The 72,089-nt window shown below is 43.7% G+C and overlaps 1 protein-coding gene across 4 annotated transcripts; it reads left to right on the top strand.

Annotated features, from left to right (window-relative positions):
- Positions 1–3,324: 3,324 nt before the first annotated feature.
- On the top strand, positions 3,325–29,156 carry mapk6 (mitogen-activated protein kinase 6). 4 transcript variants are annotated; one of them, XM_038813216.1, is made up of 6 exons: positions 3,325–3,537; positions 12,700–13,906; positions 23,812–23,956; positions 24,851–25,015; positions 25,441–25,642; positions 26,638–29,156. In XM_038813216.1, the coding sequence occupies exons 2-6, from the start codon at positions 13,352–13,354 to the stop codon at positions 27,770–27,772; spliced, it is 2,202 nt and encodes a 733-aa protein (XP_038669144.1). In that variant the 5' UTR covers positions 3,325–3,537; positions 12,700–13,351; the 3' UTR covers positions 27,773–29,156. The 4 variants fall into 4 exon arrangements, with proteins under 4 accessions (XP_038669144.1, XP_038669143.1, XP_038669146.1 ...); XM_038813215.1 differs by lacking the exon at positions 3,325–3,537 and adding an exon at positions 4,970–5,105; XM_038813218.1 differs by lacking the exon at positions 3,325–3,537 and adding an exon at positions 5,632–5,806.
- Positions 29,157–72,089: the final 42,933 nt, after the last annotated feature.

Below are 72,089 nucleotides of genomic sequence, written 5' to 3' on the forward strand. Positions count from 1 at the left end.
ACAGTGACCACGACACCACACAACCCTGCCATGGCAATCTCTGCAAGACCTGCCAAATCATCGACATGTGTTCCACCATTACACGTGAGAACACCACCCACCAGGTACGCAGTACATACTCGTGCAACTCGGCCAACGTTGTCTATCTCATACGCTGCAGGAAAGGATGTCCCGAAGCGTGGTACATTGCGAGACCATGCAGATGCTGCGACAACGGATGAGCGGACATCGCGTGACAATCGCCAGGCAGGAATGTTCCCTTCCAGTCGGGGAACACTTCAGCAGTCAAAGGCATTCAGCCTCTGATCTTCGGGTAAGCGTTCTCCAAGGCGGCTTTCAGGATGCGTGACAACGCAGAATCGCCGAGCAGAAACTTATACAGGTAGCCAAGTTCCGCACACATGAGTACGGCCTCAACCGGGACCTTAGATTCATGTTGCATTACATTCACCCCTCACCATCTGGCCTGGGCTTGCGAAATCCTACCAACTGTCCTGGCTTGAGACAATTCACACCTCTTTAAACTGTCTCCAGTTGCTCCCTCTGGACCTGGAGGCTTAATTACCAGCAAAGACTCGCATTCGAAGTACTGTCTTGCATCTTTGACTTTGTCTATATATATGTTTCTGGAACGCACCTCTTCATTCACCTGAGGAAGGAGCAGTGCTGCGAAACCTAGTGATTCGAAACAAACCTGTTGAACTTTAACCTAGTGTTGTAAGACTTCTTACTTATCTCTTTATGTCATTGGTGGTTAGAAATCTGTCAATCTCTGCTTTAACCATGCTCACTGACTGAGCTTCTGGAGCTCTCTGGGGTAGAGAATTCCAAAGATTTACAATCCTCTGAATAAAAGGATTTCTCCTCAACACATTCTAAATGGCTTTCCCATTATTTTGAATTTGTATCCCTTGATTCCAAACTCTCTAACCAGGGAGGAATCTAACCTGCATCCACCCTGTCTATCCTTTGAAGTATTTTGTAGGTTTCCCTGAGATCATCTCTCATTCTTCGAAACTCCGGTCAATATAGGCCCAGTCTCTCCAATCTCTCTTCATTGGACAGTTCATAGAATCCATATAGAATCCATAGAAACCCTACATTGCTGAAGGAGGCCATTCGGCCCATCGACTCTGCACCAACTCTCCAAAAGAACACACTGCCTAGGGCCACCCCCCCCCCCCCCCCCCCACCCTGTAACCCCACCTAATCTGCACATCTTCGGACACCAGGGGACAATTTAACATGGCCAATCCACCTAACCTGTACAGCTTTGAACCGTGGGAGGAAACCGGAGCACCCGGACACGGGGAGTGTGCAAACTTCACACCGACAGAAGATTGAGAGGAGATGTGATGGAAGGGTCTGGACAGAGTAGGAATTGCTTCCGTTGGCAGAAGAATGGAGAATCAGAGTGTGCTGATTTAAGGTGATTGGCCGAGAAACAATGGCAACACTAGGAAAAACATTTTTACACAGTGTGGTTGGACCTGGTGAGTTGTTCTTGAGGAGACCTGGGATGGGCACAATGGACGAAATGGCCTCCTGTGTGATAATAATAATCTTTATTATCACTAGTAGGGTTACATTAATACTGCAATGAAGTTACTGTGAAAAGCCCTTAGTCGCCACATTCTGGTGCCTGTTTGGGTACACAGAGGGAGAATTCAGAACGTCCAAATGATCTAATAGCACGTTGTTCGGGACTTGTGGGAGGAAACCGGAGCACCCGGAGGGAACCCACGCAGACACAGGGAGAACGTGTAGACTTCACTCAGATAGTGACCCAAGCAAGGAATCAAACCTGGGACCCTGGAGCTGTGAAGCAAAGTGCTACCCACTGTGCTATTGTGCTGCCTATTCTATTATTAGCCTTCATCTGGAGAGGGCTAGATTACAAAGCTGTGCTAGAATTTCACAGAGGTCTGGTATTCAAAATCATGAGGGGCCTAGACATTGTTTCATAGAATTTACAGTGCAGAAAGAGGCCATTCGGCCCATTGAGTCTGCACCAGCTCTTGGAAAGAGCACCCTACCCAAGCCCATACCTCCATCCTATCCCCATAACCCAGTAACCCCAGTAACTAACACTAAGGGCAATTTGGACCCTAAGGGCAATTTAGCCTGGCCAATTCACCTAACCTGCACATCTTTGGACTGTGGGAGGAAACCAGAGCACCCGGAGGAAACCGACACACACACGGGGAGGATGTACAGACTCCACACAGACAGTGACCCAAGCCGGGATTCGAACCTGGGACCCTGGAGCTGTGAAGCATTTGTGCTATCCACAATGCTACCGTGCTGCCCTTGTAGATGTGAAAGAAATTGTTCTCCTTGGGTTGCTGGAAGGATTGAGAATAGAGGGCAGAGATTTAAGGTAATTGGCTGGGGGGGGGGGGGGGGGTATGAGTTAAACCCATTTTTACACAGCGACAGGGGGAAGGGGAGGATCTGGAATGTACTGGCTGAGGTTCAATCGTGGTTTTCGAAATGACATTGGATCATTCTCTGAAAATTTACCAGGGCTGGGGGTGGGTGCTGAACTGCAGAGAGCCAGTATGGACATGGTCGGCCAAATAGCCTCCTCCTGCCTTGTAACAATTCTATGGGTAGCCTTGCTTTAATGGCCTACCACCCAAACTACTAAAAAAAAGCCTTTATTGCACCACAGACAATAATCAATCAGGACAATGGCAGTCAGCCGTACCGCACTCAGGGGGGGGGGGGGGGGGGGATTGGCGTACATACTGGGCACAAAATGTATCCACAACATTTGATTCAGGTTATTTATATCGGGCCAAATTTAAGAAGTGACTAGAAGTTCCCCCCACCCGAAATTCGGAAACCTGATCGGGACGAGTCAGTACATTGAGTTGTGAGTGATGAGGTTCGGGGCACATGACCCACAAACAATATCACAATATCAATTCTGTCAAACCTCAACTCTGCTCCCGCTCTTCCCAGAAGTTGCCAGACCCGCCGAGCTTTTGCAGCATTTTGTGATTTGGTCTGAAATGACTGGAAGGGGCGGTTTGGATTTGTTTCCTCCGCACGGCCCCTTAAGCCCCAGAACCCCCTTCATCGGTTTACAGAACCCCCTCCCCGCACTCTCGGGGGGGGGGGGGGGGGGGTTAGTGTGCCATCTTTTGTGGTGTGTTGCGGGCAATGGTAATTGTGCAAGACGGGAGGGAGATGTGGGTTGGGTCTCTGTTTACGAGCTCGATGCGTCACTGCAGGGTTGACACTGACAATGACATTGACACTGAAACTGATACAAGCGCCGCCTCCGATACAGTAAAAGCAGCAGCAACTCCTGCATACGCAATTTAAATCCGCCTGACACGCAGCCACTCACTGTGGCCTTGACTCGGAGTAAATGGAAGGCAGAAACAGTACCTGAATTTAAAAAAATAATAATTAGTGACCGCTCGCTTCTCCAGAACCTGGAGTCTATCCGCCTGGCTGTGAGATAAACTTTCATACAGAGAGGGCAGTCCTTGAATTAACCGCTGCCAAACTCCAACCAAAAAAATGGTAAGCTGCTTCACAACAAACTTGCCACTTTTTTTAGTGATTAATGCATGATTGAGAATCACGTCGATGCCCCGCTCTGTTTTGGATAACATTGATTGCTGTTGGCGAATTGGCGAAGCTGTCCCTAAGTGTAATAGCTACATGTAGCTCCCCTTTTGTCCGTGTCAATTGTTACTGTTTTAGAACGCTATTGACTTCTTTGATGTACAATCGGCGTCTCGGCCGTTGGGAGCGACAATATTGTTCAAGAGTTTCATTTTGTAACTCCCCTGTTGACTTCAGTTATAAGGTGGAAAGGATAGAATGGTTTCTCCCGCATTAAATTTAGATTCCTCTGACCTATTCCATCGCCGGCCCCCCCAAACCCAGTTACAACGTCGTATATATTATTAGAACTTTCCTCTTTTAGTTATGTCCGAGCGCAGGTGTTGTCCTGACACTTAGACAAAACATTAAACATGCTCCTGATGTGAAATAGAGGAGTGCAAACAGCATGTTTCATATAGCACGGGCTTTCCCATTTAACCCAAATAAATGATTACAATATAATTGCATTAGGTCCTGCAACGCGGAACACATTACCTTACTGTCCTGCGTCCTGGCTGCCTAAGAAAATGAAACAAAATAAGAAACGTTTGGAGGCAGTCGTTTATCTCAGGCATGTACACAGGTGCGATTGAAGGTCGTGTTTTTTCCTTCAGATCCGCTACTGTGGATATTGTTCCTGTGGTACCAATGGTAAAAGCACATGGCACAACCTGGCACTGCCAACATTGCGCACGGCGTGTCAGATTACTGTGCAACTTCAAAAAAACAATACCCATTTAATTCATTGTTTGGTCACTTCATTGTATCTCCAGTTACTATGGCAATCCATGTTATTTCATCAATTTTTTTGTTGTTGTGTTGTTATGAATTAGGCGCCGGGTCCATCATAAAGTTGCATCTAATTGGATTTGCAGCCGAACCTTGTGGATTAAGGAGAGAGGAAAGCAGAGAGCGCTAGTCAGGCCAAATTCTAATTGAGACAGCACCCACAAGGAGGCGAGGGCTAGCTGGATGCAGATGTAAGAAGCGAATGTCCAACTCTGGCAGTACTTTAAAAAAACTTAAAATCGCGGTGGAAACTGAAGACCTTGGTCTGCAATTTGAACCCCTTCAGCAGGGGTTTTTTAATTTTCCGTTAGATGCTGCCAAAAGGGGGGGGGGGATATCTAACTGGGGGAAGTATGCACAGATCATAATTTACGTACTTGATGCACGTTTTTTTGTTGCATGCCCATTATTTTTGGTTGTTGAAGTGGGGAGTGGGGAGAGGGGGGGGGGGGAACATGTGCCAGTGCTGGGAGGGTCAGACTGGGCATTGCTGCTGCTGGCAGGAGGCAGCAGCGTAGCTTTGAATTTCCCGCCGGGCCGCGCGGGGGCTGTCGGGTAGCGGGGAGGCCGCGCGCGCTGGATGGTGGGTCTCGGTTGCTGCGCCTTCTCCGGTGGCGTCAAGCGGCAGCGGCGAGGGGGAACCGAGCGGCGGCACTGCACTCGAAGCTTTCCTTATGCTTTTGGGACGCCGAGTGAGTAGTTCGCGGGATGATTTGGCGGGGTGGAGATTTGATTTTAAGTGTGTGTGTGTGTGTGTGAGAGAGAGAGAGAGAGGGGAAAGTCTCTCGCTCCAAGTCTTCTTTGTCTTGAAGGGAGCGCAGCCCCGGCTCTTTGAGGCCGAAGCCAGAGAGAGACCTTGTCTCGGACAAGCGGCTCCATCCCCATCCCTCCCCTCCTGGACGGACGCGGCTGTTAAATAAATCTACCGTCCGAACCGGCGCAACGAACAAAAGAGGAAAATAAAGGTTTTTTTTTAATTTTGAAGAAGAGAGTAAGAGCCGCGGAGTTGACGATTGACAGCCGCGCGGCCCAATCAGCGACGGAGCCGGCTGCGATGGGCGGGGACTCTGCGCCAATCAGCGAGTGGGAGGGGGCGGGACTTTTCGGGCCGCCATCAAGTTTGGTCGGCCCCCCCTCCGGCGCGGCTTCCATCAAGTGTTGGTGGACCGGCGTGGCTGCTTTCTGAATGATTGGGGGTTGACAACGCGCCGGTCGTTTTTCAAGAAAACTCGCACCACGCGTTGTTGCGGGAACCCAGTTGAGTCCGCTGAGTTTTGCAGTGGCACAAGAGCCGGATTAAAGTGAAGCTGTCGACAGCTCTCCCCCCACACCCGCCTCGTTGTCCCCGGCCAGAGGCTTGTGGATCACAGTCTCATTGTTCCAACAACACGCGGTGAGGCTCCAACAAGCTGCTTCACTGTGGTCTTCCAAACCCCCACTACCCTCCTTCCCCATTGGACTTGCTTGGGATTTAAACAATCCCTTTAACTTTAAGAAAGAGTGCAGCAATTGCATTTTAATACAGAATAATCAATTAATTTAATACAGACAATGAATATTTTTGAACACTTTTTTTTCTTCCCCCACTTTTTTCTCTCCCCCCCCCCCCCCAATCTCCTACCAAAGGACACCTCTATGTTTCCCCGCTTTGCGCGAGAATTGTTGCAATGGAGCAGCACTGACCATATCAATCTTTCTCAACCTTTTTCTTCCATTTGTGGAAAGGTGAGATTGGATTTCCATACCCCCCCCCCCCCCCCCCCAATGCCATTAACGCCTCCAGGCAGTGAGTAATATTTCCAAGGCAATGAAACGTCAACGACTCGGCTTGCTCATAGGAGACGACGTGGCTCATTTTCATGTGACTCAGGCGGTGGTTTTTTTTCTCTTTAACAAAAGTTGCGGGTGATTTTCCTGTGACGCTAATGACGGGGTTGAATGACCGACTCGGATGGGTGTTCCGCGGCTGTGCTTTGCTGATCTGAACCGCATTCATTTTTTTTTAAAGTCCACCCGATTTCTTTCGAGCCCTCGCCTCAAAGGTGACCCGAAGTAGCGACCCACAATGGTCCTCGTTAATGTTCGGGGAAACAATGGACTCATTTTAAATTGTCCTTGGGTACAATTGGCGGAATTATAATTGAGTTTAGATTACCTGTGTGTGTGTTAGCTTCTCTCCATTGAAATGAGATCAGATGCTGGATTAGTCGATCACGTGATGAGTTTCCCTGCTGGGGATTTTTATTTCTGCTGGAGGGTAATTCTTTACTGAAAATTACTTTTCCGACTGTGGGCATTACCAAACGGGCTTTCCCTTTTTGAGTGAACTAATTTCGATTCGTTCCTATCAATTTTCATATTAAATGCCAGTGTCCGACAGCGTGGTCAGTACACCATATTCAGGTATTAAATATTGGACGGAACAGTTTTGAAATTTGATAGTCTGTTTTAAATACGATAGTTTTAAGATGTCGTGATTTTTATCACTCGACGCAATTTCGTACAATATTTGCAAGTGGTGGACGAGTATCTACGTGTGGCTAACGTATCGCTGTGTTTCTGCAACTAGTGCGCATGTTTGATCTTTAGTTCTGACGGTGATGGGTTGGAGGATTGCATGAAAAATGTACGAGGAGGCAGCAGTGTGAGACAATTTTGTATTATAGCCTTTAATCAAATGTTGAACGAAGTGTTAGGATTTTGTTTTCATTGGGAAGGTTGTAATGGGAGGCAGAGGAAAGCAATTAGTGGCTTAACGGTCCTGCTTCGCCATGTCCTAGGGTGCAAGTTCTACTGTGACGTTAGTACACCTAATGCTACATGTTCGGGTTTCCTCCAGGTGCTCTGGTTTCACCCCATAATCCAAAACTGTGCAGGTTGGGTGGATTGGGCAGGCTAAATTGCTCCTTAGTGACCAACGGTTAGCTAGTGTTATGGGGATAGGGTGGAGGAGTAGGTTTAGAGTAGGGTTGGACTCGATGGGCTGAATGGCCTCCTTCTTCACTGTGTAGGTCTTCTATAATTTTTCTGGTATCCGAATGCCAGATGATAGGAAATTCCACTTTATAATTATATTATGAATCGGGTTTGTTACTCTGCCTTAAATGTGACTGGGTGAGTGCTTCAGCTGATATTGGTTTTAAATTATGGAAATATTTGAAGCAGCTGAGCTTTTCATTCCAGTAAATTGTGTTTTAACTTTGCCACATGAACCAATCTAATAAAACTACAGCAGGAAGTACAAATGGTTAAATCTAAGCTGCCTTGTAGCTCTTGCACAGGATCGGTCACTTTGAACTGCTCGAAATCAAAAAAAATTTGTGGTGAGGGGGAAGAGGAGGGAAAAATGAAAATGTGATACACAGTTAACCCCAAAATTCAATCCAAATGGTGTGCATTTATATAAAGTTATGTTAAATTGAATATTTGCTGCAGTTAAGTTCTGAACGATCTATGTGGGAGGTATGAATAGAATACATAATAATGGAGGTTAATTTAAAATATACACAGGACATGTCAAGTCATTAATGAGTGATCTTCAGAAATTATTCCGTCTACTGTATCAAATTAAGTAAATAGCTCAATGTAGAAGGGGACCTCCTGTGAGTTATTAGGAACCTGTAAGAAATAAATTTAAATCAATTTATTAGTGTGAGGATATTATACTAAGTCACTATTATGAAGTCCCAGAGGATGCTTTTGTTCTGGTTGTATGGTGGGAGGCACTTTCAGCACGATCCAGGATTTTTGCATACTGGAAATTTCCCTGTCCATTCTCCAAAAACGTGTGCTAAATTTTAAAACTCCAAACCATGATTATAGTAATTGAAGATCAAAATTCTGGAAATGCTGCAAATCTGAAATAAAAACAATGCGAGGAAAAACTCGGCCATTGAAAGGACGACTTGAGGAATGTTAGCTGTTTCGTCCTCCACAGATGCTGCCTGACTTGAATATTTCCAGCATTTTCCGTGATCATAATCTGGTTTAGTGCTGTCTTCAAATAATAATGCTGCCCAAATGTAATTGAAGTATAGCAAAAATGTAGTTTTTAGTTGTAGTTTTAACTGTTAAGACGTTGCCATTAAGTTCTGTTGCTGGTGTCCACTCCCTGCCCTGCCCGTCACTTGCAGAGTCAGTTTATAGTAGGAAGCTGTTATGTGTGAAAATTCTGATTCGACTGAGTATTAAGTAGCTCTGGTGCAACTTTCAAACTATTGTGGGTTAATTGGGGAGTGTGTATTGGAAGCACCGGCTCCACTTTCTGACTAAAGTAGGGTGCTCTTTCCGAGAACTGGTGCAGACTCAATGGGCCGTATGGCCTCCTTCAGCACTGTAAATTCTCTGATACCTGATTTTTCTTCACTTTGACCCTTTCTACACAGCCTTGATTTGGACATGTAATTAGAACATGTGGGAGATCTCATGTAAAACCATTTTCTGTTTTGTTTTTACTCATTTTGGGTTAAGTATTGAGCATTGTAAACACTATGGATTTACTCAAATCTAATCTTCTTTGTCATAAATTTCCATGCTATAGTTCAGTGGGTGGGTGCAGAACTTCCATGGAACATTCACTGCTACTTAATGGGCAGCATCCTTTAGTCGCCCTATTCTCCCTTCTGCGGGAAACAAATGGTTACTACCTCTCCAATAGTATGGTAGAGATTAGGAGTTCCAAATGTGAAAATCTAAATCTTCCCACTTGAGTATTCCATTAACCTTGGTGCACATCTGTTTTTCAAATTACATTTTTAATAGAAGAGGTAATTATTTTTAAACCTAGAAGATGTGTTCCGCATTGTTCCTTATTGTTTTGATCAATGCAAAATATGAAAAGTAATTAATGGGAGAGAATAATATTTGATAAACATGGAGGCCCATCACTGATGTTTACTGCATGAAAGAAAGTATCTGGTGGGAAACTTATGAATTAATGATTACTTTCCAGATACTCCCACCTAGCATATTATTCAGCACAAAACTATTACATTTTTGTTGAGTTGAGATATGCAGTTAGTGAACAAAACCATCCAAATGTGTCACTTTTTTTCTTTATTCATGAGATATGAGCAACAACGACAAGGCTAACATTTATGACACATTTCTATTTGCCCTGGAAGGTGATGGTTAGCCACCTTCTTGAACCACTGCGGTCCATGTTGTGTAGGGGCTGGTTTAGCTCACTCAGCCAAATCGCTGGCTTTTAAAGCAGGCCAGCAGCACGGTTCAATTCCCGTACCAGCCTCCCCGGACAGGCGCCGGAATGTGGCGACTAGGGGCTTTTCATAGTAACTTCATTGAAGCCTACTCGTGACAATAAACGGTTTTCATGTAAAGTGCTACTTGAGAGAGTGTTCCATGAATTTTGACCAAGCGACGATGAAGGAATGGAGATCGTAGTTCCAAGTAAAATGGTGTGGTTTAGAGGGGAAATTGAAGGATGTTCTGTTTCCCTGCATCTTGCTGCTCTTGGTCTTCTAATGGAATAGGCTGTAGGCTTGTTGAAGGAGATTTTGTGAGTTGCTGCACTGCATCTTCTAGAAGGTATGCTTGGTATGGTGGACAGGCTTTGGGAATTCAAGAGGTGACTTGGTCACCTCAGAATTATCAGCCTCTGACCTGCTGTTGTAGCCACAGTATTATTGATATGGCTGGTCCAGCTCAATTTGTGTCCAATAGTGAGTCCCCAGGATGTTGACTTCATATAACCTGAACAGTTGTATTCAAGGAACCGAGCAAACCCAGGAAGTCAAACAACAAGAGTTGCAAAGCCATTTTATCCTTATTAATCGCTGAACGGTTAAAACATTTTGCATAGTGGTTCGCACAATTGCTTCACAGCTCCAGGGTCCCAGGTTCGCTTCCCGGCTTGGGTGACTGCCTGTGCGGAGCCTGCACATTCTCCCCGTGTGTGCATGGGTTTCCTCCGGGTGCTCCGGTTTCTCCCCTCAGTCCAAAGATGTACAGGTTAGGTGGATTGGCCATGCTAAATTGCTCTTAGTATCCAAAATTGCCCTCAGTGTTGGGTGGGGTTACTGTGTTATGGGGATAGGGTGGAGGTGTGGGGTTGGGTAGGGTGCTCTTTCCAAGAGCTGGTGCTGACTCGATGGGCAAATGGCCTCCTTCTGCACTGTAAATTCTATGAAATTCCAGTGTGTTCTAATTATGTTAGGCAGATTCTTCAGTTTTTTTTGGCATTGAAGAAGTGGGTGTGACATTGACCACATTTTGTTCTAACTTTTGGGGTTGTAAACGTGGACTCTTGGCCCATATGTCTGTGGCTTCCTATATCTGTGTAATAAAATGAACCATAAATTGTCTTGAGTCTTCGTGTATTACATCAGTATTGCATTATGCAATTCAAGTATATTCACAAGTTATTTTATTAAACCTCTGAAACCAGATTAAATACGTACAAGATGGTCATTGGTGTGTAGCAGTTCATTAAACTGATATGATGGACACATTAATGGGTAGGAATGGGAATACGTGTTCCAAATCTAAATTTTGCTATAAAAATGAAATGCAAATGTTGGACGTGTTTACTTATCCCTTTCTAAGAACCATCTGTTCTGTCATGTATTAAATCCAGATGGAGAGATTTGGGCAAATTGAGTGCTTACCATGCTTAATATTTAACCCACAGGAGCTGAAAGATTTATTTTGTGCTCAATTTAGTTTATTCCGTTCAGATCATATGCCTGATATCGGGGATGTGAGGGGAAGCTTGACCTGACTAACATTGTCATAACTGCAAAATGACTTGCATTATTTTGGCCAATTGTGTGGATGGTGTGCAAAAGCACTCTTGAATTTAGGCATTGTAGCAGTCATTGTATTCTGTCCAAAGAGCTAAGCTATGTGATGTTCAGCTTGGAAATTAATACTTTTTTTAAATAAAATTTTAGAGTACCCAATTCATTTTTCCAATTAAGTGACAATTTAGCATGGCCAGCCCACCGACCCTGCACTTCTTTGGGTTGTGAGGGCGAAACCCACGCAAACACTAGGAGAATGTGCAAACTCCACACGGGCAGTGGCCCAGAGTTGGGATCAAACCTGGGACCTTGGCGCCGTTAGGCAACAGTGCTAACCCCTGTGCTGCCCCATTGAAATCAATACTTGTAGATTCTAATTCAAATAACATTTTTAAGATGTTCTTTTATTCTTATACAGTGATGCATGGGATTGTGTCTGGATCTTCAGGACAATTTTCTTGAAACTCACAAACAGCAATTTAATATCAAACTTTACTGAAATAGCACCACTTTTATTTTAACTTCACCACATAAATAATTTTCTTCAGATTTCCTGTTGTCTCCAAACTGCCAGTGGCGAACGTACAGATCGAGTGGTGTAAACATCTAAACGCATATAGCATAATATTATCTTTAGTTACGGGGTAGGCATTCTGGAGAAATGGTGCCAATTTACTTGCTTTTTGTGATGTAACAATTAATTTTTTAAACTTTAAAATTCCCATTTAAATATTTTCTGTCCACAAAGATTAAAACCCTTCGTGACATGTTGTCCAGAGATAGGCCTGTCAACTATTTTACAAATTTAAATTCTGAAATTGGAAGAATTTTCTACTGTTACTAATGTTTCGTTGCAACCTCGTGTGACTGGGTGAATTGTTCTGTTCAATTCAATTTCTGCTGCAAGCTTCTGTATAATAAATAGATTGATGGTGAAAGTAAATTGAACACGTGAGTTAGTTATAGGGAAATGTTAAGTTGAATATACTGGTGTGCAAACTGCATAGTCTGTTACAAATTTGAACTGAATAGCTTAAGTTCCAAAATCAAATCAGGTCATCAAGTAACTGCCATCTGATCAGTTCCAAATGCACTGGAACTTTAATTCTTGTTTTCAGTTGCATTCTCCTTTCATCCTCCTTGTTTATTGAATCTCCTCCCTAATTTCAAAGTTTGTAATGCAATACTCTGATCTTTAAATAGAATAGGCTGCATAGTACAACAATGCTGACACTCCAGACGATTCCTGTCCGTTTAGACCACTGTTTGGGTTGTAAAGCCAGAAAAGCAGACAAGAAAATATTTAGCAGATTAGCACCTATAAACTTTGCAGTCTTTGCAACACATCAATATCCTGTGTCTAAAGAATTGTAAGATTATAAGACTATTAGCTCATTTGTTTTATTCCTCCCTCTTTTTAAAGTGGAACATTAAAACAGATTTTGCACTTATAATTACAATTGTTTGATATAAATTCTGTGAATCCATTACTTAACATTTCTTCTTTTTTCTTTTTGTTTTATAGGTTGTCCAAGTATAAAATGGATGATAGCTTTGATTGTGACTGCGGTGAGCTCGAGCCACCTGATCATTAACGGGAATCATCTTTTAGAGATAGAAAGCTGCCACAAGTTCACTGCTTGTCCAGGCTATAGTTAAAAGGAAAGAAAAAGTGCTCATCAGCACTGTAGAATGATGCTGCTCAGGACCAGTCTTACACTGAATGTATCTGCACTATGAGGAGGATGTCAATAGAGGTTTATAACACATATATGTATTGTCACACACCCTGTTAAATGTTAGCCTGTTTACAACAGTAGTTTGGATGCATCTGTCTATCAAAGTTCATTCCGTTGCAATCAAACTTTAGTTTAAATTTTAATGTCTGCAGGGATGCCCTTTTTTGAATTAGAAGCTTAACATTTACTGACCTAGGTCAGACCTGAATTTCTATTCTTCAAAGCTGTTCATTCTTGACAGGAAGGATTGAACTGGGGACAGAGCTGACCTAGTTTAGCTAGGATAGATGGCGCATACATTTCAAAGAGAAAATATCTTGAAGTTAAGAAAAGGTTAATGTTGGCTCGCTCTTTGTTGTGGAAACTGATTTTTCAATAGCTTAGTTTTGACATAGGATTGGCCATCTGATAGAAGAGGAAAGCTTGAGAGTTATCAACATGGCAGAAAAGTTTGGAAGTTTAATGAACATCCATGGTTTTGATTTGGGTGCTCGGTATATGGACTTGAAGCCACTCGGGTATGGTGGAAATGGCCTGGTTTTCTCTGCTGTGGACAATGACTGTGATAAGCGAGTGGCTGTCAAGAAAATTATCCTGAGTGACCCACAGAGTGTCAAACATGCCTTGCGAGAGATAAAAATCATCCGACGACTTGACAATGATAACATAGTGAAGGTGTTTGAGATTTTGGGTCCAAGTGGGATACCGATGTCTGATGATGTGGGTGCCATCACAGAACTGAATGCAGTATACATTGTTCAAGAGTACATGGAGACCGATCTAGCGAAGCTGTTGGAACAGGGTCCATTCTCAGAAGAGCATGCAAGGCTCTTCATGTACCAGCTGCTTCGTGGGCTAAAATACATCCATTCAGCTAATGTTCTGCACAGGGATCTCAAACCGGCTAATCTCTTCATTAACACTGAGGATCTGGTGCTGAAAATAGGGGATTTTGGTCTGGCACGCATCATGGATCCCCATTACTCTCACAAAGTAAGTTTTAATTTCTTACCCATGTTACCCATGAACAAATACGGTAGTCGTGTTGTTAGTGCTGGCTGTCATTGTTCAGATCTTTTGCAATAACTTTTAGCAAGAGCACAATATAGCATAAGAGGATTTACTAGTGTGTCATTTGTCCACGAGGAACATTTATGCGAGCATCTTGTAATGAAAAATTTTCATGTGGTTTAAAGACCAATTGAGTAAACTAAATTGCTTAGCTGTACAACAATGGTATTTAATCATAGTAATTTTTGCAACCTTTTCAATAAAAAAAATAGCAAAACTAGTTTTAAAACAGTGATCTCCAGAATGGAGGAATAGAAAAGTAGCATTCCAGAAGTATAGGAATGTTATATTGGTTCTGTTGGCGGTACGGTATTGTAAATTTTAGTCAGCAGCTTGTCTTCATGGGTGTGTGTAATCTATATCACAGCTTTAATGTAATGCAGTGCTTATGGTTTAGCATGGACTGGTATGCACTTTTAACAAGGAAAGGGCAATGCTAAAAAACCATTTTCATTTCTAATGCCCTGTGTCTGTAGTGCACTCGGCCATTATATCAACTAGCTATAGAAAGATCTGCCTCGTGCTGAATATCAGACGAGTGCGTTCCTTTTACTGCTGTTGCTTGTGCAATTTTCATATTGGAAGCAGATAGATAAAAAGGCTGGATTTTATTACATTTGTTTGCTAGCATATAAATTTACCATAATTGTGCCCCCACATTATCGTTTTCATTGGCCTAGAAGAACAAGACGCTTCCTTTCTTACCCACGACACCCACTTCCTGTCGATCCCAAAGTTTAGGTCAATTCAGAAGATTATGTTTCTGCTTTTCAAACAAGCCATTATTATTGCCTGTGTGAGGGCAGCACGGTGGCCTAGTGGTTAGCACAGCTGCCTCACGGCGCTGAGGTCCCAGGTTCGATCCCGGCTCTGGGTCACTGTCCGTGTGGAGTTTGCACATTCTCCCCGTGTCTGTGTGGGTTTCACCCCCACAACCCAAAAATGTGTAGAGTAGGTGGATTGGTCACACTAAATTGCCCCTTAATTGGAAAAAATAATTGGGTAATCTAAATTTATAAAAAAAAAAATAAAAAAATTATTGCCTGTGTGTAAAACTATGTTTAATGGAAATTTGTAACAGTATTTTAATTAGGACTTCAAACTTGCAGGTTATTCTAAATGTTAGAAATAAATGGTCTGCTCTTCCATCAATTGCCTATTCTAAAATGTGTTCATGCCGTATTGAAATTTTGACTGAAGTAAAATAAATTGACTGCAGTCTTCACGCTTAAATCAATGCAATTGGTTCTGCACTATAATTTATTCCTTAAATACTTAAAATTTCTAAACTATTATATTTAATTGTGCACAAGGAGGGACTTAGAGTAGATATGAAGAAATGTTTCCCTTTAATAGAGAGGCCAATAATGTGGGTACAGATTTACAGTAAGGGGCAGGAGATTTGAGGGGTTGTGAGGTAAAACGTTTTCACCCACAGAGTCGTGGAAATCTGGAACTCGCTGCCTGAAAGGGTGGTGGATGCGGGAACCCTCAACATTTAAGAAAATTTAGATGGGTACTTGAATTGCAAAAACATGGGAAAATGGGATTAGAACAGATAGTTGCTTGATGGCTGGCGCAGGCACATTGGGCTGATGAGCCTCTTTCTGTAAAACTCGGACTAACAATTGACCACAACTCTCAGGAGGTTGCTGGAGCCAATCAGGTTAAGTAGATTTGAGGATACTCTTTCTAAACCCAAGTTCAGAGCTTCCATGGTCAAGGAATTAGAGAATCCTGACATCCTTACTGTACTATTCAATTGTTCACATCAGAACTACAGATGATAAGCTTTGACACTGCTGACTTTATTCCAGAGTGTAGCTCATTGGTTACATTCTGGCAGAGTTTTATAATGACAGCATGTGATGGGGTAGTGTGCAATAATACTGAGGTGGAGTGACCTTGCTGGTATCCCATTTTGTAGTCCCTTTGGAAATTGAGGCACTAAAATGTTGACATCTGTCACAAGGTTAGCATCTGTTCCATGTGTGCTGATTAAATGGCAGGAAGCTTCTGTTCATGCATTACATTTTTATCAGGGAACAGCATATCCCACAGCGAATACTGCCTAAGAAATGTAAACCAGCCTGATAGCAATAAAATGTTTTCAGTTATAGTGGACAGAGTTCAGGGAAATTAAAGAAAGAAACAACACCTCCTACCTGTGCCTGCTCTTTGGTACCAGAGTCCCTCTTCATGGCACTTTCTTTTCCCCTTTCAAGTTTTTAACTAATTATCTTCTGAGAATTAAACCTGCTGAGTTTAGAAGAATAATAGATTACTTGATTGAAGCATACAAGATATTTGAGGGGTCTTGACATGGTAGATGTGAAATGGATGTTTCCTCTTGTGGGAGAATCTAGAATTAGGTGTCATTATTTAAAAATAAGGGGTCGCCCATTTAAGACCGATTTGAGTGTTTTCTGAGGGCAGTGAGTCTTTTGAACATTCTTCCTCACGAGGCCGTGGAAGCAAAATCTCAGAATCTTTTGAAAAATAGAACAAGGTAGATTCTTGATGAGCAACGGGTGAAAGGCTATCAGAAGTAGGTTGGAATGTGGAGTTGAGGTTAAAATCAGCTCAGCCAGAATCTGACTGAATGGTAGAGCAAGGTCAAGTGTCCTACTCCTAATTTGTTTGTTCAATCTGTGTGTTTATTCCTGTGTATGTTTTGTGTGTTATCATTTATCCTGCCACCGTTAAAGACTACCCCCCGTGTCCCTGTTCCTACATTCCATATAAAATTGTACCATTTCATAATTGCCTCAATTTCTGTTTTAAATTCTATCTGCTATGCATCTTGACAGTCTTCTGCTGAGGTCTGGTATTGCCCTTCCCAATAGTTATTACATTTCCAAGTTTGTACTCTGCAAATTTTGAATTATGCCCTGTACATTCAATGCATCAATATTTATAATATATTTCAAAAAGAGAAATGGGTCCCAATAACGAATCTTGAAACTGGGTATACCTGTATACCTCTCCCACCTGGAAACACATCTTGTTCATCAATATTTGCTTTCTGTGCTATAGCCAATTTTGTATCCAAGCTCTTACTGACCTTATAATCCTATGGGCCTTATTGCTACTTTTTTTTTTGAAAGTCTATATACACAACATTAACCACACTACCCTCTGTTACTTCATCAAGGAATTCAATCTACTCAGTCAAACATGATCTTCCATCAATAAATGCATGCCAACCTTCATTTGTTAAGCTACACTTTTCCAAATAGTTTATTTTGTTCAGTGTTTTTTGTCTAACTGCCACATTTAACCCTCTTTTTGAAATAGCTGTTACATCTGCAATCCTCCAGTTCTCTGGTACCAGCCCATTATCCAAAGAGGATTGTGACTAGGACCGTGACAATTTCCATCTTTACTTCCCTCAATAACCTACCATGGTTCAGATCTGGACCAGATAACCATTAACTTTGTGTTACCAGCATTATATTCCATATACTTCACCCAATGTCAATGTATTTACATTGTGTATCTATTGTGTTTCCTATTGTATTGTTTTTCATGTATGGAGCGACCTGCCTGGACTATACGCAGAACAACACTTTCACCGTACCTCTGTACACGTGACAAATCTAAATCTTGAAGAACATCCTCTTTATTGGATTCGTTGCTGCTTCCTTTACTGTTGCAAATCTTAAATTATTACATAGGGTTTTGATGTTGGCTGAGCATTGGCTTTTGTGTTGCTTTGACCTTCTATCCCAAACGAATAGAATATGTTCAGAATAGGCAGCTGGGCTGAATAGCGCAGACATATAATGCATGTTGTGCTGTGAGTGTGATGCTTATAGGATAAAAATAAACTTCAATGCTGTTGGGTATTTTTTGTCCAAAACCGGTCTCTCGGTTTTCTGGGCCATGTGCGAGGAGACAATTACAGTACTGAGAAGGATGTCTGGCAGAGAGAATACAAAAATCATATTTGAGCTTAGTCCAAATGCTGAGCCAAATGCTGGATTAACGTTATGTAACATCTGCTGGAAGGTCTGTGTTTAGTTTTATTTCAGTGCCTGATGTAGCGTTCATGGAGTGGGGTATTGCTGTTCAGTGCTCTAGCCTCATTTTGAGTGAATGTGGAAAGATTACTGAATGTAACAATCTCAGCACAGAGTAAACAGTTACAGGTACCGTGTCTTAAAATTGGCAACCTTGGGTCTGACTCCATGCCAGATTATGGATCTTGCTGGTTTCGAGGTCCGGTGGTTCAGGCTGAGTTCGGTGGGGTCAAGGGTTGCTGAGCGCAGGAAAAGACAGGTGCGCAAAGCCAATAACTAGGTGGCATGCTACTGTGCCAATGCAGCAGGGTGCAGAAAATATTATTCCCACTGCTCATTATGTGAATATGATGACTTTTTTAATTTGAGGAAAGGAAAATGCTTGGTGTTGTCAGATGCTGATAACTGAAATAGTGCAGCAGAGACTGATTTCATAAACATTTGGCTTCACTGGTACATAAAGCTGCAGTGATCTGGATCATGCCCTTGGTACTTAATCATTTGGGATTTAATTTTAGATTGTGCTGTGCAGCCTAGATTTGAGTTGCAGACATTATAATTTTTTTAATCCACTTTCTTCCTCTGCAAGTGAGGGTCTAAAATATGTTTTGCCTTTCACACAGTGTGAAATTAAAGCAATTTTACCCACTGCAGATGTTTTTCAATGGAGAAAATGCCTGTTCCTAAATTAGGAGCTCTCAACTTTTCAATTTTTGTATAAAATGTTCAGTTTCCCAGAAATGTGACCAGTTTGTGGTATCACTTCTATGTTGTTCAAAAAAATCCTACATTTGAAGATCAAATTTCAGTCTTGCTCAGTTTAGTTGAATAAATAATCTCCAATCTAGTTCAAATTTTATGGTTTGCATTGTTATTTAAAACTAAGAGATTTGTCTTTTAACTGAGCATTCTCTTTACAGACTGTTAGAAGATGAGCTTTATCTTACATTTTTGATGTGTAGTGACCGTTTTCTTAGATTTGAGCAGTAAGGAGGATGTACCAATGACAGCTGAGTAATACTCATCTCTAGTATTTACTCGTCTTCATTCAATTTTAAACTCACCAGGTTTTAATTAAGCTTGAGTGTCTCCCTTTGTTTGCCATAGGTCACATACAGAAAGGTGAATGTTTAGAAACATTAATCTAAAAGTAAAGGGTGTATTCACTTTTCACTTGCAGATGATTCCTCCCGCCAAAGGAAGCACTTGAGTTCAGGTGTCCAGAAAGTTAATACTTGGGTATCAGTGGCCTCTTGAATTTTTAAAACCTTTTTAAGGTTACCACCAAGTTGGACAAAGGACTCGAGCTCTTGTGGTTTGTTCCTTTCAAATTGTTCATACTTATAATAGAAAATAGTAACACAAATTGCTGGGAGTACATCACAGATCAGACAGCATCTGTAGATAAAAGTAAGTTTTGGGTGTGAACCCTTCATTAGAATAACACAACACAAATGTCATGAGCTGGCTGATGTGTATGTTTAACACTTTCTATCTTTCCTGTTTTAATGCTACCTAGAGTTGGTATTGTTGAGACCTAGTAAAGCAAGCCCTAACTAAATCCTTAAGTTTACTGGCCCACTGCCAGTTTACAAAATTAAATATGCACTCCTGCTTAAACCCCTCAAACACTGAAAACTGCTTTGAACTAGAAAAAACATTTAAAAATGGAATGTAAACATTGCAGTAACACTAGTATCACACGGCAAAATCAGCATTTACTTTACCCATTGGACCTCTTCGATTTACAGTTGCACATCTGTTTTTTAAAATTTTGATTTAAAATAAATAACTATTTGCAGCGCTGACTAGATGAGGGTGATATTTGAGGAGAGATCACATCTTCCGCTTGTGATTCAATGTAAATTTGAGATTTTCTTTTGATCTATACAAATACAAGCCTATTCCCACAAATGTCTGGAGCCCAGGAACTGTTAGTTTCTCTCTAGCTTTGCACAGGGAGCTGTTGAAATTCTGCTCTATTCATTTTGTATTTTTGGTCTTATGAAATCACCTTGACGGGATGGTTTCAAACCCTCCGTCATTTATTTTTCAATCAAAAGATGGGAGACTTATCCATAATTATGATAATATAACTTGTAGTAAGCACAGATTGTCAGGTCTTCAAAGTTTTCAAGTTTGCAGCTCTGACAGTGTATCAATATCAGGGGAGCAAAGAATAGAAGTAGAATTTTCTGTTCCAAATACCTTTCATCAGGTAATTTGAGTGCCACAAATAATGGGGGATATTTGTTCAAACTTCTCTTTAATGATGGTCTTTGCAAACCTGCCCCAGTAGTCAGATAGGCTAGGTTTATATTTACTTGTATTAGTCTGAATTTATGTGAAGGCGAAAGAAGATGGAAAAATTGTTTCTATCCCCATTTAGTCTAACACTAGAAATGCATGTAGCCAGTTTTCTTATTTTGTGGATTGGAAGCTTTGTCGGGCAATTCCACTGTTGGTCCCATTAATATTCTCTCTGCATCTGTCTTCTTTGTGCTGTTGAATGTATTCGTACAGTAGAATTAATAGCTTCTATTTATGTTAATGAAAGCAGATCTCTACATTTTGGGTCTATATAATCTTCAGTTAAATTTGTTGATTTGTTAATTCTAGTTTTTCAACTCTTGTCATTGTACAAAACATACTTTTATTGCTAATGTTCTTTTTTGCAGTGTAAGGTTTTATATTCGTGAAATTTGTTTTAGGTTTTTACCTGTGTAACAAAGTCATTTTTTGGGTGCAAAGCTATCCATCACTTCTGGACCTTGACTAGTTTAAAATTTTGGGCTCTGGTATTAATTTGGCAGATGCACTGCTTCAATACTCGTTTAAACACTTGTGTAACCAAAAGAGTATCATTTTTTTTTAAATAAAAATTTTGTGTACCCAATTCATTTTTTTCCAATTATGGGGCAATTTAGTGTGTTCAATCAACCTACCCTGCACATCTTTGGGTTGTGGGGCGAAACCCACGCAAACACGGGGAGAATGTGCAAACTCCACACGGACAGTGACCCAGAGCCAGGATCGAACCTGGGACCTCGGCGCCGTGAGGCAACAGGGCTAACCCACTGAGCCACCGTGCTGCCACCAAAAGAGTATCATTGAAGTATTCCCAGTCACTAATTTGCTATAAAATCGGCATTTTGTTGCGGTGTTATCCGTAATGCTAATTAGTTCCTAACTTTTTTTTCTTCTTTGGCCAATTTGTTGCACTGAGGTTCTGCTTCCTAATGCCTCCCATGAGTGACCATTGCTGGTCTGAGCCTTGGCAGCAAGTGAACCGATCACTACTGAGTCTAATGATCCTTACTTGCTAGCAGTCAGTTTGAGATGCTGGATTACCAATCTGGGATGGGACCCCTGGTGTTTTCATTTACCTTCTACGTAATCCAGGCATCAGAACCCCTCTCTGTAAAACTAGCATTCTGACTGCTGAGATCAACTAACAGTGCAGATTTGGAGACGTAGCTCCACCTTCCTGGATAACCTCATTGAGCCACTGGTTGAGTGTACTCTTGATTTTAATCAAATATTTTATTGGCTTCATTGAGAAATCTGTTTTCTTTAATTGCCAGTTTTCAATTACTCATTTTGTTCCTGAAGGTGCCAGTAACGTTTTGGCACGCATGATAAATTCAAAACGTTAGGCATTTCCTGACATATTATTGCATGCTTGATGCCATTCAATTAGGTTTAGTATTTAATATGCTGTGAGTATTTAAATGTGCACCTGAATGTAAGGTTTTCATTTCAATGTTGCTAATGCACAGATTTTCCATGTGGCTAATGTGTTTCCTAAACATTCCACATACAAGGGTCCCTTTGTTTTCTCCAGACCTCTCCCTCCCTCTCCTGAAGGCAGCAATTTGTGCCAGGATATGGTTCCACAAGCAGTGGCCCTCCAGTAGTTCTGAAATGGCCATTCTTCATGTGTGAACCGGGATGGTGAGTGCTCATTCTGCTATTCACAACCAAGCCCTGCCTTTCTCATTCAACGTTCACTTGAAGCAGCAATTGCTGATTTGACATACTGAGCGTTTTCAGAAATTTCTGGTTTTATTTGGGTTCCAGCATATGCAGTTTTTTATGTTCATTATTTATACCATTCTCTGTATGGCTTTGAGCAATAGCTGTGTCTGTACTACGAACAAAGATATTCAGCTACATTTGAGCCAAAATCAGAACCCCCTGAATTTGTGTTAATGCAGTCTGGAGGCATAGTTTACAGTTAAATGGCAGCCAGTGGAGCATTGGTTTTAGTACTGAGCACTACTGTGCGAGAGGTTTGATTTGATTCTCCAATGCAGTCCGATTCTCATCTGCTGTAACAAATAGAAAATTTGCAATAATCTTGGGCTTTGGCTGTGTCGTACCTGCATCACCTTGTGCTTGATTGAGAGACTGTGATTGAAGTCAGGAAGCAGGAGCCCTCCGTGCAGATGTCTAAGCTGTTTGGGAGGGAAATACAGGGAAGCAGGGTCTGAGTATGCACTGCATCCTACAATTACATGTAAGTCATGGTAGAGTAGATGTGAGTGTTTGGGATACAGTAGTGAATCAATCCGCCTTCTTGATAGTTCCATATTTGTGTTTTAAGCCTAATTTATCATGGATTACTAATTCCATGCAATTACATCATTGAATTAGATACAGGGCCATTGGTCTCCAACATTCCCTCAACTGTCTTCCCCACACCCCAGTAACCCCTTCCACAAAGTTGTTAGGTTGGCTTTTTATTTCTAATAACTTCCTTCTATCTTGGGTATAGTTCTTCAGTCTGCAGGATAATTGGTGATAACCTGTTCGAAGAGTGGCTGTAAAGTTAATGTTTGCACTTGCCTTAAAACTGACCATAGCAGGAGGAATAGTATTGCCCTTCTCAGTAGGCTAGTCGTCTTCTGAACGGAAACTATTGCATTCAGAACTATTAACGTGGGGATTGCTGAATGGCCAAATTTTCCTGGATTCTTTAGGTCTTGACTAGGAACAAAATACAGATTAGTGGAAATGTGCAAATGAGACGAATTTGAAGAGAACGTTCTGAAAGATGTATGGAATCCACATATTGTACGAATAGTAGATAACCTACGTCAGTTGTCAACAGACTAATGTTGCATGGCGAACTACAACAGGGTAGAACAATAATTATACCGCATTTGTGTTTTTTTTTGCAACTTTTACTGGCCTACTTTTAAGTTGCGTATTTTGAAAATTGAATCATGAAAAATTATCTATAGTATTGGAATGGTGTCCAGCATTAACTTTCTGGTCACTAGCATGAACTTAACAAATATTCGCACACAACGTAGTAAGTGAATCTAGCTAGAAAACTAGCAAAAAATTTAATTTTTATAATTTATGATGGAACATTATATATAATATTTGTATGATTGAACAGCACTGTTTACCCATGTTAGTGTTCCTCACCACTGAATGTTGTATTCACAACTCTGGGTAAACATGGGATGCTTTCTGGCAATTGGCACTTTTAAAATATTTGTTTGATAGACCAATAAGAAATGGCCAAATTAGTCCATGGTGCAGTTTCTGATCAGGTTCAATATTCTGTTGTAAAATATAAGCAGTTTCCAAAGCTGCCAAAATTTAAATTCCAGATTGCTGCATGGAATGCCTTAACTGATAGATTTCACAGAATTGGATAATACGGAAGATCTGTAAACCAGCTAAGTGTATTTAAGTGGCGTGTGCATGGATTAATATCCTATTTTTGCATATAAGTGACTTAACATACAATGATCCTTTTGGAGGGGAAAAATGTATAACTTATTTTTCTAGGGCTATCTGTCAGAAGGACTGGTTACAAAATGGTACAGATCTCCACGTCTTCTCCTCTCTCCCAACAACTACACCAAAGCTATTGACATGTGGGCTGCTGGCTGCATCTTCGCTGAAATGCTGACGGGCAAAACACTTTTTGCAGGTCAGTTCTGCTAGAACAAAATGAGTTAGTAGGAGTGTGTTACCTAAATGGTAATTGAGCCTGGATTAAACTTTTTTTTAAACTAGCCATTACTTTGTTCAAAAAATATATATGTATGTGTTTCAGTGGAATTCATCCTGAATGCTTATGTTAGCATTTTGAGCATTTGTTGTACTGAGTTCAACGTAACACTTCATTCTCAGAGCCCCTTGGGGAGAGGAGAGGTAGTCAAGCACAGTGGTTAGCACTGTTGCTTCACAGCGCCAGGGTCTCTGGTCCAATTCCCACTTGGGTCACTGTCTGTGTGAAGACGGCACGTTCTCCCTGTGTCTGCGTGGATTTTCTCCGGGTGCTGTGGTTTCGTCCCACTGGTCCCGAAAGACGTACTTGTTAGATGAATTGGGCATTCTGAATTCTCCCTAAGTGTACCCGAACAGGCGTCGGAGTGTGGCGACTCGGGAATTTTCACAGTAACTTCATTGCAGTGTTAATGTAAACCTACTTGTGACGCTAATAAAGATTATTATTATTATTATTATTATTATAAGGACAGCACAGTCTCTGAATAAGGGACAAACCATTTAGGGTGGAGATGAGGAGGGATGTCTTCACTCAAAGGGTGGTGAATCTTTGAATTCTCTACCCCAGAGGGCTGAGGAAGTTCAGTCATGTGTATATTCAAGACTAAGATCGATAGATTTCTGGATATTAATGATATCAAGGGGTATGGGGATCGTGTCGGGAAAATGGCATTGATGTACATGATTACTGATCTCAATCGTGGAGCAGACTTGAGGGGCTGAATGGCCTACTCCTACGTTCCCAAGTGAAATTAATGTAATGGTTTACATGTTATCCCTTCAGATGTTCAATTTCTTTCAAAATTTTGTCTAGGTGCTCATGAGCTGGAACAAATGCAGTTGATTCTTAATTCCATCCCTGTAATCCATGAAGAGGACCTTCAGGAGTTATTGGGTGTGATCCCAGTTTATATACAAAATGACATGACCGAACCACATAACCCATTACCACAGCTATTGCCTGGTATCTGTGCTGAAGGTACTTGCTTTATGTAATTTCTTGTCTTGAATTTGTATTCTCTTGGAGCAAATTCAAATTTATTTTGGGTGTTTATTAGTTTGATCTGTACTGGTGTAATTTAACTTTCAAGTTTCCAAAATTACACTTTTTAAATGACCTGGAAAAATTGCACTATCACACCCCCCCAGTGGTTTCCTAATTTTGACAGCATTACTAGACAGAAACAGAATGGAGGAGAACCCTGAAGGTTAAATCCAGGCCCCTGCGTTGTAACATCGATTTAGGGTGAGATTGGTGCAGTTTGCAACTTTTTTGTTAGGAATTACTGACCTTGCAAATAACTGTTCAGACAGGAGAATACAATAAATTACTTGCACAGTTCAAGATTATGTGAAAGGAAATGTTGAGGTTTCTATAAAATGTATTTTTCTTTTGGAACTTAGCATTGGATTTTCTGGAACAAATTTTGACCTTCAATCCAATGGACCGGCTGACAGCAGCTGAAGCCTTGGCACATCCATACATGAGTATTTATTCCTTCCCTTTGGATGAACCAACATCTACCCACCCCTTTCACATTGAGGATGAAGTTGATGATATTTTGCTAATGGATGAGAGTCACAGCCATATTTACAACTGGGACAGGTAATACAGTTACTAATTCCCTTCTAAAATGTTGTTTATTTTCTGTTTGGTAAAATATTGTTGCTCAGATTTTGCTGAAGAAATCATTAAATAATTAGAGCAAAGGGGATTTACTTTTGGGCATAACCCCAAAGTGGGTAGCTTACCATCTTGAGCTTTATTTTAGAGGATTGTTCAGTTTCATATTACATTGTTTCACGTTGTACAACATTACAAAGTATTTGCCCCTCCTTTTAGGATTAAGAACATAATATAGGAGCAGGAGATGGCCATTCGGATTAAGAACATAATATAGGAGCAGGAGATGGCCATTCGGCCTCTCGGCCTATTCTGCTGTTCAATAAGATAATTTCTGATCCGATTATACGCATAACAGTACTTTCCTGCACATAACTCTGGACTCACTGTGACTCACTGTCTAACTCAGCCTGGAATATATTCCATGATATGACTCCACTGCTTGCTGGGGAAGAGAGTTCCAAAGACCAACGATATGTCTGCATGCTGCCTTTACCACCGGGATCGTATATCTTTGAAATTAAGTTTGTTTTTGCCATGTCTAATGTGGATTTGTGCACAATAGATTTGCACTGTGTCTTTAAGATGTTATAAAGATCCTCCATCTACTTCATTGTGATAAGCTCCCACATGGAATGAAATGTGTTCTTCAAAATTGATTAAGTGTTCAATCTCGGGACAGCTAGTTCTGGCCCAAGGATTGAGACTTCCTAATTTTAACAGGTATCCACGAAAGCACACTTTGTCCCTTTGGTTCAGGGATAGTTAGATGCAAAGATGAAGTTATCTCACTTGTGGGGTTTTTTTCATGAGTGGTTTAGCAGATAGAATATCATATGTACCAGTGAATTGCTTGCTGTATATCAAAATGGTCTGTAGAGTTTTGACAAGGTGATGTTTCAATTTTGGAATCCGTCAAGATGTGGGAATTATGCCTGACGTCCAGATTTTCTCATTACTTAAATTGTTTGTTTCAGATACCATGAAAGCGAATTGTCAGACCATGACTGGCCTTTGCACAGTAACTTTGAGGCAGATGATGTTCAACGTGATCCACGAGCAATGTCTGACATGACTGAAGAAGATGAGGTACAAGTGGACCCTCGCAAGTATTTAGATGGAGAACGTGAAAAGTATTTGGAGGATCCTGCATTTGACTTGAACTTTTCCACTGAACATTCTTGGCCACATTCAGATCACCACGAAAACAAGTACTGTGATCTGGAATGTGGCCACACCTGTAACTATAAAGTGGGGTCACCATCTTTCTTGGATAACTTGGTGTGGAGGGAGAGTGAAGTGAACCATTACTATGAGCCCAAATTAATTATAGACATATCTAACTGGAAAGAGCAAAGCAGAGAGAAGCCAGATAAAAAAGGCAAATCAAAGTGCGAGAAGAATGGACTGGTGAAAGCACAGTTAGCTCTGGTAGAGGCAACCCACCAGATTGTTGAGAAGGACAAAGAGAAGATTCGGGGATTTGATTTTGATTCTTTCATGGCAAGCACCATCAAGCTTAGTTTGCAGCCAGAGTCTTCTGATATAGACAAGCTGAATGACTTGAACAGTTCAGTGTCCCAGTTGGACCTGAAAAGTTCAATGTTGAATTGCAAGTCTGTCAGTCAGGAGAAAGAGGAGAAGGGGATGGCCAACTTGGCTCAACTGGAGTATCGAAGTCAGAATCCCTGGGAATGCCAGTTTGCGATTGATGGAAGTGGTGGTGGGGATGAAAGTTTTCTAATTCACTTAGATGATGAAGCTTGTTGGGACAACGGAAAAGATGAGCAGCTAGAAAAAAGTACATTCACTAGTTACTTAGACAAGTTATTCAACAAAAAAGATGATGTAGAAATAGCAGAATCTGAGCCGGCGAGTGACAGGAAACTGGGGGAAAGGATTAGTGAAGGAAATGTGAAAGAGGTGAGCAGGAATGGGGAAATCCCATTCGGCAAGCAGTTGGAGTCCATCAGTATTCCCCAATTTGACAATCCTGTCAGTTCACCACTGAAATCTAGAGCGATTCAGACCACTTTAGCACCTGCTGCTGCAAAACTGTCTCCTCCGATTCCTCCTAAGACCTATAGTAGCATCTTGAAACATTTGAACTGAATAGAACACTCAGCAGACATTTGTTTTGTATACTTTACTATGTGCATTTGTCTTGTTTTCTTAAGTCTGGAATCTTATTTTTGTAATTTCAACATGTGCTCTTTTGGTTGAATGGTTTACCATTTTTACAAGTCAAATTATTTTTGACATTGCATTTTAATTTTTGTAAACTACGTCATTTGCACACAGTTTAAAATAATGTACATTGCAAAAAAAAACATGACTAATGCAGAAAATTGTGACTATGAAACGGCGGTGAGAAAATGCACTAAGCCAAGTGGACATATTTTATTGGTGAAATGGGAAAAAAAAACACCAAGCACAGTCTACTTGCTTTACAAATGGAACGGTTTCCATTTGGGCAAAAAGACAATTGAAATATACTTGCATGAAATTTTTTTAAAAATTAATTTGAAAGCAAATTAAAAGTGTTTAAGTCCAAGCAGTAAAGTGCATTTGTTTTTCCCCAGCAATATATTAGACATTTTCTGATAGCTTAAATGTTTCTTAAACATGTGATGCCAGCAAAACCAGCAAATGAATGCAGAACATGGTACGCATGTGTTATCTACCTCAAGGTAACGGCAATGAGTGGCTGACCTTGAGCCACCTACAGTGCTTCACAGCATGCACGTGAACTTAGCCAGCATCACTGTACTAGCAGTTGTTCCCCGTTCGAAAAGCTGTCAGTACTTATAACTTTCTGGTATGCATTTTCCATAGTAAAGTGTTCAGATACATTATTTATTTTAGCAGATGTAAGATTTTTTCTGTATTTATTTTAATTTTATAGTTTCATTGTGACTTTGAAATGAATTTGGGGCATTTTGAAGCTAACTTTGTGTTTAGCACTATAGTTAATTGTGTAAAATGAAAACCACCTCGTCCTAATGCTTTCCCCAATTTCCTGCCTTTAGAATTGGCTTGTTTTGAAAAGAGCATTCACTATATATATAGGAATTGGTACATTTTAGTGATGCTTGACTTCCCACTAAATACACCGTAAGAATTTATTTCAAAGCTGATCTTGGAAATACTCCAGGAAGTCTTAAATTCTGTGTTTAATTTGTTAAAATGTAAGATTCAAATTTTCTGCATGGAAATAACTGAATTACAAACATTACTGTAAAAGATAAAATTATAGACAACAGTAAGATGAATGTTGAATTTTCATCTATTTTTATTGTACATTTTTATTACATTTGTAATTTCTCAAGTCAGCATGATTTCCATAGGTTCAGAATATAGCATGTAGAATTATTTCTGGAAATTTATTTGCATTTACCAATTTAGATACTAAGTTTCTGTATTATTGGTTCTCGCCCTCTTTCCCCCCCTCAACCCCAAATCCAAAAAGGAACAAATAAACATAACCCAAACTTAATGCTTGTGACTCGCTGTGTTACCTGAAATGTAATGGGATTTCTGCCCAGAAATTCTGAATCTAAAGAATTCCTTTCAATTGGGCATTTGTTGTAAATGGAACAAATGGCTCCACTAGTGCATGACATTAGCAGTTGAGAACAACTATTAGAACATTCTTGTTGGCTCAGAAGATTCCTATGCTGTGACCCCCATGAAAATAAGGCTGAACATTTGTGACTCAGCCTACTTCTAAAAATCTTATTGCGCAACTAGCAAAAGTAAAATGGAGCATTTGACCTGAGATTTGATAGCCAGCTATTTGAATCCATGTGCATTTGTTCTGCACAGTATTTGACCAAGGATATACTTGTAAAATAATATTTGACTGTATTTAATACACAATTATGTTAGTGCAATGGACTGTGCCTTGTAATGACTTTTTTCTCATTTGATATTTTCGCCAAATCCCTCGTGATAAAGACATTCTTTGTGTACTTCCTATTTGCCTCCCCATCCCACCCACTCCATTTTAACTGCACCACTTAATACTTAGCATTTTTATCACTCATAGATGCTTTAACTTGGCTCGGTCCTTGTATCATCAAATTCCAAAACTGACTCACTACAATTTATTTCCTTTTACAAGTGGATGTACTTGTAGCCTAGGCTATTGTTCTGTGATATAAATCATCAGCCTGACAGAACTTTGTTTCCAAGAATAACGTGCTTTGCATGATATAAATGAGCTTTATTGAAAACAGATCTCAATTCCTCTGATGTTGGCGGGCAGTTTTCTAAAGGGTTTTCCATACTGATTATAAAGCACAGATGCATGACTAGGTGAGATGCAGCAGGATCGAAAGATTAGATTTACTGATGTCGACATGGCCCTGGAGGAGGGTCTTTTCATCAGAGGAAAGAGCCTCAAAAAGCACATCTTCGGATGACTTAAGAGAAGTGACCAGGGCTCAAACTGCCAGTTCAAGGATCTCATGCACTGCCTCCGGATGCAGGAAGAAATTCGATTACCTTATGAGGTCCAAATATTCTATACCAGGCATTGACCACTTGCAGTCAATGTAATAATAATAATCTTGATTGTCACAAGTAGGCTTACATTAACACTGCAGTGAAGTTACTGTGAAAAGCCCCTAATCACCACATTCCAGCGCCTGTTCGGGTACACGGAGAATTCAGAATGTCCAAATTACTTAACAACACATCTTTCGGGACTTGTGGGAGGAAACCGGAGCACCCGGAGGAAACCCACGCGGACACAGGAAGAACATGCAGACTCCGTACAGACAGTGACCCAAGCCGGGAATCAAACCTGGAACCCTGGTGTTGTGCAGCCACAGTGCTAACCACTGCTATCGTGCTGCCCAGTTCCATCGCTCTTTAAAGTCAATGTTCCCTCGCTCTTTAAAGTCAATTTGCATGCCCTTTATACCCTAGACTTCCCCTTGATGTGTTCCTTCAGCTGTGGAGTCATAATACACCACACTCAAAGCCTTGGTTGAAACTTCATGGTGCATTCTCCACCTGCATGTTCCCAATTTGACTACTTATAAATTAACAAGTGCAGTTCACGGTTTTCTCACTGATAATTTTGCCGTCTAAATTTTTCTGCTCTGCAGTCAACCTCCATGTGGGATACAAGCAAACATCCTACGTCGTAGTTTTAAGATAACTCGTACGTTTTCATTTTAAGAGATGTTGACCAGTTTGGAGAACTTCGGTAAAATATGGGGAGAAAATTTGTCCGAGAAAAACAGAAAGCCCAGACATAGTTGTTCTTGGAACTGAAATCTGGGGGCGCATCTCCATTTCTCTTACTATTCTATGCTATAGAAATTATCTTGGAATTATGTAGTGCTTTTTATATCCTTAGGATCTTGCAAAACACTATTTTTGAAGTGTTGCTTGTCAGAAAGTGCAACAGCTAGTTGTGACTGCCCATTGCTTAACTTTTCTGCAGCAGCAATGGTTGACTGGTTGGTGCCTGTCGTACTGGTCTGTTATGTGCTCAGTGTATTGTGTAGATTTAGGGTTACTGTCATGTGTGCTGAGGTATAGTGAAAAGTATTGTTCTGTGTGCTGTCCAGGCAGATTGACCCATGCATGAAAAAACAGGACATACGATAAATACACAATGTAAATACATAGACATTGGGTGAAGCAAATGGAATATAGTGCAGACATCGGGTGAAACATATGAATACAGTGCTACAACTGTAGAGAAGATTCATAGAGGGATCAGTTCAGTCGATAAGAGGGCCTTTCAGGAGTCTGGTAACAGCGGAGAAGCAGCTCATGTTTAACAACTTTTGTATCTTCTGCTTGATGGAAGAGGTTGGAAGAGAGAATAGCCTGGGTGGAAGGGGCCTTTGATTACCCTGCCCACTTTCCCAAGGCAGCGGGAGGTGTAGGCAGTCAATGGATGGGAGGGAAATTTGCCTGATGGACTGGGCTGTGTTCACGTCTCTGTAGTTTCTTGCGGTCTTGAGCCAAGCAGTTGCCTTACCAGGCTGTGATGCAGCAGATAGGATGCTTTCTATGGTTCATCTATAAAAATTGATAAGAGTCAATGTGTTCATGCCTAATTACCTGAGGAAGTAGAGGCACTGTTGTGCTTTCTTGGTCGTAGTGTCGACGTGGGTGGACCAGGACAGATTGTTGGTAATGTTTACACCCAGGAATTTGAAGCTGTCAACCATCTCCACCTCTGCACCATTGATGCAGATAGGGGGTGTATAATACTTTGGTTCCTGAAGTCAATGTTTAGTTCCCTGGTTTTGCTGCTGTTGAGGGAGAGGTTGTTGCCGTTAACACCACGCCACTAGGTTCTCGATTTACCACCTGTGCTCTGACCCACTACGGTTGTGTCATCAGCAAACCTTTAATTGCTGGAGTTCCATTCAATGTTTGAGGTGACCTTGCATTCGAGGGGAAGGCAACTCATGTGGGCAGCAGTCCTAGTACTGTGAAACCAGAATCTCTCTCTGCTCCCATATCCCAAAATTCTGTTGTTACTTTCATCAATTTGTGAACTCATCTCTGACAGCCTGTCAAACTGGTTCCTCAGCAATGCTGATTTGCAGCATGCATCCTTAATTACTCCATCCCTCCTTTGCACCAGTCCAGAGACTTGACAACTGAGCGATTAGTGCATAAGCTAGGGGTTGTAATGTGTGAGACATGGGAGAAGGCATGCCTTGTGGCAAGAAAAGTCCAGAGGTGTCCCTAAGCTGAACAGCTGAACCCTGAATGTTCAGAAAAGGGCAGGTATTGGACAACATACCACAGATGGTAACTCAGTCGGGGTCCACCAGCAGCATAAGGCAGAGAACCATGTAACAACATAGAGGGTATGACAACTCCAAGGTAGAAACTCAGCCTTTTAATTGAGACTTAAATCTGTTTTCCCATGATTCGTGAAGCTTAAAACCGGAAGCATTCAAAATTAACTGAGGGGAAACAGTGATGAGAAGCACTAAGTGTGCTTTTTGGGTAACCAAATGAACTAAATCAACAAATTGAAGGATAAATTAAAAGGCAGCCCCTCGAAGAGATACTGCATCAAAGTACACAACAAAATTAAGGTAACACCAGAATAATTTTCAGTAAAGGTTTGAGGTTTCAATGAGGTGGAAATATGTATGATATATTTGTGGTGGAAGGGTGACGATGTTGATGCAGTAGCCAGATGTTGCAGAGGAAGTCTGTTGTAACAGATTAACATTAACAGCTGCAGTTGGTTGACTTCTACTTTGTCAGGTTGCTGCAGATGCCTTTGTTCCTGATAGTAATTTGTCCCCATGGGGCCTTGTAAGAAGGGCTCTTTGTAAAGAAAGGTTATATAGCCTACATCACACCATGGTTAACCTGCTCCCCTGACCAATTCTGGCATGTAAAGCACACCCTCAGCATGCCCATTGGGTATCCAGTGGTGATTCTGGTGAAAAGTTGGGCCTTTTACATTAAAGCTGAAAATATTGATGGGTAACCGGTCATCGAGGTTATCAAGTGTCACAAGATTGACGGTGATGCATTGTTAAAATTTAAAATAATCACTAATGTGAGGTTAGGTTAATCACTAATGTAGGTTAGGATATGGTATTTTCTAGAAGTGATTTCTGAAAGCGATGCACTACTTTTAAAGGGAATTAGATAGTTTCTTAGAAAGAATAGTTAAGACCGAATGAGTAGAATTGTATTGGGTACATTTGCAGCTTAACTAAACGCATTGGCACAGGCTTCGACTAAATGACACATTTCTGTGCTGTAACATCACTTGATTCTGTGAATTTATTGTATCCAGTGTTCTTTTTGAGCTGCTTCTGAAAGATGTAAACAATTTTTTTTAATAGGAACACATTGTAACAGTCAAAATGGTTCCTCTGAGATATCTTCTAGAAAAAAAAAATGCGCTGAAATTTGCGATTTCTTTCTTGTAGTTAACTATACATTAGTAAGCAGATTAAGACACTTTCCCACCTGGACATCCACCATCCAGTGCAACAAGGTTGCTGCAGTGTACCTTAATAATAATCTTTATTGTCACAAGTAGGCTTACATTAACACGGCAATGAAATTACTGTGAAAAGCCCCTAATCGCCATATTCCGGCTCCTTTTCGGGTTCTCGGAGAATTCAGAATGTCCAATTCACGTCTTTCAGGACTCGTGGGAGGAAACCGGAAGAAACCCATGCAGACATTGGGAGAACGTGTGGACTCCGCACAGACAGCGACCCAAGCCTGTATCAAACCTGGCACCCTGACTTAACCCCCAACTTCAAAGAGTCCCTGACTTTGCAGCACTGAAATCAACCTTTCTGTGCAAGATTATGTCCTGATTTGTTTCATGGGCTTGTGCCTAACTGGAACTGAGTTCTAATCATCCATTTCATGCAGGGATCACAGTACAGATGGAAATGGTCACCTAACCAGCTTGTGCTGAATTTGACCAGAGGGACAATGTGCAAGCCTACCTTTTCCTGTTCAGGCATTCTTTAAATGTAAAATATGAAATGACTAGATGCGCACTACAAGATGTTTTATCAGACTTTTGATAATGCCTTTGTGTGATGGCCTTGACTTTTACTATTATTTAAATGGAAACTTAATGTCAAACACCTGTTCAAGATTTCATTGATTTTGGTTTTACTATTAATTCAACAACAAGCTGCACCACTTGTCACGTCAGGAAATGGCCTCATCTTTAAAGGTTAGGTTTACTTTTCAATTCGAAGTTTTCATCATTGTTAGCTTGCCATTTTACTTGGCTGACAACCCCACTAAATCAACAAATGGCTGCTCATTGTTCACGCACACGCAAGTTTGCAATCTCGCAACAAGGAGATGGTAATGTAATTCAATCAAAGCATTGGTAACTCGCAGCCAGGTGGTACAGTTTACCGATGCATCACCTAATCTACAATACCCTTGCACTTGATATTGCAACTGGTGTATGAGATATGCAGTAAACAAAATAAGACACAGCAGCAGCTTACATATGCTTAACTTCAAAGTTCAGCAGGAAGGGAAGGCCCATGCTACAGAGATACCCAGACCTTTGCAGGCAGCTTTCTTTGAGGTCAGCAGTGAGCACCACTGCTTTCCCATTGATTGCAAAGTCCAACCCCATTAAATTAATGCAAGCATAGGAGGCATTGCTAATTTGGAAACTGAAAATGAATTATGCAGTTAAAACATTATAGTGTATTGTATGCAATTCATGGGGCATCTCCCTTACAGTTAGTCTATTCCTGTCCCCTATCTTTGTAGTCTCTGGCAGCCCTACAACATTCCTCCAACTCTGGCGTCTTGTACATGCCTGCTTCTCTATGCAGGCATGTCGTGTCGTCAGCCATCCAGGTCTGAAGCTCTGTAATTCCAACCTTATAAAATCATAGAATTTACAGTGCAGAAGGAAGCCTTTCAGCAAATCGAGTCTGCACCGGTACTTCGAAAGAGCATCCTAATTAAGCCCACACTCCACCCTATTTCCGTAACCCAATAACCCCACCTAAACATTTTGGACATTAAGGGCAATTTAGCATAGCAAACTCACCTAACCTGCACGTCTTTGGGCTGGGGGGAAACCGGAGCACCTGGAGGACGTGCAGACTCCACACAGTCACCCAAGCTGGGAGTTTAACTTGGGACCATGGTGCTGTGAAGCAACAGTGCTAACCACTGTGCTATCATGCCACCCCCTTAAATCTCACCATCTCTCTACCTCTATTTTAAGATGCTACTTATTTTGGTCTTTTTAGCCTTTGAGTTGGTGTCAAGTTTTGACTTGATTATGCTCCCCGTAATGCCTTTTTTATTTTTCCACGTTGTGAGCTTCGCTGCTGGTTAGGCCAGCATTTGTTGCCTATTTCTAATTGACCTTGAGAAGGTGGTGGTGAGCTACCTTCTTGAACCACTGTGGGTGCACCCACCGTGCTGCTGGGAAGGGAATTCCAGTGTTCTGACCCAGCAACAGAGAAGGAACAGCGATATCGTTCCCAGTCAGGACGGCACGTGGTTTGGGGGGGAACCTGCAGGAGGCGGTGTTCTCATGCATCTGCTGCCTAGGTCCTTCAATCTGATTTGAGGTTGTGGGGTTGGAAGGTGCTGTGGCGAAAAGCTGGTTCACACTGCTGTCACTGCATTTCGGTGGTGGAGGGTGTGAATGGGATGCCAATCTAATGGGCTGTTTGTCCTGGATAGCGTTGAGCCTCTGAAGTTCTTGAAGCTGCACTCATCAAGGTACGAGGAGCTTATTTCATCCCTCTCCTGACTTGTGTTCGGCTGACCTTCGTGACGTTCGCCACGTTCACTTACCTTTAATGCAAAAGGGGAGCCTGCTTCATCCTCACAATCTCACTCCAATCAGGCTCACAGGAGGAGAGGGCAATGTGCGCATCAGGTGCAGACCGTAGCCAGTTCCTTTGTGCCATCTTCATCTTTATGAAATCAGAAACTTCAGCCTTGTACTTGCAGGTCATCGTGAATGGCATTAGCAACAAAATGCTTGTTTTACTCAGCACAGCATACTCCTGGGGGATGCTCCTCCAGAATTCTAACAGTCCCATGGGCTTTTGGCGTGCTTTTAATGTGGTATCACAGGTCAGGTACAGCAGTGTATTCTTTTAATTTGGCGCCAGCTGTAAGATAATAACTGACTCTGGGGTGTCAAACTCAAAATAAATTTTTGACCCACCACTTCTCTTTCAAAATTTGAAACTTCTCTCATTTGCCAGTACTCCTCTATATAACACAGGGGCTTTGCATCCTTATTTGCATTGGCACAATTCACCTAACAAGCACGTCTTTCGGGACTTGTGGGAGGAAACAGGAGTATCCAGAGGAAACCCACGCAGAGACGGGAGGCATTTGCGGACTCCACACAGACGGTGACCCAAACTGGGAATTGAACTTGGCCCCTGGTGCTGTGAAGCAACAGTGCTAACAATGTGCTACCTCGCTGCCCTTTGTGAGATCCTGTCCTGTCAACACACTGCCTGTCTTGAGTCTCTGGCCATCTCTTACTTTAAGAAAACGATCCATCTTCACACTCCTCGTGCCAACAGCTGGAAATTGGGAGCAGCTCTGCTCCGTGATTTGGCGCCAAAAGCACATACATGGAGGGTGTTTGACGCCAAGTGTATGTGCAGGGTGCATTACCTACTCTCTGCAGCCATTTCTGGTCGGAAGACTACACAGCCTAATTTATTTTCAATTAAAAGATGGCAGTGGGCAGCATTCATGATGTGAAAGCCGGCAGCAGCCGTTGGCTGCTTTTCCTGCGATCAGCAACACTGCGGGACCAGCATGACCAATCACTCTGCAACCCCCCCCCCCCCCCCCCCCCCCCCGACTACCTCGCCTGGCCCACCCGTGGGTTGTGACCACAACTTTGAAAAACCCTGTTGTAAAAGGTGGCCAGGCTAAGGTGAGTTAATTGTTGCAGAATCTCTAGCCTCCGACCTGCTATTTTTGCCTATGTTGTAATTAGATTATTGGATAAAAAGTCAGGTCATCTCAGTTTGTTTTCGCTGCACACATGATTTGTACTGAAGTGCAATTGGAAACATCACAACAATGATGACTTGCAGTTATAAAGGTCCTTTCGATAACAGACACTTTACAGTGGATTGGGAACATTCAACCCCAATGATATCTTGGCTGGGGCTTCATCACAACACCATTTACCTGCTATATGCCTATAATCCCCTGATTCACTGACCTAATAAAATGTCTGTTGATCGCTGTCTTTAAGAATTCAATTCATCTCGCATGCCTGGCCATCTGGAGAAGAAAATTCCAGATCCCAAAAGTCACTTAAATCAAATTATGTGAAAAATCAGCCTTTTTAGCAGAAATTTTCCAATTTTATTTAATTGAAATGACTTTGTGATTTTATGTTTTAATAATAGATTGTAATTATGGAAGCCAGGAAAATGTTAACCCTTGCAAAACCTTTTAAACATCAGCAAAAACGGGAATTTGAATCGATTTCCAAGAAGTGGTTTTAACCACTTCTCGCTCGCATGACAAACATGCAATAATGATTTGAGTTCCTGTTTCTGACAATGACGTCGTGCTGTGCTCCGATTTATTGGAAAATTGTGACACAGTTTCAGAATGTGTGAAATACTCTTCCTCACAGTGACCAGTGTGACACTTTAAGGCGGAAGTTGAAAGTCAACTTGAATGTTACGATTAATCGTGCAGTTTAAAAAACTTCACTTTCGGATTGTTTGGTCAACCTGTTAATGTGTGAACTGAGATGGGTATGTATAACACAGAATCTCAGCTGTGTGAACAAAGTTAAATAAAACGTGGTGTTTTCCTTTACCATCTGCAAATATTTTCTGTTTTAATTTGCAATGATATTGTGTTCGTCCATAACAGCAACAAATAATGACACAATATCCAATAGGTATTAGTCTAGGGCTTATGTTCTTGGAATTGTAATCCCATGGCCTGGAATAATGGTCCACGTCATAGTCACAGAGTTTTAATTAATTAATAATCTTTATTGTCACAAGTAGGCTTATATTAACACGGCAATGAAGTTACTGTGAAAATCCACTAGTCGCCACATTCCGGCGCCTGTTCAAGTACACGGAGGGAGAATTCAGAATGTCCAATTCACCTAACAGCACGTCTTTCGGGAACATGTGGGAGGAAACCGGAGCACCCGGAGGAAACCCACGCACACACGGGGAGAACGTGCAGACTCCACACAGACAGTGACCCAAACCAGGATTCAAACCTGGGACCCTGGCACTGTGAAGCAACAGTGCTACCCACTGTGCTACCGTGCTGCCCCTAACAGCACCGAAAGAGGCCCTTCAGGCCGTTACGTCTGCGCCGCCCACCCGCACCTATCCTAATCCTATTTTCCAGCACTTGGTCCATAGCCGTGTATTCTATGGCGTTTCAAGTGCTTATCTAAATGCTTCCAAAATGTTGTGATGGTTCCCACCTCTCCCAACTTTTCAGGCTGTGAGCTCCAGATTCCAACCACCCTCTGGATGAAAAGGGTTTTTTCTCAAATCCCCTTTAGATCTCCTGCCCCTTACCTTAAATCTATGCCCCCTGGATATTGACCCCTCGACTTTTTAAAATTTTCTTTCCAGTTAAGGGGCAATTTAGTGTGGCCAATCCACCTACCCTGCACATCTTTGGGTTGTGGGGGTGAGACCCACGCAACACTGGGAAAATGTGTAAATTGCATATGGACAGTGATCCGGGGCCGGGATCAAACCTGGGTCCTTGGTGTCGTGAGGCAGTAGTGCTAACCACTGCGCCACCGTGCTGCCCCATTGACCCCTCTGCTAAGGGGAAACATTTCTTGCTGTCTACCCTATCTGCAGCCCTCATAATTTTGCATATCAATCAGGGCCCTCCTCAGTCTTCTCTGCTCCAAGAAACAAAGTCACAACCTATCCAGCCTCTCTTTACAGCTGTTGAAACCCCACCATAACAGTCAAAAACTTAAATGAGATTAATTAAATAAATCCAGAATAAAGAGCTTGATCAGTAATGATGACTAGGAAATTACTGAAAGCCCATCTGGTTTACTGTTGCCCTTTAGGGAAGGAAATTCTATCACTTTTACCTGGTCTGGTGACCCACACCCAGAGCAAGGGGCTGGTTTAGCACAGGGCTAAATCGCTGGCTTTTAAAGCAGACCACGGCTGGCCAGCAGCACGGTTCAATTCCCGTACAAGCCTCCCCAGACAGACGCTGGAAAGGGGCTTTTCACAGTAACTTCATTTGAAGCCCACTTGTGACAATAAGTGATTTTCAGTTTTTCATTTCGTTTCAAGGTGGTTGACTCTGAAAATTGCCTAGCCAAGCCTCACTCAAGTTTTATTGACCGCTATGAGAGAGGTTTGCAGCAGTTCACCGCCTTCTTCTTAATGAGAGGCAATAAATGCTGGCTTTGCCAGTGACTCCAATGTCCCCGGAATGAATTTTTAAAAACTTCACTGTGACCTGAACAAAAGCAAACAATACTACGTTATTACAGTCAAACCCACATAGAAAATAACACTTATTCCAAATGGGAAGGGATTGAGTTCAATGTGGACATCCCACACTTTTAATTTCTTTTTTTGTTTTGTCAAACTTACTTCCTGAAAACGTTTATCGTTTAAATAACATTTGTTGAATGGATTTCAACATTTGAAGTTCCTCTGTGAAACCAAAATATAGACCATCTCAAATCAAACTGAATGAACGGAGCTATTTTGTTACCACAATCCAAAGGGGATTGGTCACTTGCAACTGAGGAATCGTGAATGAGTAGAGACAGGAATGTGCGTGCACTGGGGATGTCTTCTGCAACCTTCAATTTGCTTTTGGCCTCTTGTTTTCATACCCGGAGATGCCGAGAGATAGTGGAAAACCCAGCCTCTACCTGTGCTGATGGACTTACCCAGTTCCTAAACCTAGGCCTTAAGCAAACACTAAGGGCCAATTTTAATCCTGTCCCACCTGGCAAAATCCAGGAGGGCGGCCAGTTAAAATTGGTCTGGGGTCTCACCTGCCATGGCCTTGCTCCCCTACGGCAGCTTCAGAATTTAATTTGCTCTTCTGAGCAGGCAGATAGAACACCTGACAAATGTATGTGACCCCAGCAACGTCAGGCCCACAAGGCCCTCTTCAAATGTTCAGTTTGGCTTCAATTACAATTTTATTTTAACTACTGACCTGAGGGAATAAGCTGTTGTGCCTCAGACCTTGTTCACCTCAGACCCCACTCAATATAGATCCTTGTAACAAACACTACCCAAACACCAACCCTACCTCAGAGCTTGCCCAACATAGACCCACAGAACAAACCCCACCCACCATAGACCTTTGTAACAAACCCCACTAAACCAACACTCCCTACCTCAGACCCCACCCAACATAGACCGTCCTACCTCAGACCTTACCCAATCAAAAGCCCCTACCTTCGACCCTGCCCAAAATAGACCCTCCTACATCCGACTCCATGCAACACAGACCCCCTACCCTATACCCCATCCAGCATAGACCGCCCCACCAAAAACCTCTGTCTCCCCACCCAAAATGTACCTATCGTCTGTCAGACCCCACCCAACATAGACCCTTCTCCCTCGGATTCCACCAAAAATAGACGCTCCTACTTCAGACACTACTTGATCTGAACACTCCTACCTTAGAACCTGTCCAACATAGGCCCCCTATCTCAGACCACACCTAATATGGAGCCTCCTGGAAACATAGAAAACAGGAGCAGGAGGAAGCCATTCGGCCCTTCGAGCCTCCTCTGCCATTCATTATGATCATGGCTGATCATCCAACCCAATAGCCTAATATTGCCTTCCCCCATATCCTTTGATCCCCTTCACCCCTAGTGCTGTATCTAACTGCTTCTTGGAAACATAAAATGTTTTGGCCTCGACTATTTTCTGTGGTAACGAATTCCATAGAGGCACAACTCTCTGGGTGAAGACATTTCTACTCACTCTGTCCTAAATGGTCTATCCTATTTAGTCCTGTTAGATATTTATAGGCTTCTATGAGATCCCCTTATTCTTATGAACTTCAGTGAATACAATTCTAACCTAGTCAATCTCTCCTCATACGTCCATCCTGCCATCCCTGGAATCAGTCTGGTAAACCTTTGCTGCACTCCCTCCATAGCAAGAACATCCTTTCTCAGATAAAGAGACCAAACTGCACACAATATTCCAGGTGTGGCCTCACCATGGCCCTGTATAATTGCAGGAAGACACCCCTGCTTCTGTTCTCGCAATGAAGGCCAACATTCCATTTGCCTTCTTTACCGCCTGCATGTTTACCTTCAGCAACTGAATGAAATGAAAATTGAAAATCGCTTATTGTCACGAGTAGGCTTCAATGAAGTTACTGTGAATAGCCCCTAGTCTCCACATTCCGGCACCTGTTTGTGGAAGCTAGTACGGGAATTGAACCGTGCTGCTGGCCTGCCTGGGTCTGCTTTAAAAGCCAGTGATTTAGCCCAGTGTGCTAAACCAGCCCCTGGTGTAAGAGAACATTTAGGACACATTGCAAATTCCCATCTCCTAATTTATGGCCATTCAAATAATAATCTGCCTTCCCGTTTTTACTACCAAAGTGGATAACCTCACATTTATCCAAATTATACTGAATCTGCCATTCATTTGCCAACTCGCTCAACTTGTCCCAATCACACTGAAGGATCTCCTCGCATCTCACCCTCCCACCCAACTTTTTGTCATCTGCAAATTAGGATATACTGCATTTTGTTCCCTCATTTAAATCATTAATATATATTGGGTATAGCTGGAGCCCCAGCACTGAACTCTGCGGTACCCCACTAGTCACTGCCTGCCGTTTGGAAAAAGACCCGTTAATTTCTATTTTTTATTTCTTTACTGCCGACCAACTTTCTATCCATCTCAATATGCTGCGCTTTAATTTTACACGCTAATCTCTTATGTGGGTGCAAATCCAAATTAACTACATACATTGGCTCCTCCTCATCAACTCTACTAGTTACATCCCCAAAGAATTCTAGTTGATTTGTCGAGCATGATTTCCCTTTTATAAATCCATGCTAACTCTGTCTGACTCTGCCACTTTAGAGCCGAGAAGGCTGAAGGGGGATATGATTGAGGTGTATAAGATTATGAGGGGTTTGGAAAAGGTAAATAGGAAGCAGTTGTTCCCATTGGTTGAGAGGTCAATCACAAGGGGACGTAGTTTTCGGGTGAAGGACTGGGGATTCAAGATTTGAGAAAAAGAAAATTCACTCAGAGGGGGGTGAGATTCTGGGATGCGCTGCCTGGGAAGGTAGTGGAGAGTGGTAACCTCACAACTTTTAAAAAGGACTTGAATGAGCACTTGAAACACCATCACATTCAAGGATACGGGACAAGTGCTGGTAAATGGAATTAGCACAAGATTAGAGGTAGATCATAGAATTTACAGTGCATAAGGAGGCCATTCAGCCCATCAAGTCTGCACCAGCTCCTGGAAAGAGCACCCTACCCAAGGTTAACACCTCCACCCTATCCCCATAACCCAGTAACCCCACCCAACACTAAGGGCAAGGTTGGACACTAAGGGAAATTTATCATGTCCAATCCACCTAACTTGCACATCTTTGGACTGTGGGAGGAAACCGGAGCACCCGGAGGAAACCCACGCACACACGGGGAGGATGTGCAGACTCCGCACAGACAGTGACCCAAGCCGGAATCGAACCTGGGACCCTGGAGCTGTGAAGCGATTGTGCTATCCACAATGCTACCGTGCTGTCCTTGCAGACTCGACAGGCTGAAGGGCCTTTTCTGCGCTGTATGACTCTCTGACTCTATGACTGTTTTCTTAAGTGCTCTGCTGTAAAATCTTTGATAATGGATTTTAGAATTTTCCTCACTACCGACGTCAGGGTTACTGGTCTATAATTCCCTGTTTTCTTTCTACCTCCCTTTCTACCTTTAATTAGAACAAAGAACAAAGAAAATTACAGTACAGGAACAGGCCCTTCGGCCCTCCCAGCCTGCGCCGATCCAGATTCTTTATCTAAACCTGTCGCCTATTTTCCAAGGATCTACCTCCCTCTGTTCCCGCCCATTCATATATCTGTCTAGATGCATCTTGAATGATGCTGTCGTGCCCGCCTCTATCACCTCCGCTGGCAAAGCGTTCCAGGCACCCACCACCCTCTGTGTAAAAAACTTTCCACGCACATCTCCCTTAAACTTTCCCCCTCTCGCCTTGAAATCGTGACCCCTTGTAATTGACACCCCCACTCTTGCAAAAAGCTTGTTGCTATCCACCCTGTCCATACCTCTCATAATTTTGTAGACCTCAATCAGGTCCCCCCTCAACCTCCACCTTTCCAACAAAAACAATCCTAATCTACTCAACCTTTCTTCATAGCTAGCACCCTCCATTCCAGGCAACATCCTGGCGAACCTCCTCTGCACCCTCTCTAAAGCATCCACGTCCTTCTGGTAATGTGACGACCAGAACTGCACGCAGTATTCCAAATGTGGCCTAACCAAAGTCCTATACAACTGTAACATGACCTGCCGACTCTTGTACTCAATACCCCGCCCGATGAAGGCAAGCATGCTGTATGCCTTCTTTACCACTCTATCAACCTGCGTTGCCACCTTCAGGGTATAATGGACCTGAAGTCCCAGATCTCTCTGTACATCAATAGTGGGATCCCATTAGCTACCCTCCAATCTGTAGTAACAGTTTCCAGAATCTATAGAATCTTGGAAGATGACCACCAATGCATCCACTATTTCTAGAGCCAGTTCCTACTCTGGGTTGTAGATTATCAGGCCCTGAGGATTTATCAGCCTTCAATCCCATCAATTTTGACAATACCATTTCTCTACTAATATTGATCTGATACAGTTTCTCCCTGTCACTAAACTCTGCATTCCCCAACATTTCTGGGATCTAATTTGTGTCCTCATTTGTGAAGACAAAATCTTATTACAATTAAATAAGGGTAACTACAAAGACATGAGGGAGGAGCTGGCCAGAGTTGATTGGAAAAGGAGCCTAGCAGGGAACCAAGACCGTGGAACAGCAATGGCAGGCGTTTTGGGGGGTTATTAGGGAGGCACAACAGAAATTCATCCCAAGGAGGAGGAAACATGCGAAGGGGAGGACAAGGCATCCATGGCTGATGAGGGATGTCATGGACAGCATAAAGGCTAAAGAAAAAGCATACAAAGTGGCGAGGATTAGTGGGAAACCAGAGGATTGGGAAACTGTTAAAAGTGAGCAGAGGACAACTAAAAAAGCAGTAAGTGGGGACAAGGTGAAGTATGTGTGCAAGCTAACTAGTAATATAAAGGAAGATAGAAAGAGATTTTTTCAATATATAAAAGGTAAGAGAGAGGCAAAAATAGACATTGGACCACTGGAAAATGTAGCTGGAGAAGTAATAATAGGAAACAAAGAAATGGCAGAGGAACTGAATAGTTGTTTTGCATCAGTTTTCATGTGGAAGACACCAGTGGAATGCCAGAGCTCCAGAAGGACCAGGGGGAAGAGGTGAGTGCAGTGACAATTACTAAGGAGAAGGTGCTGGGGAATCTGAAAGGTCTGAAGGTGGATAAATCACCGGACTGGATAAACTACACCCCAGGGTCCTAAAAGAGATAGCTGAGGAAATTGTGGAGGCATTAGCGATGATCTTTCAGGAATCACTGGAGGCAGGAAGGGTCCCAGAGGACTGGAAAGTGGCTAATGTAACACCACAGTTTAAGAAGGGAGGGAGGCAGAAGACGGGAAATTATAAGCCGGTTTGCCTGACTTCGGTCATTGGTAAGATTTTAAAGTCTGTTATTAAAGATGAGATCGCGAAGCACTTGGAAGTGCATGGTAAAATAGGACTGTGTCAGCACGGCTTTGTCAAAGGGAGGTCATGTCTGACAAATCTGTTAGAGTTCTTTGAAGAGGTGCCAAGGAAATTAGACAAAGGAGAACCAGTGGACGTGATTTATTTAGATTTCCAGAAGGCCTTTGAAAAGGTGCTGCATAGGAAACTGTTAAATAAGTTAAAAGCCCATGGTGTTAAGAATAAGATCCTGGCATGGATAGAGGATTGACTGACTGGCAGAAGGCAGAGAGTGGGGATAAAGGGGTCTTTTTCAGGTCGGCAGCCGGTGACTAATGGTGTGCCTCAGGGGTCTGTGCTGGGACCACAACTTTTCACAATATACGTTAATGATCTGGAAGAAGGTACTGAAGGCACTGTTGCTAAGTTTGCAGATAATACAAAGATCTGTAGAGGGACAGGTAGTATTGAGGAAGCAACGGGGCTGCAGAAGGACTTGGACAAGCTAGGAGAGTGGGCAATGAAGTGGCAAATGAAATACAATGGGGAAAAGTGTGAGGTTATGTGTTTTGGAAGGAGGAATTTAGACAGAGACTATTTTCTAAATGGGGAAATGCTTCGGAAATCAGAATCACAAAGGGACTTGGGAGTCCTTGTTCACGATTCTCTTAAGGTTAATGTGCAGATTCAGTCGGCAGTTAAGAAGGCAAATGCAATGTTAGCATTCATGTCAAGAGGGCTAGAATACAAGACCAGGGATGTACTTCTGAGGCTGTATAAGGCTCTGGTCAGACCACATTTGGAGTATTGTGAGCAGTTTTGGGCCCGTACCTAAGGAAGGATGTGCTGGCCTTGGAAAGGGTCCAGAGGAGGTTCACATGAATGATCCCTGGAATGAAGAACTTGCCGTATGGGGAACGTTTGAGGACTCTGGGTCTGTACTCGTTGGAGTTTAGAAGGATGAGAGGGGATCTTATTGAAACGTACAAGATACTGCAAGGCCTGGATAGTGGACATGGAGAGGATGTTTCCACTTGTAGGAAAAACTAGAACCAGAGGACACCATCTCAGACTAAAGGAAAGATCTTTTAAAACAGAGATCAGGAGGAATTTCTTCAGCCAGAGGGTGGTGAATCTGTGGAACTCTTTGCCGCAGAAGGCTGTGGAGGTCAATTCACTGAGCGTCTTTAAGACAGAGATAGATAGGTTCATGATTAATAAGGGGATCAGGGGTTATGGGGAGAAGGCAGGAGAATGGGATGAGAAAAATATCATCCATGATTGAATGGCGGAGCAGACTCGATGAGCCGAGTGGCCTAATTCTGCTCCTATGTCTTATGGTCTTATGGTCTGAGACAGAACCAAAGTATGTGTTTAGTTGCTCAGCTATTTCTTTGTCCTCCATTATAAATTCCATGTTTCTGACTAAGGAACCTGCATTTGTCTTCTCCAATCTTTTTCTCTTCACGTACCTAGGCAAATTTTTACAGTCAGTTTTTATGTTACCTACGAGCTTACTCTTGTACTCTATTTTCCCTTTCTTAATTAATCCCTTGGTCCTCCTTTGTTGAATTCTAAACTGCTCCCAATCCTCAGGTCTGTTGTTTTTCTTGGACAATTTGTATGCTTCTTTCTTGGGTCGAATGCTGTCCTTAATTTTCCTTGTAAGCCATGGTTTGCTCACCTTCCTATTTTGCTCTTGTACTATACAAGAATAAACAATTGTTGTAGTTCCCCCATACACTGCTTCAATGTTTGCCATTTCCTAAACACAGTCATCCCTTTAAGTGATGTTTCCCAATCGATCATAGTCAACACGCGCTTCATATCATTGTATTTTTCTTCATGAAGAGTCAGGACCCTAGTCTCAGAATCAACTACGTCACTCTCCATCTTGATGAAAATTTCTATCCTACGTCAGACCCGCCCAATATAGATCTTCATATAAGACCCCACACAACATTGGCCCTCCGACCTCAGACCCCAATCAACATAAACCCCCTAGCTCAGATCCAAACTAACGTGGACCCTCACATCAGACCTCACCCAACACAGACCCTCAAAGCTCAGACCCTGCCCAACATAGACCCTCCTACCTGAGATCCACCCAACTAAGACCATCATACCTCTAATCCTGCCCAACATAAACACTCCTAGTTCAGACCCCACCCAACTTAGACACTCCTATCTCAGCCCCTGCCCATAGACCTGTCTACCTCAGACCACATCCAACATGGACTGACCCCTGTTCCCCCCTTGGGATCTTTGAAAAACTGATTTTAAAAAATAAATTTAAAGTACCCAATTATTTTAATTTTCCAATTAACGGGCAATTTTAGCGTGGCCAATCCACCTAACCTGCACACGCAGACACGGGGAGAATGTGCAAACTCCACACGGACAGTGACCCAGGGCCGGGATTCAAACCTGGGTCCTCAGCGCTGTAGGCAGTAATGCTAACCACTGTGCCACGTGCCAGCCTGAAAAACTGATTTAAAAGTTCTGAAGCTTCTCCATATGACCATATATATCACTGGGCTATCATTTCCTCAAATACAAGTTCAAAACTATCTTTAAATTAGGTATTTAGCAAATTGGGTTCACTTCAAACTGACCAGCAACCACCAGTCAGTAAAACTGCAGCAAATCCAAAGCCAATTTTCAGCACCCCCACATTAAGGGGCAATTTAGCGTGGCCAATCCATCGACCCTGCACATCTTTGGGTTGTGGGGGGGACACCCACGCAGACACGGGGAGCATGTGCGAACTCCACAGGATAGTGACCCGGGGCCGGGATCGGACCCGAGTCCCCGGCGCCGTGAGGCAGCAGTGCTAACCACTGCGTCACCTTGCCGCCCCACTGAACATTCTAAAAGAAAATTCAACCTCTATGCTCAGGCCCAACGGCTTGCTGAGTCCAATGCAGTTATTATTACTTGGGATTCTAGAATGTCAATCAATATTTTGTGATCCATTCCTCAAACTTCTCCAGTTTCTTGCATCAAGAACAGACAGCATGGCCATCTGCAAGTTTCAGTTGATGGGGCTGTATGGGTCTGAACGATGGAACTGAGAGGGTTCAGGGGGCGGTGGTGCGGCGGGAAGGGGGTCACATGATGTCTTTAATTTGCCTATTCATTAACTTGCTGATACTGTACTAAGAACTCTTAATGCTCTTGATTTAGGATTTGTCCATCAACGAGGCCACAGCACAGACAGCGAATTTCCAAAACTCCAGGCCGTAAAATTGAAACAGCAAAATCAATTAATAATAAACGTTAACACAAGTGGGACAGACAGGGTTGCCTCGGTTTCACAGGCTGGAGTATCGACTCGGGAGCAAATGAGGAGCTCGGGCCTCAGGCCTCAGCACTCTGGCCAAGTAAATGTTAGTCATCACGGGCATAGCAAAGTGTGGAAATTTGCAGACTACTTTCAGTCACCAGTCCAGGGGAGCGTGCAAAAGATTGTTAAACTGGTGCTGCATTTAATCCTTGCCTGCAATTCTGATTTGCCTTTCCAATCCATAGTTTTAAGACGATGTCGAGTTCACATGGAGCTTGAACTCCTACCTACTTTCTGCAATCTGCAGTTAAAGGGAACTCAGTGTTTTTCCAAAGGTCAGTAAATTGTCCATCGCTCAGTCCCATGCTGAAATGTTGCTACGAGGTCATCTCAAACTGCTTGCGTAGAAGGATGTACCGTGACCCTGTACTTTCAACGTCCGTTGTAAGTCTTCCGAAACAATGAAGGCTTATTGTAGAAGCATAGACCTGGCAATGAAATCAGCTAATTGGAACACTACACAAAAGGTAATCATTCCACTTATTAGATAGTTAATATTAATCCTGGCCAAACATAAACTGGCATACTAGGGCCTCCATACGGCAATGCACACACATTTATTCAAAGTGAGTTCCGCATCTGAAACACCCTGATACTATAACCTCTGCATAACAAATGACGATTTGCTAATAATGAAGCTTTCACGTCAATGGTAGCCCTCGGGATGTTAAACTTCCTAGAATATAATTATGTGTCTGCGCCACTGTTCCTCCATTAGCAGTTGACGTTTGTTTACTGCAGACTGAGCGAAGGTTTGAGTTATGTTTCGTGAGTGTGTAAGACTGGTGCCAGCATTTTTAAGCTTTCTCGTTTTGTAACAGAGTTACTTTCAACGGGTTGTGCACACCCTCCTCCCTCAGGACAGACATGTTCACAAAGTTCCTCAGTGATTGACACCGCAGTACTGGGAGCCGATTTATTCAGGAGAGTAAGACAGAAACTGCCAGTTTTTCCTTTGTCTATTTCACCCCATGGTTCATATCCGAGCAGATCAGAGATCAGTCGATTGGAGAAAATGCTGCGTGTGGCCTGGGGCCTGAATGGGCTTTGATCTAATTGTGAGATTTGAGCTGGATCACAAACTAATTAGCAACTTCTATCAATGGTTACACCCAGGCTAAGAAAGAGTAGCCTCAGCTCGTCACATGGATGAAGAAATTTAAAATGGCACAGAATCATAGAATTCCTGCAGTGCAGAAGGAGGCCATTTGGCCCATCAAGTCAGCACTGATGAGCCATCAATTGAACGCGAGACGAGTTGCTGTACAAAAGTTAGGCTTTAATAAGCTAGAACTTAGCCCTGCAGTCAACTACAATAAATGGACGACCGCCGGGCGTTCTGACTATTTATACCTCGGTATGGAGGCGTGGTTAACTCAGCCTCTCGACCAATCGGAGAGCCGTCACATGACTGGTTTCAACCAATCGCTCGAGAGGCACATGACCGACCAGGGCCAATGGTAAGCCGGTGTTCTGCACCAATGGCAGACAGCTATGCAAATCATACCACCACAAGCACTAACCCTCCGAATAGAGCACCCCCATCTAGGTCCAATCTCCGTATCCCCACCTCACCTTTGGACACTAAGGGGCAATTTAGCATGGCTAATCCCCCTAACCGGCACATCTTTGGACTCTGGGAGGAAACCGGAGCACCCGGAGGAAACCCATACAGACACCGGGAGAACATACAAACTCCACACAGTCAGTCACCCAAGGCGGAGATTGAACCCAGGTCCCCGGCGCTGTGAGGCAGCAGTACTAACCACTGTGCTGTATGACTAATATGTATGACTAATAAATTAAAAGATCAAATCTATATCACATATGATTCCCTTCTGGGCTTTATTGATTCTCCAGTAATCTTTGTCTTTGGAATTTTCATCTCTAGGTCATACTTGGCTACCAAGGCTGACTTTACCCCTGTCCTTGTTAAATCAGAACTCTGAATGCCTCTTATTCAAATTCATTCTCTGATAGAATCTAAATACTTAGGAACTTCTGGCCTCAGTCAGTCATTCTTCTCCATTGCTCCTCCATCCCCTCCCACCCACAACCTATAAAATGGTATGATCCAGCACAAGAGTAGGCCATTCAGCCCATTGAACCTATGCTGGCACATTCAAAATGCTACAGGCTTATAGGTGGCAAGCACGGTTCCAACTAATCCCGACCTCTTGATTTGCTTCGCCTTCTCCCCAATTCCACTCATCTGCCTTCCCCAGGCTTCTCAAATTAAAGGCTAGAATTCTGACCCATTCATGAAATAAAGAAAAATCTCATTTTCCTTTGTGTCGATATGAAAGTTAATCGGAAAGAAACATCAATTCCTTTGAAGGCTTCCCATCCCTCAGAGATGACACGGACAATAGGAAGCTGCATACAAATCCTGTGAAAAGGAAATCCTCTTGATCTTGGATTTTACCTGGACGGATTTCACAAATAGACAATAAAATGCATGTTCTTTGCCTATCTGGGATTAAGGCGTGAAATAACAAATGTCTTTGTGAGCCCAGGTTCGACTAAGTAATAGATCCCAATCGATAGCAACTCGAGGTGAGTTTTGTTTTCTCTGTTCTGTCACTGCCCTTTCCCAAAGTCAAAGGATTTTTAGGCCTTTAAAATGATCTGCCTTTCCATGAGATTTCACACACATCCGGGTTTATCGCGCGTCCGCCTGAGCAATGTAAAATTCTGGCCCTGGTATCAGTAATGATGACCATGTCATTGCCAGACCTGGTTCACTCATGTCCTATAGGGAGGAAATCTGCATTCCTACTCAACCTGTCCTCTACATGGCTTCAGACCCTCAACGACGTGGCTAACTCTGAGCTGTCCTTTGAAATAGCCCAGCAAGCCAGGGCAGCATGGTAGCACATTGGTTAGCACTGTTGCTTAACTGCTCCAGGGTCCCAGGTTCGCTTCCCGGCTTGGGTCACTGTCTGTGCGGAGTCTGCACGTTCTCCCTGTGTCTGTGTGGGTTTTTTGTGGGTGCTCCGGTTTCCTCCCACAGTTCAAAGATGTGCTGGTTAGGTGGATTGGCCATGATAAATTGCCCTTAGTGTCCAAAAAGGTTAGGTTGGGTTACTGGGTTACGGGGATGGGATGGAGGTGCGGGCTTGGGTGGGGTGCTCTTTCCAAGGGCCGGTGTAGTCTCGATGGGCCGAATGATCTCCTTCTGCACTGTAAATTCTTCGATTCCATGATGACAGTTCACCACCATTTCTCAAGGGTAATTAAAGATAGGCAATAATGCTGGCCTTTCCACTGATGCACATATCCTGTAAATGATAATTGGAGAAGACAACAACACATGCTGTGCACTAATTCAGTTTTGTGACACTCAAGGACTCGCTTATAGTTGGAAGGCATTTATACACTGGCTAATTAAAGCATCACTTCCCTTAATGCTTCTGAATATGGGCTGCATTTTCACTGTCGACTCATTTCACTTTTAAATGATTCTGACCCTTGACATTCCTTTGAATAAGAAATATTATTCTAAAGTCAGCAACTTCCTGCATGTCCTCTAACAAGTGTGTCAGCAAACTCTCTGATAATTGGAACATCTCATTGACTTGCAATTCAATCTGAAATGGCTGAGCTGATGACAGAGCTCTTAATATTGGCCAGTGGCAGAAACACATCACTGACATGCTGTTTTCTGTGACTCATGGACTAGTGATCAGGCAAGACACTCACTCGTTGCTGGCAATTAAATCCATTCTCTTTTGGTTGCATGGAGTTGATCTAACTAAATGTAGTGTTCAAGACCCTAACATGATTTAGCAAGTAAACTTTGGTTCATGCATTTCATACAAACACACAAATTAGGAGCTGAAGTTGGCTATTGGGGGCCATTCACACCTGCCCTGCATTCAATAAGATCATGCTTGATCTGACTGGGGCCTCAACTCCACATTCCCACCAACCCCAGCAATCTTTGACTCCTTTTGTCAATCGAGAATCAATCTACATCTGCCTTAAAAATATTCATTGACCCTGCTTCCTCCGGGGAAGAGAGTTCCAAAGACTTATGATCCTCCGAGAGAAAAAATGTAATATCTGTCTTAAATGGGAGACCCCTTATTTTTAAACTGTATCACCTAGATCTAGTCTCTCCCACAAGGGGAACATCTTTTCAGCATTCACTCTATCAAGACCTCTCAGGACCCTTATAAGTGAAGGGGCTGGTTTAGCTCACTGGGCTAAATCGCTGGCTTTGAAAGCAGACCAAGCAGGCTAGCAGTACGGTTCGATTCCTGTACCAGCCTCCCCAGATAGGTGCTGGAATATGGTGACTAGGGGCTTTTCACAGTAACTTAATTGAAGCCTACTCATGGCAATAAGTGATTTTCATTTCATGTTTCAATAAGATTTCTTCTTTTTTTTAATAAATGCTGAGTACCCAATTCATTTTTTTTCCAATAAAGGGGCAATTTAGCCTGGCCAATCCACCTTCCTTCCACATCTTTGGGTTGTGGGGGCGAAATCTACACAAATACGGGGAGAATGTGCAAACTCCATACAGTGACCTAGAGCCAGAATCGAACCTGGGACCTCGGCACTGTGAGGCAGCAGGGCTAATCCACTGCGCCACTGGGCTGCCCTAAGATTTATTCTTCCAACCTCCAATGGCTACAGGCCAGCTTGTCCAACCTTTCCTCATAAGATAACTCACCACCCCAGGTATTAGCGGAGTGAACCTTCTCTGAACTATTTCCAATGTATTAACTCCTTTCTTAAATAAGGAGACCAAAACTGTACACAGGACTGTCAAGACAGTCTCGTTAGCAAAACATCTTTTACATTCCATTCTCCTTGCAATAAATGTCAACCTTCCATTTGTCTTCCTAACCACTTGCTGTACCTACTTACAATTAGTTTGTGATTCATGTACCAGGACACCCAGATCCCTCTGTACCTCAGATTTTTTCCAAGTTCTCTCCATTTAAATGATATGCAGCTTTTCTAAGCTTACAGCTAAAATGGACAACTCTGACATTTTCTCGCAATCTACTTCATCTGCCAAGTTTTTGCCCACTCAATTCCCCTATACATATATGTCCCTTTGCAGACTCCATGGGCGGGTTTCTCCGTCCCTCCACATCAGATTTCTGGTGCGGCACATTGTCGGGATTCTCAGTTTCGCCGGTTGGTCAATGGGGTTTCCCATTGCGGGGCTGCCCCACGCCGTCGGGATACCCCCGGGCTGCCGGCAAAATGGAGCATCCCGCCGGCAGAGAATCCAGCCCCATATGTCCTCTTCACAACTTACTTTCCTATTTACCTTTGTATCATCGGCATGATCTTTTATTTAGTTTAGGAATCTTTGATGTGGCACCTCACTATATGCCTTTTGGAAATCTATGTATAGCACATCTACAGGTTCCCCTTTATCCACATTGCGTGTTACTTCCTCAAAGAACTCTAATAAATTAGTCAAACATGATTTCCCTTTCACAAAACTAGGTTGAATCTGCTTGATTGCATTGGGATTCCACCAAAATAATAGATTTTCCTTAATAATAGATTCCAGCAATTTCCCAAGATTGGCCCATTGTTTCCTGCTTTCTTTCTCCCTCTTTTTTTAAATAGAGGAGACACACTCGCTATTTTTCAATCTGATGGGACCTTCCAGAATCTAGTGCATTTTGGAAAATTAAAACCAATGCACATACTATCTTGGCAACCATTTCTTTTATGACCTAAGGATGAAGCCGATCAGGACCTGGGACTTGTCAGCTTTAAATTCTAATAATTCTCTCATTGCTCTTTCCATAATGATTGTAATTATTTTATGCTCACCTGCCCTGTTCACCTCCTGATTCACAATTATTTCTGGGATATCATTTGTACCATCTACAATGGAGGCAGATGCAAAATATCAGGTCAATTCATCTGCCATTTCCTTCTTTTTCATGATTGATTGCCCAGACTCATTCTCTAGAAGGTCAATGTTCACTTTACTTATGTTTTTCCTTTTTAAATACCTGTTAAACTCTTACTGTCCGTTTCTATATTTCTAGCTAGTTTTCTCTTGTAAGATTATTTCTCCCTCTATATTAATCATTTAGTCACAATTGGCTGTTTTTTATATTCTGTCCAATCTTCTGACCTGTCACTCATCTTTGCCGAATTATGTGATTTTTCTTTGAATTTGATGCTATTTTTAACTTCCTCAATTAGCCATGGATGATGTGTCATTCGTGTAGTGTTTTTCCTACTCACTGGAATATATATTTTCCGGGCATTTTGAAATATCTCCTTAAATGTCTGCCATTGCATCTCTGCTGACCTATCCCTTTAATCTAATTTCCCAAATCACTTTCGCCAGTTGTGTCTTCATGCCCTCACAGCGCCAGGGAGCCGGGTTTGATTCCGGCCTTGGGTGATGTCTGCGTGGAGTTTGCACTTCCTCCCCGTGTGTGCGTGGGTTTCCTCCAGGTGATCTGGCTTCCTCCCACAGTCCAAAGATGTGCAGGTTAGGTGGATTGGGCATGCTAAATTGCCCCAAGGTGTCAAATGATGTGCAGATTAGGTGGGGAGTGGGCCTTGGTGGGGCGTTCTTTCAGAGGGTCGGTGCAGACACGATGGGCTGAATAGTCTCCTTCTGCACTGTAGGAATTCTATGGTTTCTACATTTGCTCTCACTTAGGTTTAAAACCCGATGGACGAGATTTTTCTGGAAATCGGCAAGGCTGACAGCGAGTGAGAAAAACGGCATTGAAGCTGCCAACAGCAATGATGTGGAGATGCCGGTGTTGGACTGGGGTGGGCACAGTCAGAAGTCTTACAACGCCAGGTTAAAGTCCAACAGGTTTGTTTGGTCTCACTAGCTTTCGGAGCGCAGCTCGTTCATCATATGAGTCACGTGATCCTCCAGGGCCACTCTCGGATGTCCATCGTCATCACTCCCTTTCCAGCTGCGCCACACCAACCACACCCTTGTCAGCACCCCCTCCCCCAAACAAAACAACAGCCCCATCACCCCCCCTGCACCAACCAGCCATTCGCACTCCTTCAAGAAACAGAAAAATGTGCACTCACCCTTGATGCTCCCCAAGCACCCCATCACTAGCCCAACAAAACATTTCAATGAGAAAAAGCTCTCCAAAAACAACCAAAAGAAAACAGCTCCTCACACCTCCTCAAAAGTTCCATGTCCTCCTTCTCTTGCAAGTCCATTGTCCCTCTGGAGTACCAAAGTAGTATTCTTGATTCTGGAAAGTCACCCAGAGGCGGGCCGTGTACAGCATTCCAAACGTCACCCCCTTCTTGAAGTGGGCAGCATTGACCTGGTTAAACCCGGCCCTCCTCTTCACCAGCTCTGTGCCCAGGTCCTGGTACACCCGCAGCTCGTTCCCCTCCCAGGTGCACTTCCCTGTCCGCCTCGCCCGCAGAAGGACCCTCTCTTTGTCCAAGAAGCGGTGCAACCGTACCAAAATCGCCCTTGACAACTCACCCGCCTGCGGCCTCCTCATCAGCGCCCTGTGCACTCGGACAACCTCCAGAGACTGGTCAAAGACCCCTCCCCATCAGCTTTTCCAGAATTTTGGCCACACACGTGCCGGCCTCTGCTCCTTTGACGCCTTTGCGCATCCCCACGATGGCAGATTTTGCCTTCTGGAATGATTCTCCAGATCCTCCACCTTCACCTTCAGCCTGGATTGGGTCTCCCACATCACCCCCACCTCGACCATCAACAAGGCCACCAATGAGGCGAGCTGTTCCTCGTGCTCCCCCACAGCCTCCTCCACTTTCTAGATTGCTTGGGCCTAGGCTTCCAGCCTCTGCTCCACTCGGTCAATCCCTGCTTTGAGCGGCTCTAACACCTTCGTCAGGTCCTCTAGGGCTTCCCTTCTCTGCTGGCTGAGCGTTTAATTTAAGAAGTCCACCAGCTGCTCCGTTGACCCCTGGGTGGGTGGAACAGACCCTTTGCCCTCAGCCATCTTAACCTGTGGCGCACAAAGTCTCTCCTGCTCCATCAGCTCCCTTCTTCTTGACTCACTCCTAGTTCATGGATCCATCCACCAGCTACACCAGAGGAGTTATACCTTCTCCAGGTACTCAGACACCCCTTTCCATCCAGAATTGCACTCCCCACACGGGATTAAGACCGAAAAATCCCACCTTGAAAGGGCGCTACCAAATGTGCGAATGCTCACTCCATGGCCGCCACCTGAAGTCCATCCTTACCATACATATGTATTTCTGATTGTGTTGTCAAATCATCTGTTTTAATATGGAGTCTATGTACATTAAAATACAGAGTACCTTTAGTTCTGTCTTTTACAATTTTGATATCACTAGCCTTACCTGCTAGTGTATTTGTTTATTGTTGATCTACACATTTAATTCTCTAATGTGAATTACCCTATGCCAATTTACTCCTGGCTCAGGTTTAATCCAGAGATTATTATCTTCTAGGGTCTGCTTTTTAATTTAACCCCTGGCTGCTCAAACTCCCTCAGCATAACTTCTTCCCTAATATGTCCCTACATGGACCTTGATCACTGGATCCTCCACCTCCCACTGCATATTCCTCTCCAGCCTAAAGCCAGTGCCCAGAGCCCTGCACTGGGCAGGATCAGTCTTCTCAACTCCTACTGTCAGCTGCAGAGAATTGTCGCAGTCCTCCTTGTAGTGATCTCTGTAAGTGTTAATACATGTTCAGCTAATGTAAAGTAAGTACAGACAAATGATGACTAGATGGCAACGCTAATAGGACCTATAAAAGGAGTTTCCCGCTCTTTCTTAGCTAGTGTGTGTTAGTGTGTGGAGAACAACCACAGTGAAGACGTGATCAGATCAGAGTGCAGTGTATTCTAATTATAATTGTTGGGCAGCACGGTGGCACAGTGGGTTAGCCCTGCTGCCTCACGGCGCCGAGGTCCCAGGTTCGATCCCGGCTCTGGGTCACTGTCCATGTGAAGTTTGCACATTCTCCCCATGTTTGCGTGCGTTTCGTCCCCACAACCCAAAGGTGTGCAGGCTAGGTGGATTGGCCACAGTAAATTGCCCCTTAATTGGAAAAATGAATTGGGTACATTAAATTTTTTTAAAAATTATAATTGTTAATTTAATCTAAACTTACTTATTTGTTTAGTACTGAAGTGAAAGAACTCACTAGTTTATTATATATTACTCAATAAACATTTTGTCATCATCTGGAAGACTTCGACTATTTTTTATCAGAATTCAAGACAACTCGGTAAGACAAAAGAGTAATATTTATATTACAATTTAGTAATATAATACGCCTGAACATGCTGCACCTACTACCAATACATTCCTATAAACAACCCCTGCTTGAATGGCTTCCTGTACCATGGCATCATGGTAATTTTGCTCATTCACCCTGCGACCATCACTTTCATCCATACAGACTGCAGGAACCTTGAACCTGCTGGACAATTGCAAAGGTTGAGGCTTCTCCACTTCTACCTTCTGGGTTTCCAAATCTGCCTCACTCACAGTTTCACCCTCCTGTAGCTGACCACTGACCAAATCAAAAGACCCTATCTTAAGGGGTGTGACTCCCTCCCACAAAATGTCCAGGAAATGTTCGCCCTCTCTGTTGCATATTAGTGTCTGCAGATCAGCCTCCAGCTCAATGACTCAGCGGAAGCTCCTCGAGCCGCTGACACTCACTGCAGGTGTGTTTGCCGTGGATCACACCAACGTCAAGGAGCTCCAATATTCTGAAGTCGCAACCCATAATCTGGCCTACCATCTTCGTATTGTGTTAATTTATTTATTTTTCTTAATTCATTCATAACACTGCTACTTCCAACACCTTTTACAACGGCAATAAACTTTACTGCAGCTAACAAAACCTTACAATTACTCATAAATCACACAAGTTTCAAAAATAAGCGAACAGAATATTCACTAACCAATCACTTCTCTGTTTCCCAGTGATTTCACTCAGAATGGAGCCACATTTTTAAAAATGTTATTCCTTTCCCAGAGTTACAAAGCCAATGCTCGGAGTAGAAAGGGCAAAACCCCTAACCCATCTCCTTGCTTGATCCAAAAAGCAATTCAAACTCAAATTGAATCCAATTCATGGTCCCCACAAAAGGGATGTAGTGGACAAGAACACGCATTACACCTGACTTCTTTTTTACAAAAATATACTTCATTCGTAAAATATCTGAAAGAACAAAACAAACATTTCAAAATGGCCATCATACAAAATACAATGATATTCAGGTTTCCCACATGCATCATGTTGTATTCTGAGGTGTTTCAATACTGTCATAGAAGCATCAGACATTTCAAAATGGTTTGTTACCAATGGCGCAATGGTATTTAAATGGTCTACACAGATCAAGTTGCACTCTGAGCTGTTTCAGTACAATTGTGATACATGTTATATTCATTGTACACATTCAATGTGAGTCATACAGCCCGAGGGGGCTCTGTGCAATATACTGCCCTTGGTGCACTATGACTGAATGATTTTAGACAACGACCTTCCCTCATTGCGCCTCTGCAGAGACAGTCCCAAGCCTGGGCTTGATTGGATAGCTCTTCTAGGTGGGTGTTACTCCTCCAGGTCCTCTTTGCATCCACTCTTCTGGGTACTGCTGGCTGCCTGCAGGTTCCTTATTCACTCTCTCTTCCCCTTGGTTTAGTCATTGAAGCAGTAGTGAAAATGAAAGTATCCCCTCTGCTCATATCTTGTTTGAAGGATGAAACTTTTTTTTGACATGTTGCTGCCTCAAACTATTTTTTTTAAGTCCCTGCTTTTCATTGTTCCCCCATATACGGCCAAGCCTTCAGATGCCTAAACCTTAATTTCTGGAATTCCCTCCTTATATTTCTCAGACTCTCTCTCTCTTTCCTCCTTTAAGAAGCTCTTTAAAAACAATCATTTTGATCTTTGGTCTTCTGTCCTCATATATCTATGTAGCTCGGTATCCAATCTTGTTTGATAACTCTCCTGTGAAGCGCCTTGGGATGTTTTACTGTGTTAAAGGTGCTACATAAATGCAAGTTGTTGTTGTTATTTTAAGATACGAGCTAGCATGTTCCTGACATTATTTGAGTTTCGAATGCAGTTGCAGAGGTCTGGTGGCTGGGTGAGGGGTGTCCTATGATGCAAAGCTGATTAAATTGGGGTTATATTCTCGAGAGTTGAGAAGAACAAGATCAGATTGCAGTGCACAAAATTCGGAAGCGGTTTGCTGGGTGGGCGCTGAGAGAGTGTTTCCAATGGTCGGGAATTCTAAAACACGGGGTCATTGTCTTGGGATAAGGGGGCGATCATTTATGACCGAGCTGAGGGGAAATTAATTCACTCAAAGGGCTGTGAATCTTCGGAATTCTCTGTCCAGATGGTTGTGGGTGCTCCGTCATTGAATACATTCAAGGATGGAATTGACCTTTCAGGGATTTAAAGGAAATGAGGAGAGATCGGGAAAATGGAGCCAGAGCCCAAGGTTAGCCATGTTGGCATTGAATGGCGGAGCAGACTCAACGAGCCAGACGGTTGACTCCTGCTCCTATTTCTTGTGCTCTTGCGTACAGGGTTCACTTATACCTGAGGTCGGAGGTTAATTCTTACACCTCCACGACCATTTTAAACCTGCGCTTTTGAGCACCGTTCCTCAGCTGAACGGAGACCTGCTTAACGCTGTAACCTCGCCGCGCAAGAGAAGGTCAAGGAGATTCTGTCAATCCCCCTCCTTTGGATGGGTTATCCGCTTACCAGCTGCATCCCCTGAGAAACAGGGACGTTGCATTTTGTACATCTCAAATACGATCTGTGTACGGCCAAAACATCGGGCAGTTTAGGAGTTCACTGCGGTGCCCCACCAGCTTCCCAGTGTGCCGTGTGTTCACAACGCGAGGCTGCAGAAGAACCCAAACAATAACTCTCTCCCACATAGAACGTATGGAAATACTTATCCACACAGTCCCTTACACAAGCCAGACACAAGCTCAAAGATTGTCAGGTGGTTTTCATTACCAGTTATTCAGTAAGGTTGGAGCTGACATCATTGACAGATACTGCTTTGTTCCTAATTGTTAACAGAAGTAACCTTCGCCAATATTATTGCCTGTTGTTTGTGGCTGCCTTCAAATCATGGGATTTTCTGGTGGCATCTGCCAGCTGAGGGAATAGCTTTAAGGCAGTGTGTTATTGCTTTTGTTCTGTTCTGCAGGCCGGGCTCACTTATTTACAAACACTCTGACTGGTCTAAGGATAGCAGTGTACTCCTTGGGACGAGGAACTATCAGGCTAAATGGGCTTGAGTAGTTTTCATTTTACATTTATCTTTATTGCACCGAAGTGTGCCCTCCTATCAGTAGCTTGGAACTGAAGCGGAAAATAGAGTGATGGGTCAGCACGGTAGCATTGTGGATAGCACAATCGCTTCACAGCTCCAGGGTCCCAGGTTCGATTCCGGCTTGGGTCACTGTCTGTGCGGAGTCTGCACATCCTCCCCGTGTGTGCGTGGGTTTCCTCCGGGTGCTCCGGTTTCCTCCCACAGTTCAAAGATGTGCAGGTTAGGTGGATTGGCCATGATAAATTGCCCCTAGTGTCCAAAATTGCCCTTAGTGTTGGGTGGGGTTACTGGGTTATGGGGATAGGGTGGAGGTGTTAACCTTGGGTAGGGTGCTCTTTCCAGGAGCCGGTGCAGACTCGATGGGCCGAATGGCCTCCTTCTGCACTGTAAATTCTATGATAAGGATATTAAGAGGCCTAAGGTTTTTTTTAATTGAATAAAGTTCTTTTGGCAGGTGAGTTTCTTATTGCTCTCCTACTTCACTGGGAAGTGGCGATTGTTACGTGAGATGGAGGCAGAAGATAAAACCAGTTCAACCGACACCACTTAGAACCAGTTGACAATAGCGATGGCAATGGCTGTTTGTCCAGTTCAGCTGGGGCTTCTTCCCAGCTTGCACCAGTTGAAACCCGAGGCCGGTGGGAGGGTCCAGTTGAGTTGGTGATACGTGCCTACTCAACTTCTTCCAGTTGAGATAAAAAGTGCAGGTCTGATAGCATCTGTGGAGGAAACAGAGTAACGTTTAGAATTGAATATGACACCTCGTCACAAGAGGGGTGGCACAGTGTTAGCCTTGCTGCCTCACAGTTTCAGGGAACTCGGGTTCAATTCCGACCTCGGGTGACTGTGCGGAGCTTGCACGTTCTCCCCGGGTTTATATGGGTTTCCTCCGGATGCTCCAGTTTCCTCCCACAGTCCAACGGTGCGCAGGTTAACTATTCCAAATTTCTCCTCAGTATCCTAAGGTTAGGTGGGGTTACGGGGATAAGGCGGGAGTGTGGGCCTCGGTAGAGTGCTCTTTCGGAGGGTCAGTGCAGACTCGATGGGCTGAATGGCCTCCTTCAGCACTGTAGGGATTCTATGATTCTAACTGCTGAGGAACCCAGCTGATCTGGATCAGCCTCTATCTCCATCTCACTTCCCCACTGACAACTGGGGCAAGTTGTACCAGTTCAACTGGTTTTACCTCCTGTCTCCCGTTCTGAATAGGAGTCATATTCAACTCGAGGCATTCCTGGGTTTTCTAATGATTTGAACGTTAGCTTCAAAAAGCAGAGCAGTTGCAGATTTCCAAAAGTTCACAGAGCAGTCGTTACATGCTGAATGATCAGCTCAACTAAAATGGCTTGATGTCGGGAGTGGGGGGAGGAGGGGGTGGTGTTGGGCGGCGCAGGGGGTGGGGGTCAAGTGATGGGTGGGAAGGAACAGAACAAGCCACTAGCCTAAAATAAGTGCCACATATCCGTGGAAACAAACAGAGGATTGTTCATTCAGCCCAAAGATAATCAGCCCTGAGCACGTATTGTTAGGTTGCAGTCATTACAGGGATAAACAATCAGCCCAGCTCCTTGGATTGTTAAAGAGACAATGAAAGAAAGACAATACTTCTTTGGGTCTTTTTATTACATCTCAAATGTTGCCACTTCTTTCTTAAATCCCAGCTATTTCAAAGTGCTTTTTAATAGATAGCCTTTAACCTTCTCCTTAACAGCCTCCTCTGCCACCATCTCGTGCAACTTACCACTTTTAAAAAATTTAGGAAGTACCCAATTCTGTTTTTCCTAATTAAGGGCAATTTATCACGGCCAATCCACTTACCCTGCACATCTTTGGGTTGTGGGTGTAAGACCCACACAGACACTGGGAGAATGTGCAAACTCTACACGGACAGTGACCCAGGGCTGGGATCGAACCTGGGCCGTGATACTTTAGGCTGAAACACTTCAGGACGGAAGACAGAACATAAATGTAACTCCTTTCTTCATTGTCGTGTGACTTTTTTAAAATAAAAATGTTATTGCGGTATTTATGGTTTTATAACAGTAACAGACGAAAACAGTGTACATACCATTATAAACATAGTGCAAAAGCCGTCTTCCTCCTTCACAGGTCCCACCTTTTCTAGCCTCCTACTCTCCACTACACTACCCCCCCCCCCCCCCCCTTCTGCTGACGGTTAATTTTCCCTAAAGAAGCCGACAAACGGCTGCCACCTCCGAACAAACCCGAACATTGACCCTCTCAAGACGAACTTGATTTTCTCCAGACAGAGAAAGCTAGCCATGTCTGATAGCCAGGTCTCCGACTTCGGGGGCTTTGAGTCCCTCCCATCTAATAATATGCGTATCCGAGCTACCAGAGAGGCAAAGGCCAGAACGTCTGCCTATTTCTCCTCCTGGAATCCCGGATCTTCCGACACCCTGAAAATCGCCACCTCTGAACTCGGCGCCACTTTTGTTTTCAATAATTTGGACATGACATTCACAAACCCCTGCCAGAATCCCCTAAGCATCGGGCATGTCCAGAACATATGGACATGGTTCCCTGGCCCTCCCGCACACCTTGCGCACCTGTCTTCCACCCCAAAGAACCTCCTCATCTGGGTCACTGTCATGTGGGCCCGGTGAACGACCTTGAACAGTATCAGGCTGAGCCTGGTCCATGTTGTGGACGCGTTGACCCTACTCATCGCATCCGCCCAGAGACCATCCTCTAACTCTCCATCTAACTCCTCTTCCCATTTGTGTCTCAGCTATTCAGTCTGTGTTTCCTCTGACCCCCATAAGCTCTTTATAAATGTCCGAAACCCTCCCTTCTCCCCCCACACTCTGGAAACCATCCTATCCTGTAGCCCCCTTGGTGGTAGGAGTGGGAAGGTTGAGACCTGCCTCCGTAGGAAGTCCCGCACCTGCAGGTACCTAAATTCATTCCCTCCCGTCAGTTCAATTTCACCTCCAGTTCCCTCAAGCTGGGAAAGCTCCCTTCTATAAACGTATCGCCCTTCCTCTCGATCCCTGCTCTCTGCCACCTCTGGAACCCTCCATCTAACCTCCCCGGGGCAAACCGGTGATTATTGCAGATTGGGGATCACACCGATGCTCCCTCTGCTCCCACATGTCTCCTCCATTGCCCCCAGACTCTCAGGGCCGCAACCACCACGGAGCTGTGCCGACGGGAATGGCAGACATACCGTTACCAGCGCCCCCAAACTAGTGCCCTTACAAGATGCTGCCTCTACTTGCTCCCACACCGACCCTCTCGTGCCCCCCCCCCCCCCCCATCCACTTCCTAATCATGTAATCATGGCTATATTCACTTCCCAGTAATAAGTACTAAAGTTTGGCAGCGCAAGCCCCCCCCACCCTCCCCCCGCGCTCCAGCATCCCCTTTTTAACCCGCGGGGTCTTACCTGCCCATACAAGGCCTGAGATTACCTTGTTGACCTGTTTAAAAAAGGACCCAGAAATAAAGATGGGGAGACACTGAAACACAAACAGGAATCTCAGGAGACCCGTCATTTTCACTGTCTGTACCCTCCCAGCCAGTGACAGCGGGAGCACGTCCCACCTCCGAAAATCCTCCTTCATTTGGTCTACGTGTCGGGCCGGATTAAGCTGGTGCTGCCGTTCCCATTCCCGCACCACCTGGATGTCTAGGTACCGAAAGCTTCCCCCTGCCACTCTGAACGGCAGCTCCCCCAATCGCTTCTCCTGCCCCCTTGCCTGGATCGCAAACATCTCACTTTTCCCCATGTTCAATTTATAACCCGAAAACTGGCCAAAATCCCCCAGAATCCCCATAATTTCTTCCAGTCATGTGACATTTTTAGTCAGTCTCTCGTGTTGGCTTGGCGTCACTTTGGTTGCAATGTAAGATCTAATGTCAGTACTTAAATAAGAACAGAGTAGAGGCCCGGGCTAATAATTTCCTTTAGCCAGGGTACCATCAAAGAAGATTAACTAGCTATGTGTCTCATTGCTTGTTGTGAAAGCTTCCTGTGTGCTGACTTTATTTGCCTTTACACCAAAGTAATGCATTGCTTCTGAACTGCTTCAGAAAGGAGGGCAAGTTCTTTCCTACATTGCTTACTGCCTTGATGTTGTAGCCATCTAAGATGGACACTGGGCTACAAAATGGAGAACTGCTAAGACTGCAGGGAAAAACAGTCATAGTGAGGACACACAGCTTGCAGAAGACTGTTTTGCATTTTGCACGTACAGAAACCAGTTTCAAGCCAGGTGCAGAGTTTCAGCCAAAGGTGCAAATGGGAAACAGACCTGCATAGTAATGAGGTGATCCAGATCCAGACCCCGGACAATAGAAACATTTAAGTATCGATGGATACTTTTCCATAGACACCCAGACAGAATGGCGCCAAAGCAACCAACACAAAGAGCCGTAGGGACCGCCCCACCCATCGAGGAACGACCCTAGGATTGGGGAGTTTGAAAGATATCGATTGGAAAAGACCCAATCGATGAGGGAGCCGCCCCAAGGGGGCCTGAACCTCCTGGGACCTATAAGAGTAGGTCCCGCACATGGTTCGGTCTGTTTTGCTCCGGCCCAGATCTGCTGTTGCTCCCAGATCTGTTTGCTCCTACTGTTGCTTCCAGACTCCGGCCCAGACCTGTTACATCGCATCCTGACTCCAGTTTCATCACCGGCCGTTGAGCATCAGCCATCGAACTGTAAGTGCCAACACAACGATCGCTACGTGATCCAGACCTTGCTAGCCCTTGACAACTTTGCCAATCAGAAAGTTACAGACCAAGAACGGGACGAAGGCCTTGCTCCCTGACCTTGCCTGCTCCTGTCTAGATAAGTATTTAGTTGTTTAGTATTAGAAGTAAGTTAGTCTCTTTAGCGTATGCATGTGTATTTATTATATTTGTTATAATAAACACCAATCGTTTGGACTTACTAATCGGTGTATGGATTTATTACTTTGAACCTGACCTTGATATACTTGTGATGGTGTCTCAATACGGCACCTGGCGACTCCGAGCATAATTACACATACAGAGCCATAGTAGTGTTAAGCACACGGCCTTTAAACGGAGGCGTGTTAATCACACTCCAGTAAAACGAGCAACAATGTTCCGCTTCCAAGTTTCTTTTTTATATTTTATTTAAGATCTTGGGTACTCTACAACGTCACATGTCAGACTCCTCTAGAAAGGGTGAGATGTCAGTTCGTTTTTGTGGGTAGCCCTCTTACCACTGAGTCAGGATGTTAAGATTTAAGCCCCACCCCAGTTTGTGAATGTATATTCTGTTGAGATTTCAGTGCCGTGCCAAAGGCGTCTTATCCTCCCATATCCTGTTCTATTAGGGACAGATATTAGGCCGAGGCCTTATCTTCCTGTTTCAATGGCTCACATGGATGCTAAAGGTTCCATGGCACCATTGATAGAGCAGGCAGGTGTCCTGAACAACTGCTTTCCTTCAAACAACATCACCAAATATAGATTCATTGCTCAGTTGTCTCAATGCTGTTTTGGAACATCACTGTGCGTAAACGTTTACTGACACAACAGTTATTGTAGCTCAAAGTAATTCATTTTATGCAAATGCCTTTGGGAATTAACTGAGAGATTTGCTAAGGTTCGTCTTGTAGTGTTATGCATCACTGTAGATACACAAGGGGTAATGTAAATACACTACAACTAAGTAACCACTAGAGGGAGTACCAGAGATGTCATGACAAGCAGATACGCAACCAATGGGTCATTAGAACAGGACACAACCAATGGGTAATCAGGATACACAGAGGTGGCATTATCAGAGGGGGCACTACACGACCCATATAAAATGGACAAGTAACACAGGCTCTGCCTCTTCCACCGGCAGAAACCAAGAGAGCAGGACAGGGTTGATTATCAGCAACATCACACCCTAACACATAGTCGAGAGCAAGCTTGTATAGTTAGCAGAATAGGCTGAGTTACTAGAGGCAGATTAGTAGAGTGTCAACCTCATTTCAGAGCATTGTTAATCGTTCAATAAATACGTTAAACTTATCTCCCAGTCTGGAGCATCTTTCAGCAGAGCCTACATCAAGTGGCAGCTGATGTTACCAGCGATAACATAACACAACATGGTACAGGAGTGACTGCTCAATCTCCCTAGTTCATCTCAGCAAGGTTAGAGACAACCAGCAGCCGAATCCAGGCACGATGAACAAGATTCAGGCTCCTTATCAACTCAGGGCCACCGGTAATCTTAGTGCCAGCTGGCGTTTGTTCAAACATAAATTCCAACTACACGTGGAAGCATCCGACCTAAATGGCGTGACCGATGCTCGTAAGGTAGCTCTTCTACTCACCATTGAGGGTGACCGTGTGATAGAGATCTTCAACTCGTTTCAATACTCAGAAGGGCAGGACAAAACGAAATACCGGACCATCCTGGACAAATGCGACAGCCACTGCGAGGTGGACACGAACAAAATCGGTAAAAGTGACACGAATACTCACCACGAGGCAGAGGTAGGGTTGAAACAGAAGAAGACAACAGTTTTGAATGGCAGCCATCTTGCGCATGTGCAGTCTGACCAGTCCGCACATGCGCACTTCCCTAAAAGACACAAACCGGCAAACCGGTGTTTTGCGCATGTGCGAGAAGCCGCCATGCGTAATTTTGAAAAGAGCGCACAGTAAAGGAACCTCGGTATGCGCATGTGCACTTGAGTCCTACGCATGACGTCACGAGCGTCATGACGCCAGAGGCCCCAGACCATGCCCACCTAAAGGGGAAATGTCCGAAAATTAAAAAGAAGAGTTTTAAAGCCACAAAACACAATTCGTTCACCTCGAAAGACTGAACAATGCCTGAACTTCGACCAGACGTTGAAAATAACCTCCGCAGCACCCTGGAACAAGCAGTTTGCACCACTCGAAGTGAAGAGCACAATGACAAATCCGAAAACAAAGAAGATGATTTGTTCATTGAACAAGAAGAGAACGATACCACCCAACGAGTACTGATCGACTCCGTTGGCATCAGGAATGTGCAACACCAAACGCATGACTCTGATCAAGGCAGTGTTACAGACCCAGACGATGACTACCTGGATAACGCATACCGAGTTGGCATCATCAAGAAGTGCGAATACGCCACACCGGGCACATTGCAAGTCCCATCAATCCTTGCCATGGATTTCGAGGATGAATGGAACGGAGTGATGGATGTCAACCAATGCCCCATCCAGTTCAAACTGCACACAGGTGCCTCCGCCAACCTGATCTTGCAGTCGGACTTCATGAGAATCAAGAAGGCGCCCAAGCTCCTTCCAGCTGCTTGCAAACTCCCGGACTACACTGGCAACGCAATTAAGGCACTGGGGTCCTGCCATCTGACAGTGTCCAACCGACACATACAGACAAGCCTACGCTTCGAGATTGTTCAACCAGACAGGGCGTCCCTGCTAGGTGCGCACACCTGCAAGCAACTGAACCTCATCCAAAGGGTCTACACCATGATGCCATCTCATCCGGATCCTCAGGCCTAAAACAACGACATCCTGACCCAGTACCCAGATGTCTTCAGCGGGATGGGCACACTTCCATACGAGTACAGGATTCTACTGCAGCCTGACGCCAAACCAGTGGTCCACGCACCACAAAGAGTCCCCGACTCCACACAGACAGCAATGAAAGACTCCACAGCGAGACCATTGCACGACTCCACACAGAGCGATGAAAGACTCCACAGAGAGAGCGATACAAGCCTCCACAGAGAGCTCGTTGACAGATTCCACAATGGAAGCAACTCAAGACTCCATAGCGAAGTCCATGCATGAACAAGACCATGAAGGTCTATCAACCTTATCTGAGCAACCAGCAGCAGGCTATGAAAGTCTATCCAGCTCATTTAACCAACACGAAGACACTGAATGTCTACACACTGTATGTGAGACAATGACGAAGAAATCACAATTCCCATACAAGATATGCAAGATCACAGCGAGACTGACAGATCTCAGCTCGTATGTACAGAGACACTCAACAATCAAAGTGAAGCTACTCCTGAGTCCAGTGAAACCACGTCAATTAAAACCTCATCCACGCGAGCCTATCCACAAGAAAATGAAATCTTGAAGATTTTGTGTCCAGACGTGGAGCATCAAGAAACCAAAGATGATTCAAGTGAACCAGAAATGACTCCAGAAGAGGAGCACCAAGAAACCAAAGAGGAATCACATCAACCACAAATAACTGATGTCACCAAGTTCACTGCAACATCCGGTCATTCTCACAATCCTCAAGAAGAAACGCTCAATGAAGCATCAGGTACCACAAAGGACACTGACACAAGTAACTTTGAGAATGACTCGAATTATCCACACGGAACAGTCATTGAGCACGACAAGCACGACAAAAACAACAACAATAAAACAACAACTTGTACAACATGGTACAACTCTGCACATGAAGGACAATGTGACAGCACAGCTCAAAATAATGGCAAGAGTACAAACATACCATGGCATGACAACAAATCTCAACAGTTCACGTTTGCTCCACTACAAACAAGCAAACCAGCTTTCAAGAAAGATGACATACAGAATCGCTACCACAAGCATAGAAAATCAAAGTCTAAATCAGACAACGAAGTGATTCGACCATTCTTGGTTGAGATGACCATGATGACTTCTTGGTTACTTAAACACAAGAACATTGACGACGTTCACAAAGAAATGACAACATCAATATCACCACTTCAACAACAGAAGAAGAAAGCAACTCAACCGTACAAATTCATAAGATTGGATTCATAGATATTAATTGGTATTGTATAATCATCAATATCATCACAACTTGTACATGTCATCATTCATCTACCTGTTTTCTACAATTTTCTTTAACAAAGTACAGAAAATATGTAACACGAAAAAGGGAGGATGTAGTGAAATGCATCCCTGTGTATACACAAGGGGTTAATGTAAATACACTACAACTAAGTAACCACTAGAGGGAGCACCAGAGATGTCATGACATGCAGACACGCAACCAATGGTCATTAGAACAGGACAGAACCAATGAGCAATCAGGACCCCCAGAGGTGGCATTACCACAAGGGGGCACTACACGACCCATATAAAATGGACAAGGCACACAGGCTCTGCCTCTTCCACCGGCAGAAACCAAGAGAGCAGGACAGGGTTGATTATCAGCAACATCATACCCTAGCACATAGTCGAGAGCAAGCTTGTATACAGTAGTTAGCAGAATAGACTGAGTTACTAGAGACAGATTAGTAAAGTGTCAAACTCATTTAAGAGCATTGTTAATTGTTCAATAAATACGTTAAACTTATGTCCGAGTCTGGAGCATCTTTCAGCAGAGCCTACATCAAGTGGCAGCTGATGTTACCAGCGATAACATAACACAACACTTCTCAAGGGGTGTTACACCCTTCAGCTGCTCTCATCGATGTCTGAAACTAGGATGGGCAGTGGGTTGTATCTGAATAGGATGGCTGTACATCATGGGCTGCCAATAAAGCTTTACTGAATCCATCTGTACTCAATCCTGGCCACGTAGTTTGAAATCCTTGATTGCACAATTCTTTAAGTTCCAGTAACCAAGATTGTTTTGGGCTGTGATGACAGGAAGTAGCACTTGTACAAAACTGCAATGGACATTCTGTACTCGCAGTGAGAGGATGCTTCCAATGTCAATTTGTCAACAATTATCCGAGGGATCCAAATGATATAGGAGTCCCACATACACCGATGTCAATCAGTTGAACATTTGCAATCTTCCAAAGCTTTTTGTCATTTGCCTGATTGTGGAGAATATTGCAAAAATGTTGACAAAAGAGCAGGAAGTGGCATCTTAGCCAGAGAGAGAAAGAGAGAGGGGTGAACTGCATCAATGGTTTTACTTTGTGTTCATCGCCCACAGAAAACGATGCAACTCTTTGATCGAAAGCAACACCTGAAATTAGGTAGCAGCATGTCACGTTGTCAAAACAGCCCTTTAGCCTCAATTTAAACTTGGTGTGGGGTGGGGGGGTCAGCAGTTGTGCAGACAATGGGGTCAGAGGCATGGGGCAGATCACAGCTATGTGGGGCCCCAGTGTTAAAATCCGCATGGACATAGTCAGTGTCCAGCTCAAAACTGATGACATTGGGCTGGCAGGTGGAAGCACAGGGTTACAGGCAGAAGGTCATCCCCCACAGATGGCAGGGACAGTCTCTGGTGCTCAGTTGAGTGACCTTCTGGTAATGGAAAGTCAGAGGGGAAAGACCAGAGTTGCGAGGCTTAAACTTTAATTATGGATCCTAGAGGACCTCTCCTGTGAAAGAAGCTAGGAATCCAGCCTGAGAACTTTGGTGAGGTCATGCAAGATCATTTGCTACATTTCTTTTGATGGCTGACCAATCGGCGCTAGAAAGGCAAAATCTCCTACAATTGGCACACATGAAGCTGTTCCTTGCCAGTGGCGATACAAGAAAAATACAGAAAGAGGAACACGCTAACCTTTTTGGGCCTCTTTGCTTTGTTGGGCACAATGGGCGGGATTCTGTGATCCTGAGGCTAAGTGTTGACGCCGTCGTAAACTCCGTCGCGTTTCTGGACGCCGTCAACATGGCCTCAGGATCAGCAATTCTGGCCCCTACAGGGGGCCAGCACGGCACTGGAGTGGTTCACGCCGCTCCAGCTGCTGATCCTGTCGTGAACTGGGCGCCGCGGGACCCATGCATGCGCAGTGGCACCGGCGCCAACACATGCATGTGCAGTTGCTCTTTTTAACACACCGGCCCTGACGCAACATGGCGCAGGGCTACAGGGGCCGGCCCGGAAGAAAGGAGGTCCCCAGGCAGAGAGGCCAGGCCACACCGGGGTTGGACCCCCCATCCCCCGGGGTCGGACCCCCCCCCCCCCCTCCACAGGCCCCCCCCCCCCCCCCCCCCCCCCCCCGACCCTTCCACGCCGAGTTCCTGCCGGCTGAGAGCATGTGTGGACGGCGCCAGCGGGACTCGGGTTTTTTACGAGGGTCGCTCGGCCCATCCCGGGCTGAGAATCGGCGGAGGTGCCACAGAGAGCGGCCCCCGACCGCCGCCGCACCAACCACGCCGGCGCCAATGGCGCCGAGTCTCCGCAACGTGGGGTGGCGTGGCACGATTTGCGCCGGTCGCGGAGATTCTCCGGCCCGGCCCCAGGCTGAGAGAATCCCGCCCAATAAGTTCCCAGTGGAGGCATCTTGTAAAAATTGCAGTCGGGGACCCTATTGCATCTTCGGAGCCTGATCCACATATGTAAACAAGGACCCTCCAAGTTGCTCCTGGGAGAAGGGAAAGTTAAAATTGGAACTTGGGAGAAGACATCTGTACCATGGCGGATAAGTTATGATGATGGAGAAAAGACCATGGAATTTTATACAGAAAAATTGGACTTTAAAAAGACCCACGTTTTAGATGTTTTTTAATAGATATTTTTATTGAAGGTT

Source organism: Scyliorhinus canicula, chromosome 12 (genome assembly GCF_902713615.1).
Source record: "Scyliorhinus canicula chromosome 12, sScyCan1.1, whole genome shotgun sequence".
NCBI lineage: Eukaryota > Metazoa > Chordata > Chondrichthyes > Carcharhiniformes > Scyliorhinidae > Scyliorhinus > Scyliorhinus canicula.

What these genes read in the sequence shown, in the direction of transcription:
- mapk6 (XM_038813216.1), top strand. Translation starts at nt 13,352, where the DNA reads ATGGCAGAAAAGTTTGGAAGTTTAATGAACATCCATGGTTTTGATTTG. An exon ending in GGGCAAAACACTTTTTGCAG is followed by an intron (nt 23,957 to 24,850) that starts GTCAGTTCTGCT and finishes AATTTTGTCTAG; the next exon opens with GTGCTCATGAGCTGGAACAA. An exon ending in GCCTGGTATCTGTGCTGAAG is followed by an intron (nt 25,016 to 25,440) that starts GTACTTGCTTTA and finishes TTTGGAACTTAG; the next exon opens with CATTGGATTTTCTGGAACAA.